Raw genomic sequence first — 53,330 nt, 5'->3', positions numbered from 1 at the left:
TGCCAGCCCCAGCCCTGCGGCCCGCGGCCCCCCGACTCTGATGGGAACGCCCCCCCCTCCCCGGGTCCCCGCCGCCTCCCTACGGCGCGCCCCGCTGCCAGCGCCCCCGCCCAGATTTCCGACCTTGTCCGGGGCGGGCGGGCGGCGGGAGGAGCCGGGAAGCGGCCCTCCTTCTGGGGGCCCCCCTCCCCAGAGCCGTAGCTGGGGGTCCGGGCGCCCGCCGGAGCTGGAGTCCCAACTCTGCCACTTACTTGCTGTGTGACCTTGGACAAGTTAGTTGACCTCCCTGAACCTGGGGTTCCTCATCGGTGTAACAGCATTTTTCTCAAAGTTAAGGCTGTGCACCGGAAGCCTTTTTAAGAGGCCTGGCTCAGGTGGACGGAATTCTGTTTACCACTCCTGCTTTCCTTTCTAGCACTGCCTTGGGCTGGGGGACCCCACCCCCTGTCCTTTCACGTCCCTCTCCGCTTGGAATAGCTCTGCCCACGTGCTTCCAGTGGGACCCAGAGATTTGCCATCAGTTTTGTTAGTGCTGTTAGTATCTGCGTGATTTCTATTCCAGATAACAGCAGTGAGGTCAAGGGACACTGTTACCCACGGACCCCCCCCCCCCACACTGCCCCCCACACCCCCCGGAGCATTACCAGCGCCTGTGTTTTCGTGGCTGACTTAGCACCGTCCACCTTTCGGATTCTGAACTACGAGCAGCTGCGGTGGCTGGGCAGTGATGTTCCTAACAGTGTCTGTCACTCGCTGCTTATGTGACTTCTCTAGCTGGTCCCGCGGGGCCTGCGAACGCCCGGCCGCCGTTGTGTACTCGGGTTGCTGCTCACACACCGTGGCTAAGGGGACAGTTCGGAGCTTCCCTCCTGCTGACCCCGCTGAGAACTGGAACCTAGTTCCTATGGGGCCGACCTTGGACTGCCAGCGGGGGGCAGGCGGGCAGCACCCCCTCACCACTCAGCACGGAGGTGGTGGGTGTCGGGCGTGTGTACGCATGAACACACACACACACACACACACACACACACACACACACAGGCTGGTCTTGGGAAACTCAAGGCAAGGGCCGAAATCCCAGAGCTGGAGCAGGAAAGAATGAGCTGGAGAGGGGAACGGACAGGAAGACGGCTGAGCTCTCGGGGACAGAAACAGAGGGCAGCAGAGGGGGTGCAGAGGCCAATGCCCGCACCGAGGCTGGCGCCCGAAGAGGGGATAGCTAAGTTTTCTCAGGACTCCTAGCTGCACAGGATGGGGCTGAAGCCCAAGCTTGGGGCGGATTGGCAGTGGGGTGGGGACAGTGCAGAGGTCGCCAACTGTGACAACCACAGAATCCAGGCCTCTCTGGTCAGTGACCCCCGTTCCCGGAGGTGGGGGTGGGCTCACCTCCATAGTCCGGGGTGGCCAGGTCTTTATCGGTCTCAGACCTTCTCCCTCTATCCCCTCACCTTCAAAACAGAGGTGAGAGGGGGGTCCAGGATGCCGGTCCCAGAGTGGCTCCAGATATATGGGTTTCTGGGCCACCTGTCAGAGAGCTGGGACCCGGTCTGTGAGCAGTTCCGGCTCCAGCCCAGAGAGAGGGGAGGGAAGGCGCCAGAAAGGGGCCTGGCCCGGGGCCTGGCCCACTCAGATGGATGGCGAACCGTCTGCCCAGCACCCGGCAGGCACTGGCTGCTCACGCCAAACGGTCCGCCCTCATCCCCAGAAAGCAGTCCTCCCAAGTGCTCCCGCGCCCAGAGCTGGTCTCCGCGTCCTCTGATCTGGCCCCATCGAGAGAGACCCTGGACATCTGGCTCCTGTCACTCCTTCCCCAAGTCTGACTGTGAGGAAATGAAGCCCACCGTAGTGGCAGAAATGGAGGTTACAGTGGTGGGGGGGGGGGGGCTTTGAGATTCCCTGGGGGGATTTGGGGGAGACATTTCCCAGCAGCTCAGGCTCAGGAAGGGGGAGACATGCGTGAGGGCAGAGCCTGAGAGGGCACAGAAGATGAAGGCTGAACAGTGGGCCTGGAGTGGGAATGAGCCTGATCGGTAGGAAGTCTTGCCTGGAGTCTAACCTGCGTCCCTCCTGCTGCAGGTCGACCTGCCCCATGGCGGGGTCTTCAAGGTCTCCTAAGTGTAGCCCGGCCCTTAAGGGTGACGTTGGACACTAGCCCTGCAGCCTTCGCTCCTGGAGGCTCATCGGGCTGGTACCTGACTTGGCCTGGCTGGGGACTCTGGGTCAGCCCTGTCCCTCTCTGCCTCTCTGGGTTCCATTTCTCAATGTCACCCCCCCTCCCCATCCCTCCATTATGAGAGTGTAAGTGCTTTGAGATCTTCAGAGGAATATTCCGGGTTGTCACAGTGTCTGATAGCCAAGAGAGCAAGAGGGAGATGGCCCCTCCCATTTATTCTCACCCTCCCGTAGCCCACCCCCCAGCCTGGGACTGGGCGGGGGGAAGGGAGAGGCTGGATGGAAGCCAGACTGGCAGAGACAGGGGCTTTGTCCCAGCTGGTTTCTGAGCCAGGGGATCCGGTGGGAAAGCCCGTGCCAGGCAGAAAGGAAGGCTGGGAAGAAGAAGGGAGAAGGCAGCCAAGGAGGGGGTGGAGGGTGCTAGGAGTAAAGAGAAGAGTTTCCTTATAAGTAACGGTGGGGTAGGGAGAGGTCAAGGAGGGGTTGGGCTACAGAGAAGTTGTGCAATGCCCAGGGTCAGTCTAGGAGGCCCTCCTGGAAGAGGCCAGGGGGGTGTGGTACTCAGGGAGGAAGGGACAGGAAGGGAATGTTCGAAGGGTGCTGGGGCAGGAGGAGGCTCTGGGTTCGAGGAAGGAGTCTGGCACTGGGAAAAGCAGAGGGAATTGTTAAGTGTAACAGCACCCACCACTCATGCTGGGGGCATTTATTGAGCTCCTGCTGTATGCCTGCCACTGTGCATCTGTACAGGGGTCCTAGGGTGGAAAGCACATAGCCTCATTACACCCTGCGAGGTGGTTATGATGCTGGTCTTTTACAAGGAAGAAAACAAAGGCCCTGAGAGCTTAAGGAACTTGCAGCAAGTTGACTAGCGCCCAGGTCTTGGTTCCGAGGAGGAATCCCTGGTGGGGAGACAGGATCGGAAACGAGGGTGTTAACAGTGAGGTGGGGACGCTGGGCTTCTTGGGCCAGGATATGCGTGCTCGGGTGCCGGGGGAAGTCCATCTTGAAGTCTAACCCCATCTCTCCTCCTCAAGTCCCTCCAGCAGCCTGAGCATGGCCCCACTGTTCCTGCCCCTGCTGATAGCCCTGGCCCTGGCCCCGGGCCCCACGGCCTCAACTGATGCCCTGGAAGGGGACAGCTCAGGTAAGCGACCCCACTCAGGGTCACTGTCTGTCTTCTCCATCTCCCCTATGGAAGGGAATGGCCTCGCTTTTCATCCCACCAAAGTGTTCCAGCCTTGGGGGACCCAGGGAGGAGATAAGATGGGGGGGGGGGGGCACTGCGGGGAAAGGTCTGGCCTGGGACACTTGGAGATAAGGAAGGGATGAGCTGTGGGCTCTGGGGAGGGGAGGGGGAACTTGGGGGTAGGGCTGGGGAGGGGCAGGAGTGCCAGGCTGCCCGTCTCTAGGGTGCGGGAGGGATGAATAGAGCTGGGAGGCAGGACAGGGGGAGAAATCCTGCAGGTGACTCTGAGGGAATCTCTGAGGACTGGAGGACCCAAGGGGTGAGGTTAGAAAGCCTGGGGTGCAGCCTGGGAATCGTGGGGTGGCGCTGGCCACTCTGGGGGCGGAGCCAACCCGGAGACTTTGGGGACAGATCTGGAGAGGGTGCGGGGTGGCGATGCAGGACCCTGGGGGGGGGGGGGGGGCGCATGGAAACCTGGGCGGGGGGACCCTTCGGACCCAGGCGCTGAGTCCCAGCCGGCCCCGCCCGCCCACCCGCAGAGGACCGGGCCTTCCGCGTGCGCATCTCGGGCGACGCGCCGCTGCAGGGCGTGCTGGGCGGCGCCCTCACCATCCCGTGCCACGTTCACTACCTGCGGCCGCCGCCGGGCCGCCGGGCCGTGCTGGGCTCCCCGCGGGTCAAGTGGACCTTCCTGTCCGGGGGCCGGGAGGCCGAGGTGCTGGTGGCGCGGGGGCTGCGCGTCAAGGTGAGCGAGGCCTACCGGTTCCGCGTGGCGCTGCCCGCCTACCCGGCGTCACTCACCGACGTCTCCCTGGCGCTGAGCGAGCTGCGGCCCAACGACTCTGGCATCTACCGCTGCGAGGTCCAGCACGGCATAGACGACAGCAGCGATGCCGTGGAGGTCAAGGTCAAAGGTGAGGGGCAGGGTGGAGGGGGGCAGGGGAGGGCAGGGTAGCACTCCCCGGCCCCCACCCCCCACCCCGGAGCCCACAGTCTGAGGGGGAAGCAAACATACGTGGAAGGCACAGACTGAGCTGGAAAAGGAGTGCGTAGACACAGGCCTCTGTTACCTCCTTTCTGTCTTCAGGCGGAGGAAATCCTGCCCAGTCTAACTTAAGCCCCTCGTGCTGTAGAGTGAGCGGGATGTGGACTTCCCCCCTTGTGTCCAGGGGAGTGGCAAGGAGGGCGAGGGGAGGCCGGTATGGGGGTGACCACGCCTCACGGCTCCTGTCTGCCCCTCAGGGGTCGTCTTTCTCTACCGGGAGGGCTCTGCCCGCTACGCTTTCTCCTTCGCCCGGGCCCAGGAGGCCTGTGCCCGCATCGGAGCCCGCATCGCCACCCCGGAGCAGCTCTACGCCGCCTACCTCGGGGGCTATGAGCAGTGCGATGCTGGCTGGCTGTCCGACCAGACCGTGAGGTGGGCTGGGGCCGCGGACCGGGGGTTTCTAGTTGTGTCTGGGGTGGCGGGTGGCCCGGCCTCTGCGGGGGGCTGCCCACCGCCTCGGGCCAGCCACACGGCGCTCCCTGCCTCCTGGGAAGGAGGGAGGTGAGGACCCCGCCCTGGGGGGTGTCCCTGCAGAACTGGGAAGACAGCTGGCTACCTTGAGGGCAGTGTGGTTCGGCGGGAGGGTTGGGGGGGCATCCCTGGTGAAGGCGTCTGTACTCGCTCCCAGGTATCCCATCCAGACCCCACGGGAGGCCTGTTATGGAGACATGGATGGCTTCCCTGGGGTCCGGAACTATGGCGTGGTGGACCCAGATGACCTCTATGATGTCTACTGCTACGCTGAAGACCTAAATGGTGATTGGGGGTGAGGCGTTCCCAGGCCTGAGCCCGTTCTCCGGTGCTGCCTGTAGGTCCTTCAGGGGCCTGTGCTGGACCCGTCGCCCCTCGTGTGTTCACTCGGGCATCCAGGGGGGTTGTTTCCAAGGAAATGACCGGTGTCCCTCCCGCCAGACACAGTCATGGACGCAAGCCCATGGCCGGGGCCTCCGCCAGGTGGGACGAGACTGAGTTTGAGTTTGACTCTGCAGCCACCCGCGGTGTATGTCTCTGCCCCTTAGCATCTCTGGGCCTCGCCTACCTTCTTTGCGGAATGAGGACGTCGAGCCGGGCTCCTCTGAGTAATAACATCTCTGCTGAGGCTCTACCCGAACTTTGACCTTGAAATAGGACGTGTGACTCCATGTCACAGATGAGGAGACTGAGGCCCAGAGAAGCCCGCCTAGGGTCTCTGCAGGAGCCCAGGGTCGAAGGGGCTCCCAACTTCCTGGTGACCCGGCCCCCTCTTCCCTACCAGGAGAGCTGTTCCTGGGCGCCCCTCCAGACAAGCTGACGCTGGAGGAGGCACGGGCATACTGCCGCGAGCGGGGTGCAGAGATTGCTACCACGGGCCAGCTGTATGCAGCCTGGGATGGCGGCCTGGACCGCTGCAGCCCCGGCTGGCTGGCCGATGGCAGCGTGCGCTACCCCATCGTCACGCCCAGCCAGCGCTGCGGTGGGGGCCTGCCTGGCGTCAAGACTCTCTTCCTCTTCCCCAACCAGACCGGCTTCCCCAACAAGTACAGCCGCTTCAACGTCTACTGCTTCCGAGGTGAGCCAGCCCCCCGGCAGACGCCGCGCCCCCCCCTCTCTCTGTGGGTCAGACAGCCTCGAGCCCTCTGGTCCCACCCAGCTCTGTCCGGGTTTGCTCAGGTCTTTGCCGCTCGCCTGGGGGAGCCTGGGCACCGAGGGGCCTCATTCTGGTTGTGCCCTCTGGCTTGGGTTGTGTGGCCCCGGGGAGCGCCTGTCTCTCCAGGGTCAAGGCTGCCTCTTCCCTACCGCGCGGCTGGATAGGTTTCCATTTCTGGTCAGCGCATGAGTGGAGAGAGATGATGGACATTCTCTGAACCCAACGAATGGTCTGTTCCAGTTAACCTGATGCCCTCAAGAGCCCTCGCGGGGCGGGGGGGGGGGGGACGGATTCCAGAACCTTCAGCTTGAGGGTGTCAGATCTTTAACCACTGAGTATTGATGGACAGACACAATTCCCCCCCCACAGGGAGCAGGTCCTCAAGGACAGCTGGGGGCAGAGATGGCTTCCTGATCACATCTTATATTGGGGGCTGAAGGGAAGGCAGTGCCTGGGACCCCCAGAGGCACCCCCAGTGACTGACAATCAGGGAGGCAGTGCCATGGGGTGCGTGGGTCCTGGCCTGAAGTGTGAGCCCGCGGGACTGCGACAAGGGCCGGAGGCAAAAATGAAGGGAGAATACACAGCCTCTCCCTTCAGGGAGCTCCTACTCTGAAGGGAGAAGGCCTGCTTCTGCCCTGGGAGCCCCCAGTCTGAGGGAGGACAAGATGCCTTGCTCCCAGCACGAAGAGAGACTAAGAGAAAAGCATCACTTCTATTGGACAGATCTCCAAGTATCTTCCGCCTGGGGCTAGGGAGCGGTGGGGAAGTGGAGTCTAGAGGAAGGCAGGTCCCTGTGGAAAGGCCAACCGAAAGGCGGATGATGATGATTATAGTAATTATGAACATGTCTATACACTGATCACGCGCCAAGCACTGTTCCAGGAAGCCACAGAAAGAGGGGCTGGATGGAGAGGTTGGGAACAGGTGGAGGACAGAGGCAGGCAAGGACACAGGTTTGCTTGTCTGGCATGAGTGAGGCTCACTGGAGCAGGTGACGCGGGGAGGGGAGGGGCAGGACGTGCTGTGCTTGCACGTCTGGCTAAGCACAGACAGCCCTCGGGGCTTTTCTTAGCCCAGTTCCGCGGCCGCTTCATTGGTTTTCTGATCTTGGCTCTCTTCTCCAAAGACGAGGTAATCCATTCGAAAGCTCCTGTTGTTGGAAGGGAGCAGCTTTTGGAAGGATGGGGCGACCACTTCCTTTGCCCTCTTGCCCCGATGCTGAGACCCTCGGGTGGTGACTGTTGAATGTCCTTCCTGCACTCCAGCCATCAGCTCTCCTGGGCAATGCCCCCTGGCCCCTTCCATTTCAAAAGTCTCAGGAGCCCTGGGAGCCCTCACACCTTGCTCCCAAGGTGTCCCAAGGTCCTGAGGCCACCTGTCCATCCTTCTGCCTCCGTGTCCTTTCTCAAGGGAATCTCTCTCCCCGAGCCTTTCCTGACCACTGTATCTAAAGTAGTACTTCCCACCGTTCTGTTTCCTTATTCTACCCAAGTGTTCTTTATATGGTAACGTTATATGTGTGTTTGTTTATTACGTAGCTAAGTTATAAACTCCCTTAGGGCAGGAGGCTTGGTGCTTTTTTCTCTACTGTATCCTCAGTGCCCAGAAGAATGCTTGGCATGACACAGAGTGGGCACTTGATTAATGCCTGAGGAACAAGTGATAAAGTCCTGCAGTGCTTCCTGGGTCTTCATGGGTCCTCCGCAGGAAAGATGAGTGAGAACTGGGAGAATTTCATGGTCTCTGAGTCTAACCCAGAGCCCTCGAGTTCAGGCTGTGACTGAGTGCAAAGCCACCTGTTTAACCTCCCACTGACACTTTCCTCTTCACAGACTCTGGCCAGCCCTCCACCACGCCTGAGGCCTCTGACCCAGCCTCTGATGGGCTGGAGGCCATTGTCACAGTGACAGAGACCCTAGAGGAGCTCCAGCTGCCGCGGGAAGCCGTGGAGAGCGAGTCCCGGGGAGCCATCTACTCCGTCCCCATTGTGGAGGATGGGGGAGGTGCAAGGTCCCCTCCAGAAGACCCGGCGGAGGCCCCTAGGACCCTCCTCGGTAACTGGAGTCCCTTAGTAAGAGAAGCGGGGGTGAAGCCGCCTGTCCTGGGCTTACGGCCCCCTGACGGCCCTGACCCTTCTCAGCATCTCGGTGATGCAGGGCATCTCTCCAGTACGCTCCCACCCCTTGCCTTTCCGGCACATTCTACTCCAAACTCTCTGGGTCTGGGAAGCAGGGTGCTCCCTCCTTTGTTCCCTCCTCCTCCTTGCCTACCCAAAATAGACTAGAGAATTTTAAGACAAGGAGAGGGAGACGCGGTGACGATGTTTTTGTACCGGGCTAATGACAGTTCAGCTCAAGTTGAAGGTCTTCTGGTGGCGAGCAGGGGCAGCCTCCTCCCGGCCTCCCCCGACCCGCCGCGGGCCTCCCTTCCCATTCCCCCTCCCCAGCCCCGCCTTTCTTCCCCTCCGTTTCCGTCTTCCGTTCGGCCGGTGCTGTCCCTGGTGCTGAACCACCTATGCTTTGTCTAGAATTCGAAACCCAATCCATCGTCCCTCCCCCGGGGTCCTCAGAAGAGGAAGGCAAGGCTTTGGAGGAAGAAGATGAAGAGGAGGAAGAGGAGGAGGCAGAGGAGGAGGCCCTGTGGGCCTGGCCCAGCGAGCTCAGCAGCCCAGACCCAGAGGCCTCTCTCCCCACTGAGCCAACCCCAGAGGAGTCACTCTTGCATGCCTCCCCACCGCCAGCGAGGCCAGTGCTGCAGCCTGGTGCCTCACCACCTCCCGATGGAGAGCCAGAGGCTCCCAGGCCTCCCAGGGTCCTTGGACCACCCACTGAGACTCTGGCCACTCCCACGAATGGGAAACTGGCCTCCCCACCACCTCCCACTCCGGTTGGGGAGAGAGAGGTGGGGGAGGAGGCCGGGGGTCCTGAGCTGTCTGGGGTCCCTCGAGGAGAGAGTGAGGAGACAGGGAGCTCTGAGGATACCCCTGCCCTGTTTCCAGCCACACGGGCCCCTGAGGGTGCCAGGGAACTGGAGGCCCCCTCTGAAGAGAATTCTGGAAGAACTGTCCCAGCAGGGACCTCAGTGCGGGTTCAGCCAGTGCTGCCCACTGACAGCGCCAGCCAAGGTGGAGTGGCCGTGGCCCCCTCATCAGGTAACTTCGCCCAAGGCTCAACCTCCCTCTTCCTCCTCCTCCCCTTTCTCCCCCTGAAGCTCTGGGTCACATGATCCATGATCCTTTAACCGCCATTGCCCCGGCCTCTCCTGTCCTTCGTCTTCATTCTCCTGTACACCTCTGCCTGTGGGTTTCCAACCTTGGACACCAGCTCTCTGATTTCTCACCTCACGACCCCCAGTGCCATGGCCCTACCCCGTGATTCCAGCCCCACCACTGACCACCTGGGACTCCTTCCTGCCTTTGGCTTTCCACTGGTGACTTACTGGCCCCACAGAGCACCCTCCTTCCTCTTGTGATAGGGGTTCCTGGGTCCCTATTCTACTCTTCGGGGCTCAGGCCCCTCCCCTACTGCCCCCTTCCCTCCCCTTCAGACACCCCACTGATGTCAGGAAGGCCTGGGGTCAGCTGCTGGGGTCTAGGAGAGCCCTTACCCCCACAGAGCCTTAAGCGACTACTTCTGTGAAGTATTTTTCGACTGTTTCATGGAAAACAAGCCTTGGAAATAAATCTCTATTAAACCACTTTATAACCAAAACTCTGGCACCCTCTGTCTGCACCCCAGCTGTCTGCCCTTTTCATTCCCTGGATTTGTGTTGGAGGCAGCTCTCTGATGCTTCCCTTTGTGCTGTGTCTCTCCCTTGCTCGCCCGTGTCCCTTGCTCTCCACGCCTCTCTGCCTCCTCCTTTTCATCCTCAGCCAGCGCCCTTTCCTGCCCTCCTGTCTAACATCGCTCCCTGTTCCCTTGTCCTCCCCTTAGCTCTCCTCTGCCTTTCTTCCCGGCTGCTGAGAGTCCAAAGCTGAAGTCGCTGTCCATCGGTCTATGGGACTGCAAGGGGTTGTCCCTCACTCCTGATGGGGAGAAACCCCCACCAGCCTGAATGTGTGTGTGTGTGTGTGGGTGTGGGTGTGGGTGTGTGTGCGTGCGTGCGCACACGTGCACACACACACACACACACACGTGCTTGTATTCATTTCTGATCCATCTTGATGGCTCCCATCTAGAGCCATACATACAGACTCGTGATAGAGAAAGTCCATCTCAGCACAGAGGCCCAAACTGGCATCCAGGCACCCCAGCCCCCCGTCAGCACAACTCAGCAGGGAGACGGCATCTAACAAGCATCCCCCTGCCCACAGCCTCCCCCTTCTTCACTAACCCCTGCACTAAAGCCCACCTTACCCTTAGGAAGAATGGTCTCACCCTCCCTGAACCAAAGGATCTCCAAGTCCCTAATGCTGGTGAAGACACAAATCAGGAGGCGAGGAAGAAGGAATGTAGAGGTGGGGGGAGGAGTGGGGAGTTAGATTCTGGGGTCTGAGAGCCGCCCTACCCATTCAGGGAAGGCTGAGCTTCCCATTGGGGATCCCTGGAGACGGCTGGGATCCGCCCAGTCCCAGGACCGACAGCCCTTCCTGCATGGTCCAGGGCTGGCTAGGGGCCCCTGCATCACGCCCAGCCTCCCCCATTTCAACTATTGGCTCCCTGCCCAGCTGGCCTTGGAGTTCAGTGCCTTGTGGGTTAGGAGGGGGTCTGGTGGGAAGAGATGCATCAGTGGAAGTCTCTGCAGGACCTTAGTTACCCCACCTGGTGGGTGAGGGATGTCCTCTGGCCCTGCTGTTACAGCAGGAGTGAAGAACTCTGTGGTTGTATGTAGCAGTTGGCCCCAAGAAGGGGGAGGAAGGAAGAGCAGAAAGTTCCTTCAAGAGGAGTTCCCTTGCCCCCACTCTGTCGGTCCTGGTTCAGGGGAGGGACCTCTGGCCTGGGGTGGACAACCAGGGACCGAGTGTGGAAGTCTCTGTTCCCCAGGGCTGGCTGGCTGAACGCAGAGGTGCAGGCAAGCGTGAGGAACAGAAGGGGCTGCAGGACTCCTGCCCTCCGCGGGGCCTGGTGCTAAATAAAACACCTCCCCTCCCCCTTTGCCCAGGGAGCTGGTGCTACCAGCCTGGAAGAAACTGTTGGCAGGAGGAGAGGTGACAGGGTGGTGGTGCTGGAACAGCTGATTCATTTCACCCCAAACAGCGAGGTCATCCCAGCAAAATTCTTGGAATCGACTCCAGCGTCTCCTCCCCCTGCCTCTGCTCTCACCCCCACCAGGCGGAGGGAAGCACAGTGGGCCTCGCCCTTGGCTGCTGGGGGTATGGCGTGGTCTGAAGAGTCCCGCCCAGGGGTGGTTTTACCTCCCAAGCTGAGAGCCCAGCCCTGCACTGTCAGTCTGTGGGGCCATCTTCCTCTTCCTGGACCGGAAGGAGTGGAATCTGCCCCGTCCAGCACCCACGCCTGGTCTAGGGCAGCCGCCTCCCACCCCAGGATCCAGAGGGAGAGAGTCCTGAGGAGAAGGCAGGAGACCCAGCCAGACAACAGATTGCAGGCCTTCAGGGCAGCGTGTCAGTCTAAGAGGACTGCCTGGAGGAGAGAGTGCCAGAAGAAGGGAGAGAGATGGATTGGGGAGGGGGGTAGGCTGACTGGCCTGCAGAGGGGGCCTGGGGAGGGGATTGGTTCTTCACTGTCAGCTTCTGGGGTTGTTGACTCTACCCAGAGAGTAAGAGGGAGAGCTAGCCCCCCACCCCCACCCCAGTATGGGGTCCCAGAAGCAGTCAAGGGCAGGCCACCCCTCACTGTTGCTGTGGCGATTCTCCTCTCCTCCCGCTTCATCCAGCCCCCACCGAAACCACACAAAACCGTGCAGGGACCCGGCACAAAGACAAGGCGGTGGGGGACCAAGCTCCAGGCCCAGAGAGGTAGAGTGACCTGTCCAATGTCACTCGGCAGACCCAGGAGCCAGATAAGAGTCCAGGTCTCACGACTGACAGCCCAGCATCTTTCCCTTCAGTGGGGTGGGGTCCTGAGGGCCTTTCTGGCCACCTTCGCCCAGCCCCTGTTAGACTGGGCCCACGCCAAGGGGCACCGCAATGGCCAGCACGGGGCTGAGTCGACCCCGAAGTGGCAGGTGGTGAGGGGGGTCAGGGTGGGAGAGAAACCGGAACTGAGGGCTGGGCTGACTTCAAGATGCTGTGATAGCTCTCAGGACAAGGGCGTTGGGGCCGTGGACGCGCCGAACCCTCTCCTGGGGGGCAGAGGCTGCAGAGTTGTGCTCCCCTGCTCCTCCCACCTCACTTCTCTCCCCTCTCAGGTGACTGTGTCCCCAGCCCCTGCCACAATGGTGGGACATGCTTGGAGGAGGAGGAGGGGGTCCGCTGCCTGTGTTTGCCTGGCTATGGGGGGGACCTGTGTGATGTTGGTGAGTGTGGTGAGCGGCAGGGGTGGGGGCGGATCTGGAGCCTGGCCCCTGCCACAATGTGCTCGCTCTGGAGCCGGGAGGGAGGGCACGGGCCTTGTCCTGAATCTCCATTTTAGGCAAATCACACAACCTCTCCGAGCCCTACCAATTTCCTCATCTGTCAAGTGGACCAGAAATGCCTTTCCCGAGCGGCCCCTGTGGGAGGGGTGCTCGGTACCCGCCAGTTCTCTCCTGGGAAGAGAGGAGGGCGCGGCCCTTCTCTGGGGTGGAGGACTGGGGGGACCCAGGCTGGGGCCGCAGCCCTCACCCTGGCAGTCCCTGTGGCCCAGAGGAGGAAGCCATCAAGGCCCCCTGCACAGGGCCCCTCCTGGCTCCCCCTCTCCCCTCATGCCCTCCTGTCTCCTTGGCACCTTAATCCCGCCCCTCAAGTCCCCTCCAGGGGACCTGGCCCTTCTGGCCTCAGTTGCTTGCCCTTCTGCGCCCCAGGCCTCCGCTTCTGCAGTCCGGGCTGGGACGCCTTCCAGGGCGCCTGCTACAAGCACTTTTCTACCCGGAGGAGCTGGGAGGAGGCCGAGACCCAGTGCCGGATGTACGGCGCGCACCTGGCCAGCATCAGCACGCCCGAGGAGCAGAACTTCATCAATAGTGGGCTGGGGACGGGGCTGGAGGGGACCCTCGTCACCTGCTCTCTCGCACTCACCCATTAACTCATCATGAATCATGCGTGAGTGTGTTAATTAATTAACTCCCTTACTCATTAACTCAGGTACCCATTACTTGGTTTACTTCATCCATCCATCCATCCATCCATTCATTCCCCTTTCTGTCCTCGCTCCCTCCACACGTGGGTAGGGGGGCTTCAGGCCGAGAGGGCTGGGGTTGGCGCGGGGAGTACACCTGCATCGGCCGGACTGCACCCCCCCCCGCCCCCCCCCCCCCCCCCCCCCCCCCCCCCCCCCCCGCCTCCTTCTGCGGCTCCCGACTCTGACCTCAATGAAAGCTTCTGCTCTTCCCCCAGAGTTTCCCCTTCCTGGCCCCGGTGACACTTCTCTTCTCCCCAACCCCTCCGCCCTCCTCTGCCTTCTACCCGTCCGCGGGCAGATGGGCCGATGGGAAAGCAGGGAAGCGCGGGGTGGGTCTGGCGGGAAGGACTCGCGCGCGCGGGCCGCCGGTAACGGGGAGCGGCGCCACCTGCTGGCAGCGGGGCTCACTGCGCACCTTCGTCCGCCCGCGCTTCCTCCGCAGGTCGATACCGCGAGTACCAGTGGATCGGGCTCAACGACCGGACCATCGAAGGCGACTTCCTGTGGTCAGATGGCGTCCCTCTGGTGAGAGGCTCCGGCCGCCCCTCTAGCTGGCTCGGTCGCTTCTTCCAAGCACTTCTGCCCTCCACCTCCAGTGACCCCATCCCTCCCCCTCCTTTTTCTGGCCCTTTCTCCGCTCTTCTCCACGGGCCCCGCCTCCCTTCCGTGCGCTTCTCTCTCTTCCAGTCTGGCTCTCATTACCCCTCCCCGCCAAAGCCCGCGACCTGTCCTTTCTCCTCCTGGACCCCTACCCCCCATCCCCCTGTCTCCTCTCTCCTAGTGCTCCCCCCCCCTTGTCCTGCTCAGGTCCATCCTAGGTCCATCCCTAGGTCCATCTAGGGTCCATCCCTCCCCCCGCCCCCCCGCTGCGGTGCGGGAGCCCTCACCGCCTCCCCCACCCCGTCCCCCCAGCTCTATGAGAACTGGAACCCTGGGCAGCCTGACAGCTACTTCCTGTCCGGGGAGAACTGCGTGGTCATGGTGTGGCACGATCAGGGACAATGGAGTGATGTGCCCTGCAACTACCACCTGTCCTACACCTGCAAGATGGGTCTGGGTGAGGCCGGGCAAGGGGGAGGAGGGGGCGCCAGGGGGATCCGTCACTGCTGGGTGTATAGAAGGAGGGGCCGGGGCGCCTGGGTGGCTCAGTCGCTGGACAGGCCACTGACTCTTAATTTCCGCTCAGGTCAAGATCTCAGGGTTGGTGAGTTCCAGCCCCGCAGGGGGCTCCAAGCTGACAGTGGGGAACCTGCTTGGGATTCTCTCTCTCCCTCTCTTTCTGCCCCTCCCCTGCACTCTCTAAATAAATACATAAATAAACTCAAAATTAAAAGGAGGGCGCAAAGCTACAGAGGAGTCAGAAACGTGTCCCAGGCCATGGGCAAGGGGACGTCTAACAAACGAGGTGGTCCACCAGGAATCTCTGCTCTTTTTTGCATCACCCTGTGGCCCACCCCCTCCTCCTCCTCCTGCCGACTCTGGGAGCTGTCACCCGCAGACCCGGGCTCCCAGATCTTGACTGTGTCCCCCCTGCAGTGTCCTGTGGGCCTCCGCCAGAGCTGCCCCTGGCTCAAGTGTTTGGCCGCCCACGACGGCGCTATGAAGTCGACACCGTGCTTCGTTACCGGTGCCGCGAGGGGCTGACCCAGCGCAACCAGCCACTGATCCGCTGCCAGGAGAATGGTCGCTGGGAGCCCCCCCAGATCTCCTGTGTGCCCCGCAGGCCTGTGAGTGCCAGGGGAATGCAGGTGGGGGGCACTAGCCAACAGTAGCTCTGGGCTCTAGTCCTAGCTCTGCCGGTCGCTGGCTGTGTGACCTTGGAGTAATCACTGCCCGTCTGTGAGGCAAAGAGGAGGAGCTGGGCTGGATGCCCTGGGGTCCCTTTCAGTGCCGATGTCTGAGAACAGTGGCTGAGCCAAGACGAGTGCTTTAACCGGGGCTCAGGGAGCAGTAACGCCCGGGGCGCAGGCTCTGAGAAGAGACGAGGAGGAGGGGCCCAGGGGAGAGCGTGAGTGTGTGTGTCTTTCCCAGGCTCGAGCTCTGCACCTGGCGAAGGCCCCAGGACATCAGGGGAGGCTACTGGGACGCTGGAAGGAACTTTTGACCCCTCCTTCCAGTCCCTCTCCAGGCCCCTAGGGAGCAAGGCCTTGCCCGGCACTGCCCTCTCCCCATCACCGGTTGACCACTTGGGAGGGTGCAGCTGCCCTCCAGGCGGCAGTGCCTCAAGGGGTTTGCGGGAAGCACCTGGGCGGCTCCAGCCTAGACTAGACCCTCTCCCCCCTGCCTTGGCTCAGGTTCTCCCCTCAGGGCCTCGGGGAAGGCCCCTAAGTGCCTCAGCTGCCCCTCTCCTTGCCATCCCCTGGGGGGGGGGGCACGTTGCCCACCGTCGGGCTTCCCAGGGGACTGGGCTTGCAGGATGGGGTACCTGCCAAACCAGCAGGAAATAAAGCTGCATTTCAGCACAAGCAAGGTTGATGTTTCTGTGTGAGAGAAAAAGGAAAGTGGGGTGGGGCTGGGCCTCCCAGGATAAACAGCCCTTCTGTGTTTATTAACTTCGGAGGTCGGAGCGGTCCCCAAGATGCCAGTGGATAGGACAGTGCCTGGCACAGAATAGCTGGGAGCTCACGGGGATCGGGGGAGTGGGAGCGTGTTCGGAAGGAGCTGGAGTGCTCAGAGTGCGGGTCCAGCAGACCTAGACGAGCTCAGTCTGGGGAGGGAGAGAGACGGAGGGCCATGGAGAAAGCAGAGACCCGGCTGCCTTGGTGTCTCAGTTCTGAGGCTTCCCCGGGGGGGGGGGGGGTGGTTCACTCGAGGGAGTGCAGGTTTGGGGGTTAGACTGCAGGAGGGCTTGCTTCCAGCAGAGGAAGAAGAGAGGCGGGAAGGGAGAAGCGGAGGAGGGGTCCCCAGCCCTGCGGTGGCCTTGGGCTCGAGGAGTGACCTGGTAGGTCTCCCAGGCTGTGCCCGGCAGAGGGCGCTGTGGACTCAGGCACGTCGGCCTGAGGGTGCCGTGTGCGCGTGCGTGCGCCGGGCTCGGCGCCGGGAGTCGCAAGAGTCCCGGGGGACCGCCAGGGGGCGCCGCGACCTCTGGTTCGGAGCCGTCGGGCGGGGAAGCGGGTAGCGGGCTGCCGGGCGGAGGGTGACTTCCGGCCGTGCCGCGCTGGCCCCGGGGGCTGTGAGTCATCGGAGGTTGAGATGGTGAGGTCACTCAGAACCCGAGAGAATGAGCGGCCGCGGGTGTGCGTGTACAGGATTGTGCCTTACTGGGCCTCGTGGTCGTGTGCCTTCCGGACGGGGTAACTCCTGCCGCGGGTCCCGGCCCTCGCCCTGGCGCAGTCGCGCACATGCACACGCTGCCAGGTGTTCACACTTCTGCTTGTGCCGGCTCTTAACCGCCTTCGCCCACGTGGGCGATTCGTCCTTCCCTGCAAGTCGGGAAAACCCGATAAAAGTCAGAGACGGGGGGCAAATCACAGAGGCTGCGTGCGAGCCGCATAGAAAGACCCAGAGATAGTGAGGCCCGCAGGACAGGTGCTTGTTGGGAGGAGCTGGGGGCTTCTCCCCGCCATGCTGCCCACCGTGCACGGAGACCCCCAGACCAGCTGTGTCCGGGCATCCAGCACGACCTCCCAGACCCACCGACCACCAGGACCCCTCTCCTCCCGCAGGGCTCACCTGCCCCTCCCTCTGCCCTCCCCCTGCCCTCCCCACACAACCCAGCCTCCCAAGGCTCGCGAATGGGGCTGTTTCTCCGCGAGCCACAGGGAGGAAAATGGTCCTGAGGCCAGAGCAGACCCCCCTTTTATTCTGTACTTGGATTGCCTGTGACTGCCTAGTCCGTTTCCTGTTCGGATGTCAGGCGTTAGGTGGATTTGTGAGTTGAGGGAGACAAGATGGGTCTTTGAAGGTAGGGCCTGAAGAGGAAAAAGGAGGCTGAAGGGGGGGCGGCGTCTGTCCTTGGGCTCCTAAGGGAGGCTCTCTGGGAAACATCCTCACGGCGACGGGGTTGAGACGGCCAGCTGGCTTTCCCAGAGGGTTCCTGGGGGCGAGCCGGAGGGGGCTTGGGTTTCCCAGCCCTGCGGCTAACACTTCCTCACTGGATCTCCCCCACGGCGGCAGGCTGGGGGCCGCCGTCCGACCTGTGCAGAAGGGCAGTTCCACAGGTTGACACAGAGCCGGAACTCGAATCCTTTCCCCCTCCCGACACCTGCTGGCTGCTTCAGCAAGGCGGCCGGAAACGGAAGCCTTCTCCTGCTTTGTTGGGCTTCCTGGAGAAGGGGGAGCCGGTCCAGGGATGACTCAGCACCCTGAATAGAATCCAGTGCTGACCCGTGTGTGTGTGTGTGTGTGTGTGTGTGTGTGTGTGTGAGAGAGAGAGAGAGAGAGAGAGAGAGAGCGAGATGGCGGGGGATGGGGTTTTGGCACCTCATCTGGGAAGAGCCTGGAGCAGGGGACACCTTCCAGGGCATAGCACAGACCATGTGCCCACCCTGTCAAACCCCTGTATGTGTGGCTCAACTCGGCCTCTTTCCCGCATGTCTAGTGTGGGGTCCGCCTCAGGGTCTCCTGTTCTCTTGGGATGAGGTCAGCGCATATGGATACGAGTAGAGAAGGGAGGTCCAGCCTTAGGTGCTTGGCCATCGGTCGCAGAGGGGCCTGGAGGCCGCTGAGATGGCCCTTCCAGAGGCCCTCCAATGACCGTGGTCCCCAGCAACCCCCCAGACTGCTCTGACCCTCACCCCACCTCCCCATTCCTCCCCCGGTCCCCACCTCCCCACCCCCAACTCCTACACAGTGCCCTGACCTCACTGGGGCCTTTGTCCCAGCCCCGAGGCCCTGTCTGTAGGCCTGTCTCCTGCACAGGGAGAGAAAGGGCCCCATTGTCCCGGCCGTGCAAAGACTTCCAAAAATGCTCAGCCCGTCAGACCCCTGGGGGTGGGAGGCGCCCCCTGGGGGCTGCGGTCAGATCCCTGCCTGAAGTGAGGACCCAGGTTCCTTCATTACTCCTTCCTGAGATCTAGTAGCTTCCTGCCCCACCTGCTGCAAAGCAGCCCGCTTCCTCCCAGGAAGGAAGAACCAAAAGATTTGGGGCAGAGCAGGAGGAAGGGGCTGGAAAGGGAGGAAAACCGAGAAAGAGGGAGAAGGAGGAAGAATGTGAGGCAACTCGCCCACCGAAGGACTCTGGACTCTATTTAATGGTCTGAGTGGGTGGATCTTGCGACCTCTGTGTTTATTTCCTGATGTTTTCTTTCCTTAGTCTTTGGATAGCTTGTTAGCCGAGGGAGGGCTGCTGACCCCTTGGGACTGGGACATTTAAGGGGAGCATCCCACAGCCCCTTGACCCGTGTTTATGGCCCCCAAGAGGCATCTAGGGACTCTTAGTAGCATTGGCAGGGGACGTTGCTCCGTGCCTCAGTTTCCCCATCAAGGTGAGCTGACGTTCTCTGTGACATGTGGGGTGACTAGAAAAGGAAGGATCCCAGGAGAAACCAAGGGATTCAGGAGTTGTGGGGGGGCCGCGGAGAAGGGGGAAGGGCAGGTAGAGGATAGGACAGAAGAAGGGAGAGCAGGGGGAAGGGTGGGCTTGTGAGTGGTGAGGGAGGCTGACCGAGGGCCAGAGCTGGTGGGGCACCTCCCCACCCCGAAGCCCTCCAGCCACCTTTCCCGGGACGCTGGGGCACTGGCTTGTCAGCAGCTGAGCCCACAGCTGCTGGGAGGTGGTTCCTCGACGGTGGCCCCCTGGCATCTGCCTCCGTTTATTTCTGGAGCCACAGCTGAGTCATGGGGGTGGGCAGGGTGACTGGGGCTGGAGGAGGGGAGCTTGTGACACTGGGAGAGAAGACTGCAGGGGACAAGAGGGTTCCAGGACCTGGGTCCCTGGGGTCTGGGCTCTATCCCTGTCGTTAGGTTCCCGGAGGGGACCCTGGAATAATGGGGCCTGGGGAAGGCGTGGGGGAGCAGGAGCCAAAATAGGCTGCTCCTGGAATGTGGGAGAAGACACGAGTCTGATCGGGGTGTGGGGTGCTAGGTTGGGGAGGGGAGGGAAAGGGCCCCCGTGCAGACAGAGGAAACAGTTCTGTGTTTCCCCCTGCTTCCCACCGCAGACTCCATGGGCCCTGGCCTCAGGCCCTCACTTCGGTCCCTCTTCCGTCCCTGAGCCAGCGGCATCAGCCCCCTGAGGCTCCCTCTTTGTCTTTCCCGAACACCTGCGGACTCAGGGGTGGCACCTGGGTCCTGTGTGTCAGCACTCGCCACGTTCACAAAGAGCATCTCCTGCCCCAGCTTCGAAAAACACTCAGCCTGCTGTCGGATGCGTCCTGGACCGGAGCCTCCCTTGCAGGGTGGGAGTGGGCCCGGTGGGGACCCAGGAGCCTGTCCCCCAGTCCAGAATCCTCTTGGGTTTCTTGGGCTTGGGTGGGCCCGGTCCCCGTCCCCTCCCCCGCCGGCGGGCAGCCCAGAGGGCACATTCCAGCTGAAATTAAACCACATTCCTCCTTCCCTGGCTGCCAAGGACGGCAGAGCAGACGGCAGCTGAGACACCACAGGGTCAAGTGGCAGCAGCTGGTCCCCAAAGAGGGGCTGAGAGGGGGGCTGAGGGGGGCTTCAGGGCCAGGGCCTTTGGAAGCAGTGAGTGAATCTGAGTGATTGTAAGAGGAAGAGGGGCGGCCTGCAGCGGGAGGAGTACGGGTGAGACTCTGGGAGCCACAGCAACTGCTGCACTGAGGGGAGACCCAGGAGCACCTTCTCAGGGGACCCTGGACGGCCGCCCTCCGCACCCCTGCACTGGGCTCGCACAGCAGGCAGGAAGGCCGCGGGGCCCTTTGAGAGGCCCCGTCTGAGCTCCCTGGGCCGGAGCCCAGAGCCCAGGCCTTTGATTTCCTCTGAGACCCCGGCGGGTGGCGGGCAGTGGGGCCCGTGGCAGCGACAGGGACAGCATCAGCCTGGCTGAATGGAGAGCTCAGCCCCTGACCTCACCCTCTGGCGCCTCAGCCGGCACAGCCTTATAAGGAAGTGCCCCAAACAAACCGAGGAAGCCACCTCCGGCCCCCCACCCCACCCCCACCCAGTTCAGAGGCTATATTTACTCAGTGGAGGCCCCAGAATAACCTCCCACTTGTCCTCGTGTTGGGAGGGGGGGGGTGGCGGGGGGGGGGGGTGCTGCCTGATCATTCCCTTCTCTGGGGACTCCACCCTCCGAAGTGCTTCTGAGGTCTGACTCCATCACAGCCCTTAGTCTGTTCCTTCCTTCATCCATCCATCTGTCCGTCCATCCGTCCATCCGTCCATCCCTCCATCTCAAGGGCCCCCAGAGGCACTGTGTTGGCCAAAGCGGTGCTTTCCTGGAGCTGAGATGACGGGGTCCTCCTACTGCCTGGCCTCTCCTGCAGGCCCTGCACAAGTATGTCCTCTCTGCGGGGAGGTACCTGGGGACTCCGTCCCGGGCTCTCTCCAGGTGACCTCTAGGCCAACCACCCTCTAGCTCTTGTCTCCACCCTGGCCCTCTCTGCTGGAGGTCGCAACTTCCTGCCGGATGCTCCAGCTCAGAAGATGGGACGGCCCTCTCCTGCTGCCCAAGCCAAAACCCTGGGAGCCTCTGCGGCCACATCAGCCCCCATCCCCCACATCAGGTCACCTGCTTCCCTTTGTACACCCTCGTCGTGCCCACCGCCACCAGTGCCCCTCCCAGACCACTGCAGCAGTCTCCCTGGAGCACTCCTGCCCCCTCCTATCCACCCATCAGCAGCATTTGAAAATGCAAACCTGGTCATGCCCAACCTGATGACCCCAAGCCCTTCAGAGTCTCCTCGTTCCCCCAGGAAGAAGGGTGTACTTCCTGGCCACCTGGTGAGGCCTGGGCCCAGTGACTCAGACTCTTTAGTCTCACTGTGAGCCTTCTTCCCCCTCATTCTCCACCTCCAGCCACACACACCTTCCTTCTGCTCCTCATGCCCAGACTCTGTCACCTTGCACCAGGATTTTGCACATGCTATTCCCTCTAAGATCCTTTCCCTCCTCCTCCTCCTCCTCCTCCTCCTCCTCCTCCTCCACGTCCTCCCCCCACTGGCCAGCTTCAGGTTCTTGGGGCAGGCTTCCCCCTCCACCTGTCCCCATACTCCCTCAGCCCAGATCAGGTGAGGTCCCCTGCTCTGTGCTCCCACAGCCTCCTAATCGTCTGTTTTCGAACATGACTTCCACTCAGAAGCCCTCGTTCAATTAGAAGGGAGCGAGGAACCCTGGGTTCCCAGGATCTGCGTGGGGCACAGCACGTAGATGCTCAGCAGATATTTATCGAAAAGTGACACTCACAGCTGTTATCCCCACCAGGAGTGTCCCTCCTACTGTCTAACCCTCGTTTGCTGCATAGACACACTGCCATTTCCAAAGAGAACACGCTTCCCGCTACGTACCCCCGTACCCCCTTTAGGAAGGTCCTCACTTCTAACTCGCATCCTTCCCCACTCCCACCCCCATTTAGGACCGTGTGGGTAGCTCTGTTGGGGACCAGGGATCCCAGTGTCAACGGGCAGGATGGGCACCGGGGACAGGGAAGGACTGTTTGGCGTGGCCTCTGTCCTTGGCCCCTCGCCCAGGCGGTGGTGCCCGAGGGCCTGGGGAAATCAAGCACAGTGCTCCTCTGTCCCTTTCGGAGGGGCAGGGAGTCGGCCTTACTGTCCTGGATGCCCAGCAGGGTCAGACGAGGCCTTGTCAGCAGTGGGCGCAGGAAGGAGAGAGGGGGCTTGGCCAGAAGGGTGGGGACACCCAAGATCCTGAACCCACGGGCAGGGGTGTGTGTGACATGGGGGCCTGGGGCCCCGAGACAGAGACTCCCAAGCGGAGAAGGAGAAAGGCGTGTGCAGAGAAGCAGACAGTACAATTCTATCAGGGCACCTCCTGTCTACCCCTCCTTGGCCAGAGGTCCTGAGTGCGGGCCAGCAGGGCTGGGACTTCCCCTCTCATTGTCCCCCTGCCCTTGGCCTTGGACCTGGGGAGGGGAAGACCCCGCTCCGGGACCTGGGCTTGCCTCCAAATGTGGAACGCTTGTTGGGCAGCCCCACCCCCACCCCCACCGGGGACACTTAGAGGGACGGCCTGGGCCAGGCCTGCTCTCTATCTGGGCATCCAGGCTCCAGGGCCCCATCTCATCCAGGAACCCCTCGTCTCCCTCTGCCCCCACAGGGACCCAGAGGACTCCTGGGAAGAGAGATGGGGGCAGGGAGAAGCTATGGCTGGGGGTGGGGGGGACCCCAGGCCAAACCCCAGCTGACAGCATAGCCCCCTGGGTCCTTCGCACCTGCTGGCCTACCCCTCCCTCACATCAGCATCGCTCTTCGAGAGGCAAGTCCCGGGGAAGATCTAAACCGTGGCTCCCACTCCCCCCAGCCTCCTCCTGCCCCCCAGCCCAGCGCCCCTCACCGTGTGGCTGAATCTGAGGCTCAGAGAGGCCAAACACTGGCCAGAGGCCACGCAACCAGACTGAGGCAGAGCGGGCCTCCTGTTCCCCCATCCTGCTCTGACCCGGCCACTCGGAGGAGACATCACAGGCCAGGCCAGACAACTGTTTGGGTTTGGACGCAAGGGGCTCATTATACTGGCGGCACCGAGGGGCCGGGGTGGGGGTGGGGGGTGCACAAGGTGGGGCGGCCCTGGGCCTAATCCCCTGTCATCAGCGCTGTGGGTAGAGATGATGATGGGCCTGGCTTCTGCCAGCCCTGGGGTCACCCGGACTGCCGCCCGGCCGGCCCCTGGTCCCACGAGGTCGTCCGGCTCCTCCTGTCCTCAGAGGGTGGCCAGGCCCTGGCACTAGCACACCCTGCTTCCTCCCCCAGTCACTCTGCCCGCCCTGCGGACCCCCAAATTAGGGAAGGAGGCGTCCAGACTTGGTAGGTGGAAGCATGACTTTATTCAGGCAGGGATGAGCCAGACACGAGGGGGCAGGAACACAGGGGGTCAGGACATGGGAACACACCCTCACGGGTGGCCAGACACCCCAAGAAGGTGCGATGAGGGGGCACATCACGGTGAAGGGTGCCACAGCCCCCTCTCCTGGGAGGAGCCCTCCCCCACTGGCAGGAGGGGGAGAAAGGGGGTGTCAGGAAAGGGCCTAGTCCTACAGCGGTTCAGCTGGCTTAAGCCTCGAGGGACAGTGCCGGCGGGGTGGCCCCTTCGCAGGGTCTGGGGGCCTCTGTTCTTGGAGCGTCTCCCTGTGCCACCCCTTGCTTCGCCCTGGCCAGTCAGGCCTCAGGGACAGAAACCACAGGTCAGGAGATCATAACTTAAGGGTGCTGCCTCTGAGCAGGGAGGGGGCTCGGGGCCCCCACCCCCACCCCACCAAGTCCTCAGTGAGGGGAGAGGGGCTCTCGCTCTAGTCCTCGCCCGAGGACCAGGACTCCACGTCTCCTTCCCTCTGACCGAACTTCAGGAACTGGCCTGGGCCCAGGTGAAGAGAAGGTCCTGCCCAAGGAGTCTTCAGGGCACCCCCCTCCTCCTCGTCCTCCGAGGGGCTCCTTTGGTCCCCCTGGGGGCCCCCTGGTTCTCCCTGCCCTCCTCCCTCTGACTGCTCCAGCCCATTTACCACCCCCCCATTCACATGCTCTAACTCCTCCTTCAAGCTGGGGACCCGGCCATTGACCCCAAGGGTGTCCCCTGCCCCCAGGCCCGTGTCTCCCACCCCACAGCGGCTCTCCAGAGGGCCAGGGACTGGGTCCTCCCTCTCCAAGGGAGCAGGGTCAGACTCTTCCTCTGAGCCCGAGGGCTCGGGCTCGGTGCTGTCCTGGGACTCCTCACCGGCATCGGCTGCTATGCCTCGCGAGCTGTCGTCCCAGGGAACGCTGACATCCACGGTCTCAGAGCCCGGGACGGTCCCTCTCTGAGGGCCACTCAGAGCGCGGAGGGTGCTGACAGAGGGCCCTGGGCCCCACAGGCCAGCCCCTGGCTCCCTCCCCTCTTCTTCCTCTTTGTCTTCCTCGCCCTCCTCCCCGCTCTCTTCCTCGTCTGCAAACCCATCAGACTCCCCATCCCCTTCCCAGGCTGCAGGCTCCAGCAGCATCTGAGGCCTCTGGCCTGGAGGCTCCACAGCCTCCCCGGGGACCCCAGGAAGGAGAGAACCCTCAGCCTCCAGATCCTCAAATTCCTCTGACAAGTCAGAGTCCTGACCGCATTCCTCCTCCCTCCTCCCCTCCTCCTCCCCCTCCTCCTCTTCCCCTGGCTGGGCCCCACACTCTTCAGAGGCCAGCACACAAGGATCCCAGCCTTCCTTTCTGGTCTCCCCTTGAGGGGGGGGCCTCTGCTCCCCAAGCAGGTCCCACTTGGGGGAGGCGGGGGACCTGAGATAGAGGCCCAGGGGAGTGGAGTCAGGAAGAGTCTCCCCAAGCTCATCAGCCTCGCTGTCCTCTCGGTTCTCCTCCCCCTCCTCCTGGAGATCCTCGGGGCTCCCCTCAGAACCCAGCTCCTCTGGCTCCCCCTCCACCCCTCCCAGAGCCTCCGCTTGGCCCTCCAGCCCCCAGCCAGCCTCCTGGCTCCCCGCAGCCAGGGGCTGGGGCCCAGGGGCATCTCCAGGGATTGGGGTGGGCGACCGGGGCTCCGATGGCTTGGGCGGCGACGCTGGCTCTAACACTGCCTCTTCCCCTGCGTCCTCGGGCCCCTGGGGCCCGGGCTGAGGGGTACCACTTCCGCCGAGAGCGCGGCACAGGGTCTCGGCAGGGAACGCCCCCTCTGCCCCCCAGGGGGCCTCGGGCTCCGACTCCTCCCAGCCCCTGGGAGGCTCCGGGGGGTCTGTGCTCCTCCCAGCCCGGCTGGAAAGCTCTGGTTTCAGAGCAGCTGCCTCCTCTGGGTCTTTTTGGGGTTCTTCCAAGCCCTGCCTCCTCTCTGCCTCCAAACCTTCCTCACCCACGGGTGGCACCACCACCTCCCGCTCTGGTCCCTGCTGGCTGCCCGAAGCAGCCTCACCCACAGCCGTCGAGGCGACCTCTGAGACCTGGCCATCCCTGGGGGCCTCTTCTCCGCCTTCCAACACCAGGTCTCTCCCCTCCAACACTCCCTGGGGAGCTCGGAGGCCCGGGCCCCCCGCTTGCTCTGGCTGGCCTTCAGGGTCCTGGAAGCCCTCGGGGCCTCCCTCCCCCCTGGCTCCCTCAACCGGGACCCTCTGCTCCTCGGGCTCAGGGCCCCCTGGGCGCCCCTCCCCTGCGCTCCAGACCTCCCTTGCGGCCGCCAGCTGCAGCTCTCCGTGCCCCGCGGACTTCCCGGGGAGGCCACCCCACTCCCTCACGTCCAGCTCTGCCTCGGCCTCCTTGCCCCCTGCGGCCCCACCGGGGGGCGTTTCCTGATCTAGTTCCTGGTCCGCCACTCTCTCTTCCCTCCCCTGGTGTCGGGCAGACAGCGGGGACTCCTGCCTTTCCTCTTTCAAAGACCCCGGGGACTCCTGATTCCTCGCCTGCTCCGGGATCTCTTCCTCTATCAGGCACCTTTGACTTTCCTGACCTCTCCCTTCTGGAGGTCTCGAATTGTCTAGGCCCCACTCTCCTGGAGATCTCCGGGACTCCTGGTTCTCCTGTTCTAGGAGCCTCAATGTCTCCTGGTTCTCTTCTACCGACTCCAGTGGTTCTTGACTTCCCCTTTCTAGAGGTTTCATTGTCTCCCGATTCACTTCTCCTGGAGACCACAGGGGCTCTTGAGTTCCTAGAGACTGCAATATTCCCAAGTCTTCTCTTGCTGACTGGAGTGATTCTAAATTCTCTGTTTCCGGAGATCTCATCACCTCTGCACTCTCTTCTTCTAGGAATCTTAACAACTGTTGATTCTCTTTTTCAAGAGGTCGAAATATCTCCTGGTCTTTTCCAAGAGACTTCAGTGGCTCTTGTTTCACCTTTTCTAGAAGTCTCAGTGTTGCCTGGTCTTCTTCTAAAGACTCCACTGGCTCCTGGCTCTCTTTTTCTAGAGGCCTCATTGTCTCCTGGTCGTCTTCTTCTTCTAGAGACCTCTGGTTCTCTTTTTCTAGTGGTCTCAATGTCTCCTGGTTCTCATCTTCTAGAGACCCCACTGGCTCCTGGTCCTCTATTTCTAGAGGTCTCAATGTCTCCTGGTTCTTATCTAGAGATCCCACTGGCTTCTGGTTCTCTTTTTCTAGAAGTCTCAATGTTGCCTGGTCTTCTTCTAGAGACCACACTGGCTCTTGGTTCTCTTTTTCTAGAGGCTTCGTTGTCTCCTGGTCCTCTTCTTCTAAAGATCTCAAGGACCTCTGGTTGTCTTTTTCTGGTGGTCTCAATGTCTCCTGGTTCTCATCTTCTAGAGACTTCACTGGCTCTTGGTTTTCTTTTTCTAGAGGCTTCGTTGTCTCCTGGTCCTCTTCTTCTAAAGACCTCAAGGACCTCTGGCTCTCTTTTTCTGGTGGTCTCAATGTCTCCTGGTTCTCATCTTCTAGAGGCTTCACTGGCTCTTGGTTTTCTTTTTCTAGAGGCTTCCTTGTCTCCTGGTCCTCTTCTTCTAAAGATCTCAAGGACCTCTGGTTGTCTTTTTCTGGTGGTCTCAATGTCTCCTGGTTCTCATCTTCTAGAGACTTCACTGGCTCTTGGTTTTCTTTTTCTAGAGGCTTCGTTGTCTCCTGGTCCTCTTCTTCTAAAGACCTCAAGGACCTCTGGCTCTCTTTTTCTAGTGGTTTCAATGTCTCCTGGTTCTCATCTTCTAGAGGCTTCACTGGCTCTTGGTTTTCTTTTTCTAGAGGCTTCGTTGTCTCCTGGTCCTCTTCTTCCAGAGACCTCAGTGGTTCCTGGTTCTCTTTTTCTAGAGTTCTCAAGGTCTTGTGCTTCTCATCTTCCAGAGAGTTCAGAAACTCCTGGTTCTCTCTTTCTTGTAGTCTCAAGTTCTCTCGATTCCCATCTTCTAGAGTTCTCAGTGGCTCTTGGTTCTCCTTTTCTAGATCTCTCATTGACTCAAAGTTCTCTTCTTGAGACCTCACTAATTCTTGACTTTCCTTCTCTGGATATACAAATGTCTCTAGAGTACCTTCAAGAGACCTCATTAGTTCTTGATTCTCCTCTTCTAGAGATCGCAATGTCTGTGAGTCCTCATTTCCTACAGGCTTAAGTAGTTCTAGAGTCTCTGTTTCTTGAGGTCTCACTACATCTGCATTCTTTTCTTCTAAAGACATCAATAGCTCTTGATTCTCCTTTTCTAGACCTTTAGATGTGTCTAAAGTCTCTTCTTCTGAAGACCGCAGAGATTCTGGATTCTCTTTCTCTAGAGATCTCAGTGTCTCGTGGGTCTGTTCTTCCAGAGACATCAGTGGCTCTTGAATTTCCTCTTCCAGAGACTTCAGAGTTTCTTTTTCCAAAGGACCCTGGGAGTCCTGGATTTTCTTCATGTTCAGACCCCCATCTCCTTGCCATGTTTCCTGCTGCAGACCGTTCACCATTTTGACCTCTATGACTGTTTCTTTCTCTGCCAGCCCCCCAATTTGCCCTTCACCTTCCTCCTGGAATCTGCTGGACATTCCAGACCCATTGGGTTCTCCACCTTTGGCCTCTAAACTAGGGCGGTCAGGGTTGAGGGGTGGGGCTGAGGGGACATGATCCTCAGGGGACTGGCCTGTACTGGCCTCTTGTTGCTCACCCCCGGGTTCCTCTGGTCCTGGCAGGACGCTGGTAGTGATGGCCTCCTTGGCTTTAGCCCATATGGCCTCTGGAGCCCACTGCCTCCCAAGCTGCGGCTGGAGCAGGGAGAGGGGGGCATCCTGGGTTTTGATCTCTGCATCTGTAACAGCGCAGGGAGCCAGAAGGGTGGGCGGGATGGGGGTGCTGGCCAAGGTTGGGGTACGGGCCTGGAGGAATTCTTGGCTCTTCAGAAAGCCTGGCACAGGTGTCTCCAGGGTATCAGGCAAGGGCGAGGAGAGGGGAGTAGGGCTCAGGGCAGAGAGCAAAGGTCCCAGATGCCGGCCCTCTGGCGTCCCAGAGAAATGCAGCTCCAGCTTAGGGTCTGGAAAGGCAGAGGGCAAGAAACAGGGTCAGTAGGTGCTGGCAGGGGCCCCCACTTCCAGCAAGAGTGCCGTGAGCCCTGCCCCCACCTTCCACTGGCTAGTGGAGCTGAGAGTACACACCCGGCTGATGAGGCCAAGGGGTCAAGACCTAGACCTGCCTCCCAGGAGAGGAATGGCTCCGGGGTATAAAGAGCAAAGAAGGAGAGAGTCTGGGGGAATCTGGCCCCCCTCCTCTTACCCTGGAAGCTGAGGGAAGCCTTGGAACCACTGCCGGGGGTCTGCAGCCGGGAGTTCTCAGCCTCTAGGAGGGTCCTGGGGATGAGGGAGGAAAAGTCAGTCAGTCCTCCTCTGCCCAAAGGCCTGCAGGCAAGCCAGCCCCGGAGAACTCGGCTGAGCTTGCGGTCCCTGGCCCCGCAGGCTTCCTCTCCATTGTCACCGCTGTCACACAAAAGCCACACGTGGGGTTATACTTGGCTGTACACGTGAAAGCACACGGACACAGACCCGCAGATATCACACACTTGGTTCACACGGCACCACACGCTTATTTGGGACACAGGGCTAGACTCACAGACACAAGCAGATTCCCACAGTGTGTGTACACACACACACACACACACACACACACACACACACACACCCAGGCCAGTGATCTCATCCTCCCTGTGGGGCCGATTCTCATGCTAATTGCTGCCTTTGTCCACAGTGCCTTCTGGAGGGTCTGAGTAGGGGGCTTCCTGGGGGAAATGGGAATTCTCAGGCCGTTCCCATGGGATATAGGCTCCCTCCTTCTCCCCCAGGGCCCCCAAAGCTGCTCACAGACAAAAGCAAATGAATTCTGCGCTCTCTCTCTAAATCCTTTTCATGCTTCAAAAACCAGTGGCTAAGCCTGCCCAGACCTTCCCCTCAGTGGTTTGATTGGGGGTCAAGGCCCTCATCCTGGGATCTCTAAGCACTCTGGATCCCAAGCCTTTCAGGGCAACGGAGGCCTTTGTGTCCATGACCCTGCCTCAGTGCCCCACGGGGAATGAGGAGGAGGGGGCTGATAGGGGAGGGGGAAGCTATGCTGAACATCTACTCTCTCTCTATTCTTCTTCAAGGGCTCTGAGTCTGATGAGTGTCTGCCATGGTCACACCTCTGTCCTGCTCTCTGGGCTCTGGGCTCCGTGGCCATACAACACTCTCTTCCCCGTCCCAAGACCCTCACTGGCCTTCCCTCTCTGGGCTCTGCCTCCCCTGCCCCCCTGAACCTGTCCCAGGCCCCCTGATTTTGTTGGCCTGTGAATTCTGGGGGCATTGTCCTCATAGCGTGTCTAGCCCTGCCCTCCCACCTCCGTGGCAAAGCCCCTTCCTCGGGCTCATCACCGGGTCCTCGGCCCAGCAGACCAGTTTCCCAGAAGAGACTGTGGCTTTGCCCAAGGCCACAGACTCAGGACCAGCCCTTCCTCGGTCTCAGCCTTTCTGGAGCCAACAGGAAATGTGATCAGCAGAAGGGCTAGGCAGGGCCGGGGCCCTGGGGCTTGAGGGGGAGTCAGTGTGGAAGGGGCCTTGGATGTCACCCGGCCCATGTCCCGTCTCCAGACAGGGAGACAGAGGCCCAGGTCAGGTGGTGAGTCAGCGCCACCCCGCCCCCCACACCTGCAATTCCTCCTTTCTGGGGCTGCCCGGAGACATCACCCTCTCCGCATGAGCACACACACACAGACTGGGCTTTTCAGCCCCTTGGGGGAGGGTCTGGATGGAGATGCCCCACACATGTCCAGCTGTCTCTCCTGAGGCCGTCCCCCTCGGCAACATCACCTCTCCCTGAGGGGTTTCCTGGCACTGGATGCTTCTATGGTCTGGACCACGGGGGAGCAGGTAGGCTCAGGGGGGACACAGCCTGGTATGGCAGGGATCAGTCTAGAATCACAGAATCTAGTGGTAGCACAGTTACCAGCACCCATGGCCCTGAGCCCCTTGGTGGGGGGGGGGGGGTGTCTCTGCCTCGGGCGCGGGTGTGTGTGTGTGTGTGTGTGTGTGTGTGCCTGGGCGGGCGGGTCCACCCATACCTGTATGTGGCCACCTCCAGGCTGAGGGACATCTTGAGGTGTGCCAGCTGCTGCCGACCTTCGAGGACCTGGGCAATCTGGCTCTGCAGGCTCTCCTTCTCCTGCTCCAGGGCCTCCACGGCCAGCTGCAGGACAAGCCAGAGGCAGCCAGTGAAGGGGCGGTTGCCGTCCAACCTGCAGCCCCCTTGGCGGCCGGGCCTCCGTCCCCCTGCCTGACTTCTCTGGAGAGCGGATTCTGCCTGGGGCCGAATCCCTCCCAAGAGGAGGAGGTGGCCCCTCTTGCCCCTCTCCCGCTGTAGGGGGGAGGAGAAGGAGGAGAGGAGATGGGTTGGGGGGGGGGGGGAGTGGAAGCGGAAGCAGAAGGAAAAACCATTCATCAAGAGGCCTGGGGCCCCGCAGGGCTGGAGGCCAACCCCGGTCCCAATCACGGTCTCCTGGTCCTCACACCAGCCCCCACCCCCCTCCGCTTCCCACAAGTTCTGGAATCTTTCTTCTCAGAGAGACGGGGCGGAGGCGGGGGAGGGGGGGACCTCTGTCTGGCCCAGGCAGGAGGCTGTTTTCTCAGCTGCTGGTCCCATCGCACCGTGCGAGGGGGAGCAGCTGTCCCAGGCCTCTGGAATGTGCGAGGAGAGCTGAGAAGCCTAGACACGGGAGAAGGGCTGGTGGCCGCACACCCAGGGCCCCTGACCCCCCCCCCCCCGTAGGAGGGAGGAGGGCAGTGGCCAGACCCGCCGACTCCGCGCTGCGGGGGCGGGTAGCGGTGTCGCGCGCATCTTCCGAGGGAGAGGCCCAGGGACCGTCCGGACAGTGAGGAGGAGGCCACCGCGAGCTTCCTGCGCCCCTCTGCCCTCCCGGGAGGCGGGGCGGGGGGGGGTGGGGGGCGCGCTGTGACGGGGCCCCGAACCCCCGCCGTTCCCGCCCTCCTCTAGACAAAGCTGGGAAAGTCAAGGGCCTCCGGCCCCAGGTCGGCCTCCCTGAGAAGCGGCCCCCGCATCGGCAGCCCCTCCGCCCCCGCTCCCATCCCCGGGCCACCCCCCCCCCCCGGGGCCCGCCCCGCTCGCCCGCACCCCGCCGCGGTCACCTGAAACTGCTCGGTGGCCCGCAGCCGCTCCTGCCAGCGGCCCTCCAACCGGTGCTCCAGCGCGGCCCGGCGCTCCCGGAGGCCGCCGCGCTCCGCCCGCAGCTGCCGCAGCTCCAGGCGGCCCTCGCGGGCGCCCTGCACGGCGCGGCCCAGGCGCTCGCGGGCCTGGCCCAGCGACGCCTCCATGAGCGCCACGCGCTCCTGGTAGCCGCGCACCGCCCCGCGCCACGCCTCGCCCAGCCGCCGCGCCAGCTCGTGCAGCTCGGGGGCCGGCGCGGGGGGCCCGCGGGGCGCGGCGGGGCGGCGGGGGGCGCGCGGCCGGGCGCTCAGGGCGGCGCGCTCCTGCTCGTGCGCCGCGCACACGGCCTCCAGCTCCCGCTCCAGCTCCGCCGCCCGCGAGCTCAGCCGCGCCCGGGCGCCCTTCTCGGCCTCGGCCTCGCGCCGGCTGCGGGCCGCCTCGGCCGCCGCCCGCTCCCGCGCCCGCCGCTGCTGCTGGCACCGGGCCGCCACGCCCTCCACCTCCTCCGCCAGGTTGTCGCGCGCCACCTCGGCCGCGTGCTTCTCGCGCCAGCGCCGGTCGACGAGCGCCCGCAGGGCCGCCAGCTCGTCGTCGGCGCGGGCCCTCCACGAGGCGTCCCCGCTCTGCGCCCGGAGGCCCCCGAGCTCCGCGCCGAGCAGCTCGTTCTGCTCCTCCAGCGCCTTGACCCGCGCCACGTAGGCCTCCAGGCGCCGGTTGAGCTCCCACATCTGAAAAGATTCCTCCCCCAGGCAGCCCTCCATCTTGCTCGCAAGGCTGGCCCGCCGACGGTGGAGAGACGCGGGGCGGCGGGGGCAGCCAGCGACTCTCGGAGCTCGGAGGACGGACGGGGGACGGAAAGGGAGTCCGGCGGGGACAATGACGGGGCGGGGTGAGGAGCGGCCCGGCGACTGGACGTCCGCGGAGGGAACGGGGCTATTCATACTCCCGCCGGGCTGGCGGGAAAGGGGGCGGGACCCGGGCCTTAACCCCTGGAGTTCGGGAAGCGGGGCGGCCCGCGTCCCTGCGCCCCGCCCCGCCGTGCTGGAGTCGCGGGGAAAGACGCCACGCAGTGGCCTTCTGAGGGAGGAGGCCGCGAGGAAGGGTCATAGCCCCCCATAAAAGCGGACTGTGCGCGGAACGGGGCCGGTGGAAGGGGGGCCCGGGGCCCGGGGCGGCGGCGGGGCGCGTCTCAGGAGGGGCACCGCTTCTTGCGCTCCTCGGAGGCTCGGTTTCGTCATCCATACGATGGGGGCAGTGGTGGGAGTCTCACGGGGCTGCCGGACGTGTCCCTGCCCTTCAGGTAGCAAGTGCTCACCCTGCTGAAACGCAGACCGACGACAGAGGGACACTGCCCGGCACGTGCTCACGCCCCGGGAAACCGAGAGGTCCGGAGAAAGGTGCGCGCCCCGTGACTCACCTCCGGCCTTCCTACCGCTCTTCCGGGTGACCTGAGGATCGCAGACCCACTTTTCAGGGGGGGCGGAGCCCCCCCCATCCCCGTGCTCCGGACGGGGCGCCCCATCCTGCTCCCCCACCCCCCCCACCGTGTCAGGGGGTTTTTGGGCAGAGGGTGCCCCCTGGTGGCGAACAGATCAGGCCCGGAAGGGGCCGCTCTTTTTCACAAGCAGCCCCAATTCACTCAGCCTTTGTAATGTGCCAGATCCCGTTCCAACGTGTTACTGACAGTCTCTGCATCCTCAAAACGTTCCCTTGAGGGTTCTGCAGTTCTGGAAGCGGAGAGCTCACTGGGGTGGGAGCACTTGGGCGGGCCTTCTGGAGGAGGGGGGGTCCTGGGGCTGGGTAGTGAGGGGCAAGTAAGATGTGCAGTATGTAAAGGGGAGGCAGGGTCAAAAGGGGAGACTTGGGGATCTTCTGCTCACGGAACTCCAACTTAGGCTACGAAGTATGAACCGAGTACCTGCTATGTGTCAGCACCCCGCCCCAGCCCTGGAGGAGCCAGAGAGCTGGGGGAGCACCGAGAACGGAGAGGGCTTCTGGGTGGGCGGAGGAACAGGGTCAGTGACCAGAAGGCCCTGCCACCAATACCCCACCCCTGTCCCCAGGCCAACTGCGCTTTGGAATTGGCCCGGGAGGGGTGGGGAACAGAGGAACTGAGTCAGTGCAGACCGAGGCTGAGGCTTCTCCGTTGTCACATGACCTCACAAAGCCCGCTGTCTGGCTTGGGATGGCGGCTCCCAAGAGCTGTGTCCAGCAGAGCTAACTTCCGGTCTGTCCCCTTTCAGATCCTGGCTGCGGGGAGAGATGCCGCCTACTCGTGATCCCCTGGGGTCCTTGATGGGGCTCCCTGGAGGGATGGGGTGGGTGGCAGTGGGGTGGACAGGCCCTGGCACTCTCACCCAGGTGGGAGACACTTGACACTCTGTCATGCAGAGAGCGCCGGGTCTGACTTTTGTTACTTTCTGGCTAAAGGACCTTGGGCAAGCCACATAACTTCTCTAAGCGACCCTCAGTTTACCTGGTTGGTAAAGGAGGTTACTATGTATCCATTCCCCTAAGTTTGTTCTGAAGCTCAAACAAGACCAAGCGTGGGGAGGTCTGGGAGGGCCATCACCATGAACGCCATTACACTGGAGCAAACTCTCCCATGAACACTCTTGGTGAGTTTGGGGGTCGTGGGGAGCAGCGATGCTCTAGAATGCTGGCGAAGAGTGTGCTACTGATTTTCCTAAGGCAGGAGAAGGTGGGGGCAAGCACAGCCTAGCAGAGCTGCAGCAATGCTCAGCAGAATCTGAACAGATAACCGATCCCTGAAGCAATGACAAATTGGGGAAAAGAAGGCCCTTCGTGGAGGCCAGCAGGTGCTTAATGGGCACAAGCAGAGCCACATGGCCTCCTCTCCTCCCCCTGGGGTTGCGTTGGATTACCCGGATTTTTGTGAGGCCTTCGGCTGCACTCGCTCTATGCCCGGGCCCAGGACACGTGGGCCACATGGTACCACAGTGGGCAGACACACAGTTCAGTGGCCATCCCCAGAGATGTCAGAAAAGTGGGGAAGGCTCCATGGGCCGCCGCTCAGAGCTCTGTCCTTGGTCTTGACTGTCACACGTTTTTGTTAAAGACCAGGATGAAAGCATAGAAGCTGTATTTGTGGAATCTACAGATTATGCAAGAACTGAAAGATTTTGACAGGATAGAAAAAAAAAATGAACCAGGTGACATTGAATAGGGATAAATGTAAAATTCTGGTTTTTTATTTCTTTTTTTTTAATTTTTAAAACGTTTATTTTATTATTTTATTTTATTTATTTTTTTTGAGAGAGAGACAGACAGAGTGTGAGTGGGGAAGGGGCAGAGAGAGAGGGAGACACAGAATCCAAAGCAGGTTCCAGGCTCCGAGCTGTCAGCACAGAGCCCGACGTGGGGCTCGAACTCTCAAACCATGAGATCATGGCCTGGCCGAAGCTGGATGCCCAACGGACTGAGCCACCCAGGTGCCCCTGTTTTTTGATTTCTAAGTCAACAGCATAAGGAAGGAACAGTAAGCGGGAGGGGGCGGTGAGGAGATGGGGGGGTGGGGGGGTGAGAGGCACCTGGGTGGCTCAGTTGGTTAAGCCTCCGACTTCAGCTCAGGGCATGATGTCACAGGTCTGTGAGTTCGAGCCCCTCTCGAGCCCCTGGTCGGGCTCTGTGCTAACAGCTTGAAGCCTGGAGCCTGCTTCAGGTTCTGTCTCTGACTCTCTGCCCCTCCCCCTGCTCAAGTGCATGCGCTCTCAAATATAAAATAAAACACAATTAAAAAAAAAAAAGGAACAATAAGGAGTAGAGTGTGCAGCGAAGACAGCCCGAGGGTCTTAGCAGACCACAGCTTGTCGTGAACCAACACTGTAAAGCGGGTGTCCACACAGGCAAGTGGTTAATGGATGCGAGGTGTCCACATCAGAGGTGCTGACATCCTCATTGCCCTCCACACCTGGAGTATAGTTCTAGATACTGTATTTTATTTTATTTTTAACTATTTATTTATTTTGGGGAGAGAGAGAGAGCGCAAGCGGGGAGGGGTGCAGAGAGAGGGGGGTACAGAGGATCCAAGCGGGCTCCATGGTGACAGCAGAAAGCCTGACGCGGGGCTCGAACTCGCAAACTCGCCCCTCTGGATACTGTATTTTAAGAGGGACCTTGATAGGTTGGAATTGATCCCAGAGAAAGAAGACTGAACGGCAAGAAAAGTTGGAGTCATGTTTGATGAAGACTTTCTGAATCTACCCATGTCCCAGCTCAGCTCCAGAACTAAAAGCGACAGCCTCTCAGCCTCTGAGCACCACACACACCCTGAAGAGCTCCCCCAGAGCCACCCGGAAGGACTCTGTGCCTTGTCTACATGCACGGAGGCAGATGGGGCTGGAGGAGACTGTGTGCAGGTGCCCTGGGGGTGCAGCCAGCCCTGGAGGGCGGCCCGCGGCCTCTCCGTCCTCTGCTCAGAGAAGAGTGATGTCCCCCAAGGTGAGTGGGTTTGGGCCCCCAAGGGGACAGCTCCTCAGGGGTGGGGGTCTCCTGGGCAGGGGGCTTGCTCATCTGCCCTCTGGGCCTCACTGAATAAGGGACACAGACTCTGGAGAGGGATGGCAGGGAACAGAGGGGGACACAGGGAGGGGCAGGGGAGGTTTTGTGTGCCAGGAGGTCCCCGCCTGAGGGAGGCTGACTGCCTGCGGCACGGCTCCCACCCCTGTTTCCCCCCTCCTACAGAGGAGAGAGAAGCTCAGACGGGTCTGCTAGAATGCTCTTAAGGGACAGGAGAGGGAGATAGGCCAGGATGTTATGGAGGTGGTCACGGAGATCTCAGATGACCTCATTTTTCTTACCTCCCACCTTCTTCGCCTCATAATGCAGAGGCTGGGGCATCTATCCCGAAGTCAGCCCCTCCTTTTCTTTCCCTGTCCCCGCTCCTTACCCAACCAGAGGACGGTGGGGCTGGCCTGGCTGCCTCCTCCGCAGCAGGGCACACAGCCTTCCCAGCCTCCATCCTGGCGAGGCGGCTGAGGGACAGCAGATGGGGTGGAAAAGTCACTGTACAAAGAGCCCTGTCCCTTTAGACAACTTGGACGAGTCAGTGTACCTCTCTGGGTCTCGGTTTTCCCATTTATTTATTAAGATAATACTTACGAGGCAATATTGAATGCCAGGTGCACCATATGCACTAAATAAATATTGCAAAGGAATCACCAAGGACGAGTATGGAGGCCCCCCCGCCAGGTCCTGTGGACCTATTGGAGGACACACATGGGGGCCACAGAGCGTGATCGGTAGACAGACGGGCAAAGGACGAGGCAGTATAGTTAAATCTGGGCCTTTGTTGGGGCGCCCGGGTGGCTCAGTCGATTAAGCATCCAACTTCGGCTCAGGTCATGATCTCACGGTTCGTGGGTTCTAGCCCCGCGTTGGGGCTCTGTGCTGACAGCTCGGAGCCTGGAGCCTATTTCAGAGTCTGTGTCTCCCTCTCTCTCTGACCCTCCCCCATTCATGCTCTGTCTCTCTCTCTCAACACATAAATAAACATTCAAAAAAATTTTTTTTTTAAATCTGGGGCCTTTGCCCTCAAGGCAGCAAGAGGGTTTCAAGCCAGTGGAAGGGTAAATCTGGTCAGACCTTCGTTTTAGGAAGATCACTGTGGAGGGTGGAGGTGGGGTGGGGTGCGGTGGGAGAGAATGGTCGGTCAGGAGGCTGTGGCCACCACCAAGGTGGGGTGTGATGAGTGGGGAGGCCGGGAGTGCAGAGGACGGAAGAGACGTGGGAATTCTTGGAATGTCAGTTCCAGGAAGAGTGACAGGTGGGGATGGGGGTGTGGTGCTGTGGCCTGGGGAGACGTGCAGGGCGGGCCTGCCATTTAGAAGGATGATGCACCAGCGGGGCGGATAAGGGGGCCCGTGGGCGTGGACGAGGCCGTTGGGGGAGAGGACGTGGGGGTCCAGCTGTTCCCTTCGGTCTCTGGCCGCCCGCGTTAGAAGAGCAGCTTGCAAAGAGGCAGGGCGCCCCCCGGCGGGCTCCGGGCTCCGCGCAGACCTGTGCCCTGCGGCGCGGCCACCAGGGGCCGCTGCTGCCTCAAGAAGCGCGGCGTCCCCGGGGACCGATCTCTAAACCCTAGAGCAGGCGATCCTGTCGTCATCGTCCGTGGTTTTTGCTGGAGGAAACCACTCAGAGAGGTCAAGTGACCTATCCAAGAGCACACAGTCAGAACCTGAGCGCAGAGCCCAGCCTCAGCCTGCACAACCACCCTCTCTCCCGGAACAAAGCTGGTGGGGGCGGGGGGGGGGGGGGTCGGAGGATGAGTCAGAGGGGACCTCATAGGGAGGTCTCATCCCCTCATCTTCCTCCAGGGCCACCATGGGCCCCACGGAGCCAGGGGGTGACCGACTTGGGACTCAAGCCCCTGTCCCTTGGTTAAAGTTGAGTCTTCCTCTCCCACCACCACCACCGGCGCCCCCAGCTTGGGGAGAAGCAGACAGAGAAGAGCTGGACTGGACTGGAGCAGGGGCTGGGGGCGCGCTGGGGGTGCAGGCTGGGGGCTGGGGGCAGGCTGGGACTGGCTGTCCTGCCCACACGGAGCTCCCGGCAGGTGTTTTGCTGACTCACTGACCGCACCCCAGGACTGAGTTTGGGCCGGAGCGGAGCACTGAAGGAGGGCACCGACACCATAACATGCCTGTCCGATGAGCAGTCCCCTGGAAATAGTGGGGCAAGTGGGGAGAGCACCGGCCCTGGAGGCAGACCTGAGTTTGGGTCCTGGAGAGACACCTGACCTCTCTGAGTCTCAGCTTCTAAGGTGGGGACAGTAATACATACCCGACCTGATCCCAGACCGCTCACCTCTGTACCTCTGTCCGTCCTGTCCAGATTCCCAGCGCCTGGCCCTTAACGGGAGCTCAGTGTGCGTCTGTGAGGTGGGTACATGAATGAAGAAGGTGGTGCATCTGGGCCCTTGCCACCTGCCGCCTCTGGGTGCCCTCACCCAGGCCTCCTGCAGAACAGGTGCACGCCTCGCTCTCAGGCACCCTCTGGGAAGGGTCGCTGGTTCCAGGGAGCACACCGTCTTCAGCTCCACTGGACAAATAAGGCCACACTGTTTTTTATTTTTATTGTTTTATGTTTATTTATTTATTTATTTTGAGAGACAGAGAGCGTGAGCAGGGGAGGGGGAGAGAGAGAGAGAGAGAGAGAGAGAGAGAGAGAGAGAAGAGAATCCCAAGCAGGCTCATTACTGTCAGCACAGAGCCTGATGTGGGGCTTGATCTCACGACCTGTGAGATCATGACCTGAGCCGAAATCAAAAGTCAGACGCTCAGTCGACCGAGCCGCCCAGACGCCCCCGACACCGTTCTTCCCAAATGTGCCTAGCGGTTTCCTCCCCTCCAGCGGCGCACAAACAGGTCCGGTTTGCGACACGTAGTCTTGGTCCGTCAGGTCATTAATCATTTCCCGCCGTGACGTGTATTCATTTGCTACAGCTGTGGGATCACATCGCACGGATGACCCTCGCGAGCTTCGCGCTGAGAAGGGAAAGTGAGGGGCAGAGCGTAAGTGTTCAAACCCTGCCTCACAGTGTGTCCTTTGGACATTGTGCTCATGGAGTGAAATGTGGGGCTCGATCTCACCGCCCTGAGATCAAGACCTGAGCTGATGGGGCACCTGGGGGGCTTAGTCAGCTGAGGGTCCGACTTCGGCTCAGGTTGTGGTCTCCGGGTTCGTGGGTTGAGTCCCATGTCTAACTCTGTGCTGACAGCTCGGAGCCTGGAGGCTGCTTTGGATTCTGTGTCTCCCTCTCTCTCTGCCCCTTCCCTGCTCACACTCTGTCTCTCTCACTCTCAAAAATAAATAAACATTTAAAAAAAAGAAAAAAGAAAGAAAATTTTAATAGAGTTGGACACTAAACCCGCTGAGCCACCCAGGCGCCCCTATTGTGAAAGTATTTTTGAAAGGCAAATTAACGATAAAGCTAACGATAAAGCTAACGGCAGTTCCCTCTGGGGAGAAGGAGGGAGATGCTGGGGGGTGGACGGGTGTGCCCTTGTGTGTTCTATCATTCTTTACGGCCCGAGTGAGTGAAGTCTTTGGAAATACAGGCAGAGGACAGGGTATCTTAAGCATCTGAAGGCTCTTGGTTAAAAGGGCCCAGACTCTTCCCGTGTGGACCCAGGACCCAGTTAGGCCTGCGAGGCGGAAACTGTGGGGCCGGGTACCAGGCCGGACAGACGCGAGGTCCGAAGCCTTGCTGCTGTGCCATAGCAGGTGCCGCCGAGAGGGCGCGTGCCCGGCGCCGGTGCACAGACGGCCACCTTCTGCAGGCCGGGCCGCCTGGGATCTGTCCCAGGGCCTGGGCGGAGACAGACACCCCAACCATCTAGGAACGAGCAACAATCCGTCCTGATCCCGGGCCTGCTCTTCGGCCCTCCCCAGAGCCGCAGTGCCTGCCCTGAACCAGTGTTCCCTGACCCAAAGCAAGAGGCCCAGACGTTAATTCCAGAAAGAACTTGCTTGCGTGGTGGGACCAAACAGGAGTGGAGTGGGGTCAGAGAGGAGGCCCACCAAGCTGCAGGAACGATCCCCGTCCAGCACCTCCTCCCCAGGGCTCGGGGAGGCCTGCGCCAGCCTCCCCCTGCCTCCCGCTGCAGGGGGAGGCTCCCCTGGGAGCCCTTTGGCAGATGCCGTGTCTCTAGGACACCTCCCACTGGGAGTCCAGGGCCGACGGAGACCCACCAGGAGGGCATGTGAGGAGAAGGCGTTAGCTGTGAGTCCCCGTCTGAGGAGACTGGGTGAATGGTGGGGGAAGGAGGGACTCTGGGCAGCTGGGGGGTGGGGAGGTATATTTATCTTGTGAGCTGGTGGCATTAAAAATAACCGGGGGCCCTGAGTAACCCAAGCTCCCCAGCCTTCTCTGTCGGTGGACGCAACGTGATGAGGAAGCAGAGTCTGGGATGAAGTCCTGCTCCCCCCCCCCCCCCCCGGAAGGGACCGGGCAGGCGGGTGCCCAGGGAGCGAAGGAGGAGGGGAGCAGGGAGCCTGGCGGGAACAATGCTGGCTCCCAGCCAGGAGCTGGAGTGGGGGGCTAAGGCGAGGGGAGGGCTGGGAGAGTGGGGTGGAGAGAGAGCAAAGAAAGGTGAGGTGACGGCGGTGTCCCTGCCCGGGTGCGCCCACACGCTCCTCTGGCCGGTCCCCGAAGCCGTCTGAGAACGGAGCCTGTCCTCTGGGTTCCGTCCGATGAGGAGCTAAGGCCGCAGCAGGTGGCACTCAAGTTAGCCTTTGGGAAGGACTTCCCGGGAGGGCTGGGTGCGAAGGGAAGGGGTGAGCCAGAGAGGGCTGTGGGAGGGCGGACGTCTCCTTCTCCAGTAAGTGCCAGACTCCGCTGGCTCGTGGCCTGCGTTCTTGCCCCGAGACAGGCTGCTGGAAGGGTGACCTCACCTTTCTGCCTCTGCATTTCCACAGTCCCTTGGCTGGTTTCTGCGTCGGAGCCGTGATGACAGGACAATTACAGGAAAGCTTGTCTGAAAGGTCTGGCCTCTGCGCGGCTGGGAGGGGAGGCTGGAGCTGAGCCCCGGGCAGCCTGAGGGTGGGGAGGCTACGCTGGGGAGGGGGCCCTCCTCCTGGGCGCCCTGTCCCACGTGGCGGGCTCCCAGGTCCCAGCCTGGCTCCGGAGCTGAGGGGGGGCCGTGGGATGACGTGCTTGGCACCTGGTCGGGGGTCAGGGGATATTTCCTCAGTGGCCCTGAGGTTGATGACAGGTGCCAGGGAAGGCTCTGGCTCTGCCCCCCACGGCGTCTGCACCGCGCTCACGCTCTGAAAATGGTTGTCAATAAATGCTGCCCATCCGAGGCCTGGCCTGGCCTCTCCCTTTGTAGGGCCTTGGAAACAGCGACAACACCTGTGGCCGTGTGCCACGCAGGGGGGCGGTGACCGCCCCCCCCCACCATCTCCTTATGCTCAGACACATGCCTGGGTGGGCTGAGATGGGTGGGGGGCTGGGTGTCCCTCCCGCAGCACGCTGGGCCAGGGGAAGGTGGCTCCCCCCTCCCCAGGCGGCTCCGGGCTGAATACCTCTGGGCTGGACACCCTTGCCTTCAGGCTCCCGCTGAAACCTTAGCTTATAATCCCTCACCTGAGGCTGAACGGCCCCCCGCACCTGTCCTGGCCTCATAATCTGCAGCCCAGAAGGAGAGGGAGGCCCGGTGAGGGCACAGGCTTGCTCCACTCAGGGTGAGGGATGGAAAATAAGAACACAGGGAACAGAGTTCTCTGCACACGCAAGAACGCAGTCCACCCAGAGAGCGAGAGGGTGTGGAGGGGCCCAGCTGACACCTGCTTTGTGCTAAAGCCAAGCAGCCCCCTTTTGTGTGACCAGTGATTTCCCTGACGTCCTAGCGACCCCCCAAGCAGACCACACCCCTTTCTGGTCCCCAGTTTCCTCTCAAACAAAGGAGAGGCATGATCCCCGAGGGCCCTTCCTTCTGGGACTCTGTTCCCTGGTTCTAGAATTCCCAGCTTCTAAGATTCCACCTCGGGCGGCGGAAGGGAGGGCTGGCTGCGGCCGTGGACCGTGCAGCTGTCGGCTGCTCAGGCTTGAGTCACCAACTTGAATCCCAGCCTGGCTTGTCACACCTGCTCACCTCCAGGGGTGGGGGTGGGGGCTGGGACCTGAGTCAAGTCTCCTCCAGATGCCCCAGGTCTCCCCGGTGGCTGCCAGAGCTGCCCTCCCCTCTGCCTTCTGATCTCCCACGGCCCCTGCAAGCGGTTGAGTCCCCGCAGGCATTTGGGAGAGGCTGGCCAAGCCAGCGCAGTGCTGGTGAAGGAGCTGGGAGCGGTCTGAGGTTTCTGGGGCGCCGGGCAGGGGCAGAGGTCAGGCAGACATTTGACGAGGAGGCAGAAGAATGCAGGAGATGACCTTTTAAAGCCCTTCCAGTTGGCAGAGTTGGGGGGTGGGGGGAAAGCTCCGAGGGACGAGAAAGGGACCAGAATGTCATGGGAATGATGGTTCGGGAGGAGACCATGGGCTGGAGTTAAGTGGGGTCAAGCCCGTGTCACCCTGCCCCCTTCCGTGCCCGCGACTGGGGCGAGGGGCTGACCCCGCCGTAGGGAGCAATTGTCAGGGCCCCGTGGGGAGCCTGGGAGCCTGGGGGGTGCCGAGGGGGCAGGGGGAGAGGGACTGGCCTCTGGGGCACCCAAGGGAGAAGACAAGGGAGGCCCCCTGCCCCTCACAGGGCTGCTGGGAGGTCTTCCTCGAGGGGAAGGAGGCCAGGGCAGGACTGGTGAGGAAGGGGCAGGCCACCCGCCCCCCCCCCCCCCCCCCCGACGTGGGGAGACCCCGGCGGCCCTGGCTGGTGGCAGGGGTGCTGCAGGCTGCCAGGTTCTTGCCGTTGCCTGGGAAGAGCCCAGCCCAGAGATCCTTATCCAGGACGGGAACAGAACTGGTTTCTCGACTGGCAGCGCCTGGGGGGGGGGCCGGGGACAGGAAGAAGCCGAGAGGTCAGGAGGGCAGCAGACCGGCAGGAGACGCGGGAGGGCCTGCCCAGGGGACCCCTGGCCGGCCCCGGAACGGCCTCCCCCAGCTCTGCCGGGGCCCTGCTGGTGCTGGCACACAGTCTGCATCTTACTTCGCTTTCTCTACAGACCAAAGGGCCCCCCAGACCCCCACAGTCCTTCTACCTGCCCCCCATCTTTCCTAGGTAGGGCTGGCCCAGCCAGGGGAAATACCTGGTTGGACTCAGCTCCCCCCCATCTCCTACCCCCCTCCACAACACTCCAAGGCTCCCGAGGTCACTGGGGGAGGGGCAGGGGAGCCAACAGTCATGGGGGACCCGGGGAGGGGGACGCTCCTCAGAGCCTGCTCCCTTTCATCCCCCGCCACAAAGGGCCTGGCCGCCCCAGTGCCATCCATCTTGTGCCTGTGGCCGTCCTTAGGCGGCCCTTTGTCGGGACCTGGGGTCAGAGGGCCTGACCGGCAGGCCTCTCTCCTGACTCCCACCCCTGGGGCCCTCAATACCCTCTCCTCCCCCCTGGAGCTCAGCTCTCCTCCTGGATTCCCTCCTTCTCCGGGACCCTGTTGCCTCCTCCAGGCTCCTCCCAGCACCCCCCCCCCCCACCTCCCTCAGGGTCCCCAGTCTCCAGCCCCACTTCTGGCCGCCCTCCCCTGTGGGTTCCCTCTTGTCACACACAGGCATGGAGGTGCCTTTGGGCTCTGGGGGGCCCCGCAGGCTGTAGGCTTTCCCGTCTTGGGTCTGGCTGTGCCCCGAATCTCGGTTTTGACACCTCTAGGCCTGTCCCAGCAACGTGCTCCTGTCTCTCGCACAGCGTGCGGGTGTGTGTGTGTGCATGAGTGTGTGTGCGCACCTCAGTTCCCCTAAGATGTTGGTGCAGGTCTCCCCCCCGCGCCCGGCCAACCCCGGGGGAGAATCAGTCACACGTGCCCCCTCCCTGGTCTCTGCCCTCCTACCTTCTCTGGCCCTCCTCGCTCCAGCACTCGCCCTCCGGTCGCAGGACCAGAGGAGGTTCGGTGGCCCAGGTCCCCGTGCTGCCCCCTCCGTGCTTGAACTCTGAGAAGCCTCGATGGCAGAGAAGGTTCTGCCCACGGCGGCGTGCAGGCAGGGGATGGGGGCCCCTGTGCATTTTCTTCCAGAGGCGCTGCTGAGTAATGAAGGCCCAGGTAACGGGAGACAAGGCAGAGGAGGCAGAGGAGGCAGAGGAGGAAGAGGGCCTTCAGGGTGGGAGGGAAGCTAGAGGGACTTTCTCACGGGCTGGGCCAGATGGGTGAGGCGGCCCCTCCCTGATCCCATCTCCTGGTCCAGGACTGTAACTTCCCTGTCACCTCAGGCTGGAGGGCGGGGAAGTGCTGGGGAAACAGAGCCAGGGGACGGGCCTCACCCTCTGGGAGCCCAGTCTCAGGGGGGACACACAGCCATTGTCCTCTGGGAGCCCCCAGTCTGATGGGGGAGACCCAGTCTCTGCCCTCCAGGAGTTCCCAGTCTGGTGGGAGAGGCCCAGTCCCTTCCCTCAAGGAGCCCCTAGTCTGAGGGGGAAGACCTAGTCCCTGCCCTCCGGGAGCCCCTAGTCTGAGGGGAGGGACCCAATCCCTGTCCTCTGAGAGCCCCCAGTCTGATGGGGGAGGTCCACTCCTGCCCTCACGGAGCCCCTAGTCTGAGGGGAGAGACCCAAACCCTGTCCTCTGAGAGCTCCCAGTCTGATGGGGGAGGTTCAGTCCCTTCCCTCAAGGAGTCCCCAGTCTGAGGGTGGAGACCCAGTCCCTGCCTTCTGGCGTCTTGGGAAACAGAAACATGCCTCTAGTCTCTGCTCTTCTCAGCAGCTTGATTCCAGAAAGAGACAAACTGGGCGGCAAAGCAAGAACATATGCTCCAGCCACAAAGGCCTGCGGAGGGGAAGCAGAAAGGAGATGAAGCCGGGCCTCGGGTTGAGGAGTTACGGTGCCTCTGGATTAAAACAAAGCAACCGGCATCCAGAAAGCCTAGATTCATCTTTCCATTTCTGAAAACAGAACCACCAGCCCCCAGGACCGAAGCCAGAGAGCCGTTCTGGGCACTCTGCCTTTTCTAACCCCTGGTCCCCTGACTCGTGCATCACGGGGTCTCTACCCTCTGCCCCAGCGTCTCCCCAGCCTCCTGCCCCCCCCCACCCCCCCGCTTGTCTCTGCTCCATCTTTGCGTGGCAGCCAGAGGGATGCCACCCCCTTCAGTGGCTCATCAGTGGCTCATCACTGCTCTTGGAATCAAATAAGAAATATTTACCGTGGCCTCGGGCCCCTCAGGTTCTGCCCGGCCCGGCCCCCGAAGGCCCCAGCTGGCCTGCACCCCAGTCCCCAGGCCCAAGGCAGCCCCAGACTGTCCCTAGGGCCTTCCCCTGCGATTCTCCCTGCCTAGAGTACCCTCCCGTCTGCTTCACCCCACTTCAGGCCCCCCGAAGTTCTCCGTCCTCCAGAGCACCTGCGCCCCCAGCACCTCTGCCCGCCCCCAGGGTAAATGAGGCCTCCTCTGGTGCTCTCCCCCTCTGCCCCCCTTTCCTTCAAGCACCTACATGGTTACATGGTCTGTGCTTATGAGTTGACCGGTGCGTTTATGTCTTTAATCTTCTGGTTCCCCGCTACAGGTCTGTTCCCTCCCGCAGGCCCCACGAGGGCAGCCATCTTGTCCATTGGATTGATTTCCAAGTTCCCAGCACCAGCAGGGTGCCCGGCTCCCGGGAGGCTCTCAGGAAACAGTAGGCGGATGTGGACACGAAAAAGGGCCCACCATTGCCCCCACCCCCCCACTCAGGGGACTGGGCTGCCCCAGGACTCTGGACATCGTGTCCCCACTCCGGGGCCCTGACCTTCTGCTCTCAGCTGCAGCACGTGGCCTCTCGTGGGGCAGGAGCTGGAGGCCCTGGCCCCAGGGCACCCCAGTCTTTCAGGGAGTGGAGGCTCACCTGCCACACACAGGCTGTGAAGCGTGACCGCTGGCTGTCAGCACTGCTGGGGGAGGGGCCGCTGCCACCGAGAAGCCAAGCTCTGGAGAAGCGCTGGGCGCCCGTGGGCCAGAGGGCGCCTGTGGTGCAGGTACGGGGCGGGGGGGCGGGGAGCACACGCAGGAGGGGGTAGGGGCCACGTCTTAAATGGCCTCTGATGCCAGTTTGGACTGTATTCTGGACAAAAAGAGGGGCTGCAGCTGATGGGAGTTTTATTTTGTTTTATGGATTTTTGAACAAGGCACTGACATAATACAGCTCATTTATTGAAGAGCCCCCTCTCTCGCCCCCGGCAGCATTTTGGAGGGTGGGTCAGAGAGGTGGGACCCTCGTTTCCTGAGGGCTTACTATTGCTAGGTGCTATGTACATGCCTTTGTGAGGTGGACGTTGTACATAATTGCTCTGTTATAGATTAGAAATCTGCAACCCTCCTCACAGGAAAGCGCTCCTTCCCATCCCATGGGGCTCTGGGGGGCTTGTCACACCGGCCCACCTGTCCCGTGGCCATGGCAGGGCACGAGGTCCAGGCCCCTTGCCCTGCCAATAGCCAGTGGGCCGAGGGACAGTCATGCGATCCAGCAGAATGGAACCCTTTCTGGGATGAAGATATGGACCCTGGGAAAGAGTCCTTCTTTTGGGGGACCCCAAGCTGTGACCACGTAAGCATGGGGCATCTGAAGACCATTTTCCATGATGGAGGGGAAACTTCTACGTGACAGGATTGAGCGTGGCCAGAGCACAAAGGAAACGGAGAGGACAGGATGGGGGCAGGGGGGGAAGAGGCTGGTGACCTTGCCTGGATTTGGCTGGACCCCACTGAAACTTCCCCGCACGTAAGTCATTGGATTACAGATCTAAGGCCCAAAGAAACAAAGCAACTCGCTTGAGGTCACGTAAGCATAAGCAGCCGGTGACAGAGCAGACCCCACGACGCCCTGATGGTGAAGAGCGGGGCAGGCCAGGTTGAAGGTGCTGTTGCCTAAACAGCTGAGCCCTGAGCCGGTCTGGTGGGGGGCCTTGGCCTGCGGGAGGGGGGCGGGCACTTGAGAGGTCACCATGGAATTTAGGAGGACGCGGTAGAGCCTGGACCCGAGAGTGGAGGTGTGGGAAGGGGCGTGGGGGCCGGCAGGGGGGGTGTGCAGGTCTCAGGGCTGAGATAGTGGAGTCCCATCAGGGGGAGCCCCGGGCAGGAGCGAGGTCGGCCTGTGGGCATCGGTGAGCTCATCTGGAACCATGTGGGAGGCCAAGGCCAGGCCTGGGGTGGCCCAGATTGGAGCTGGAGGAGAGGAGGAACAATTGGAGGAGGAAGCTGTGTCACCATCATGGAAAAGTGGGAGTCAGCTCCTGCGGGGGCGGGGGGGGGGGGGGGAGGGCCCCTGCTGAGAGGACTGGAGAAGGAGGCTGGAAGAGGGGAGGGGTGGGGGGGGGTGGGCGGAGGGAGGGACGAGGGGAAGGCCCATCCCTCCTCTCATCCTGCTGCTTGAACACCTGCCTCCCACACTGCATTTCAGAGGCAAAGTGGAACTCATGCGACTCATCTGTCCCCTTCCCAAGGAGCCAGAGACGGGTTGTATTTTTCAAAACATTTTAATAAAATTAACCAATAAATATTCTACACTGTGTAGGCTACCGGGACAAAGAGTGGAAACCAGAGGGCCATCTTTCCCACTGGGGCCCTCAGGTCCCCTCACAGAGAGAAGGGCTGTGCTCTGGGCTGGTTTGGGGCTGGGACTGCTGGCTGGGGAAGGGGAGTGATTCTGGACCAGGTGATCAGGGTTCTTACCATCCATCCCTCTTTGTTGGGGGAGCAGAGGAAGGGGAGGCCCCAAAAAGCAGAGCCCTGCTGGAGGCATCCCAGCATCCCCGGGAGTGAGCGGGGTGAGGGGAGAGCTAGCCTAGAAGGAAGGGGGAAGGGCAGTGGGGCAGGGAGCAGGGGCTGGGGGGCGGCTCTGGAAGCCCTTGGACCGTGGGCCGCTCACTCTCGGACATAGACCCTGGTGCACACGATATCATCCGCCGTCATGGTCTAAAAGGACGGAAGTCAGAAGTCATCGTTAACCTGGAAGGCCCCTGGTCCTGCTTCTAGATTCAGAATGGACAGGCAGGGGCTGGCCCCCAAAATGCCCTGGTGTCACGGGAGGGAGGACGGCATAGACCGCCCGGGGCTGTGTCCCACATACTCCTCCCCAAGCTGTGAGGACGGATTGCCCAGATGCCACCCTGCCGCCTCAGCCCACATGGCTTGCTCCACACGGGACACCATTGCACGGCCGCAGGGCAGCAGCCTGTGGGACAGGGACAGCTTAGTCCTTCCCCAGCACCGCCATCAGGAGGTGGGGAGGCCAGCTACGGTCGGTCTTGAACCTCCAGCGCCCTGCAGCGTCCCAGAAAAGCCCGAAGGTGGCACCGGGCTTGTGCTCAGCTGGGAGCAGCTTACCAGGACCAGCTCCCCGTCGTTGGTCAGCTCCCTGGTCCACGAGGTCTTGGGACCCTCTCCCTTCAAAAGCCTCTGCTCGCAGACCATTTTGTTCTCACTCTCCCATTTCACCAGGCTCTGCAGGAGAGAGGCCAGGTGGGCTGGGCCCGCAGCAGGGTGGGTGCCGCGAGAGGGGTTTGCTCCGCTGGGAGGATCCCAGAACACTCCGGAAAACGGCACGTGGTGAGGCGGGGCAGTGGAGGCCATGACCCCGAGGGACTCACCTTGCAGGGTCTCCCATCCACCGTCTGCTCCTCGAACTCCTCTCCGATCTTGAAGTTGATCTCCGTGGTGCGCACCGTGGTGGAGGTTTTGATGTAGAAAGTGTCTCCTTCCTGCTTGATCTCCACTGCCGGCTTGGATGCCGCCGCCACGGCGATCTTCCTCAGCATCACGTTCACCCTGCAGGGAGGTGCAGGCGCCCTCACTTCGGCCCAGTTCGCCTCACTTGCCGCCCTTGGTCCGCCCTGCTCGACACCCTCCGCTGGGGTGGACTCCACAGAGTCACCGTCTTCACCCCTGCCCAAGGGCAGGCCAGACCCGTCTTCACCCCTGCCCAAGGGCAGGACAGACCGGGGATCCCCAGCCAGGCCCCGCCACTCCCATCCAGGAAGTAGGGGCCACTTTCCTTCCTGCCGGACCCACCTCCCCTGTCTGGTGCTGGGTTGGCCTTCATGTGCCCAGTCTCTGTCCCTCCCCAAAGTGAGGAGCAGGGATTATCAGTGGGTGACGAGGAGGGGGGCGGCTGGTCCCCTCTTACAAATGGCCTGGGGAAGCCAGAGATTCTGCAGTGAGATCCACTCGGCCCTGACATCCACGTGGCTCGGCCTCTCTGGCAGGCCAGGTGACTCTGGGCAGGTGACGGAACCTTTCTGGGCCTCGGGTTCCTCAAGCATAAAGTGGAGCCCACAGCATGGGTGACGTGTGCAGGACTTAGCACACGCGGCACTGGGTACACCTTCCAGCTTTCAGGAAACAGGAGCTCTTATTATTATTTTTACTGAAAAAAGGAAGTCGAAGAAAAACCCAGAGCTTTTTCTGCCAGAGCTCACCTGCCCTCCTGGCTCCTCTCCCCTGGCAGGATGGAAAGGGACACTGCCCCCCCTCCCCCCCATATGTTCCTTACTCTAGGATCGTCCTGACCTCAGTGGTCAGGTTTTCTCGTTCAGCCTCTGTGGACTCAGAGTCCCTGTGCCTGCCCCCCACAACCTTCCCCACACTGGACCCCTTCTCTTTGCTCCCCAGTCTCTAAGAAGGGTGGCGAAGCCAGGAGACAGCATCTGTCCCAGGAAGAAAAGCAGGCAGGGAGGCCTACCTGGCAGGGGCGTGTCTGAGCATCACCCCGCTTCCCCTGCTGGGCGCCCCCACCCTGACCTGGAGCAGAGACCTTCAGGGAAGCAAGGGGTGGGGATCTGGGGAGCCAAGCAGGGTTGGGTCAGGGAAGCCGAGCTCCCTGGCCCTCCTACAGACCTGGGTTCCTACAGAAACAAATCCTCTTTCCCCTTGGCACCAAAGCAGACCTGCTCTGTTCCAGAAAGGGACAGGGAGAGCGGATGGACTCCCCCAGGGGTCCCAGGAGCCCCCTTATTGGCTGTTGGGAGAAATGACCGAGGTCCCCGGGCCCGGTCACCTTGGTAGAGGAGGCCCATCCCACCCTGTCTCCACCGTGTTGCCCCCTGAAAGTCCAGCTCACCGTCTGACAACCATCTTCCCCGTTACAGGAACAGAATCCGCTCACACAGCCCGCCTACCATAGTGGATGGGACACGTATCCCCCAACACCACCTGGGCATGGCTCACCAGGAAAGGGATCCTTGACTGGGGCAGAGGGGGCAGGGAGGGGCCGAGGTTCCTGCAGAGGCAAGGCTGGGCGAGGCCGGGCTCGCAGGAGACCCCGCTCCAGCCAGGGCTGTTTGTCTAACGGGTCTGTTTTCAATCTGCCCCCAGCAGGGCCTGAAGAGGGCACGTGGCTCTGAGAGACCCTGCAGGGAGGACAAACAGACCACAGACAGACAGACCACAGGGTTGGGCTTGGGCTCTTAGTCTCCAGCTGGGCCTGTGGGTGTGTGCCCGGCCACCTCGGGCCTCATCCACTGGGGACAGGGGCCAGAATCCAGACAAGGGGAGGGAACGCATCTAGGCTTTCTGAAGGGAGAGTCTTCATTTTGGTTTTTAGTTTCAGCGAGGGCAGAGTGGGGAAGAAGGGAGACATGCCTCGAAGGAGTGCTGGGGTTAGGGGGCAAGAGCTAATGGCCAGGCGTGATGGAAACAGCGTTCCAGACTCTTCGGAGGTCCAGACTCACCCACACACAAGTGCCCCCCCACTCCCCCTACCCAACCGGGGTCACTGTGTTCAGTCTAGAAATGGATGGCATGCTTACCCGCAGGCCGCAGGGCTCCCAGGTGGCGGCTTCCCAAATGCTCCCCTTCCCAGAGCCCCCTCCCAGCAGCCTGGGCTGGGGCAGCTCCCCACACACCTCAGGGCACCCAGGAGTTGGGAAACGCAGTGAGACTAGCCTCCACTCCCCCCACCTTTAACCCACACACCCGGCAGGGCTGCGGGTGGGGGGGGGGTCTCAGGGGAGGGAGGGAGAAGAGAGCCCGCAGTTTTTCGGGAATGGGGGGCTGGGGTTTCACACGAAGCCATTTGTTGAAATCTAAGAAAGTGATAATTATGCAGAGACTTGGGCCTCTGGAGCTGCCCGCCTAGGGAAGCATTAGTCTCACGGATGGAGGGCGGGGGCGCAGAGTGGAACGCGCTGAAGCGGGAGGCCGTGCGGGGACTGGGCTACTGGCCGCCGCGGGGGGCCAGGGGCGAAGAGGCGGCAAGGTCTCGGAGGGGCTCCCCTGCCCCACCCCCGGGGACACCGACCTCGTGCTTTCTACTCGATCCACAGGCTGGTCGCTCAGGACCTTTAGGTCCCGGCCCTGAGCCCCCGACCCAGGCGCTCGGCCCCCTTGCTCGGGGACGCCGACGCCCAACCTCCCCCGCCCGGATCCCCGCCCTCCTTTCTTTCCCGTGCCCACCTCGAGGCCCCGGGCGCCCGAAAATCTCCTTACCCAGCACTTTGAGCAAATCCTCGAAGTTTTCCGATCGGATGATCTTCCAGCTGCCGGAGAAGTTGGGCATGATGCTTTGGTCGGAGCACTGGACGCCGAGTCTTTTCGTCAAGAGAGATGTCGCCGTCGCCTGGTCGTGAGACTCGAGAGCCAGGACACGTCCCAGGACAACCCCGGAGCTGGCTTGGGCTCCCGCGCGGGCAGCTTTTATACCCTGCGCCGGGCCCGCCCCTGCTCGAGAGAGAGAGAGAGAGAGAGAGAGAGAGAGAGAGAGAGAGAGAGAGAGAGAGATGGCTCCGCCTCCCGCCCCACCCCCCACCCCACCTGGGGGGCCCTGAGCCCCGGCTCCCCGGCCTCTGGATCTGGCCCCGGGGCCGGGTGCAGGGCTCGCCGGCCCGAGACAGCTGGCTCCCGCGCCAGGGGTGTCTGGGGAGGCGACACGGGCCGAGCGCTCGGCTTGGGCTCTCAGCCGGGAGGAGGGGGCGCCAGGCCCGGGGCGCAGATACCCAGGTCTCACGTCCTGCAGCGCGAGCCCCAGGGTCACGTCTCGCTCGGTCCCCACCTGACTCGGTGCGCTCGGCCCCGTGGCGCCCGGCACCCGGCGGCACTACCAGCGGGCGAACCTCGCTCCGAGCCGGAGTTGCGGAAGACGAGGCGGCGGGGCTCGGCTCCACTGGGGCCCAATTGGGTCCGGGGCGGCCGCCCCGAGCTCAGAGACCTGCGGGGGAGGCCAGGGGCTGCGGGGCCGGGCACCCGAATGAGGCAACGGCGCCCCCTGCCGGAGCGGCTGCAGGGGGCTGGGAGGGGCGCCCCCCGCCCCCCCCCCCCCCAACAGGCCGGTCTCCCCAGGGTTTAGGGCTGCGGCAGTGCGGGGGGCCTCTGGGGACCCTGGAAGCTGGCGCGGGGGAGACTCCCACCTCTTCAGGGGTTGGGCGGGCATCGAAGGGTTAAGCAGGAGCCGCGGGCGCGAGTCTGGGGAGGGCAGAGGTCACAGCCAATCACTTGACACGAGCTCTTTATTAAGGCGGTTTCTGCGTCTCCCGGCTCCCCGGACCCCCCGGGGATCGCAGCCGGCGGCGACGGGGAGGGGAGGCGGGGACCGAGGCGCGGAGCCCCGGCGCGCCGCGCTGCCACCCAGGTTGGAGGGAGACTGGGTGCCCCGGGAAGGGGGTGGAGCGGGGTCTCAGGTGTCACCGCCGTGCGCAGTTCAACGGGCGGAAGGAGAGGCCGCCCCCCCCCCCCCCCCCTGCCAGCAGCTTCGGAGCGGGACATCAAAGGAGGGGGCCGGGCCCGGCTCCCCGCGGAGACCCCTGCGGGGCGGGCTGGGGGGGGCCTGACCCAAATGGAGGTCCGGCCGGGAGCCCCGAGGCCGCCAACGGTAGAGCCGCGGAGGCGGACGGCCCGGCGGGCGCCCAGGACTGCGGCCCGCTTCCCTTGGCGAAAGCGCGCACGTGGCCCCGCGGCCCGCCGCGCGCCGCACCCAGGCCCCGCTCCAGGCCCCTCGCGAGGAAAAGCCCCACATCTGGTCCCAGCGCTGGCCCCTCCCTGCCAGCGTGTCCGTGGGAGGGGCAGAGGACAGGCTCACTGGGACTCGGAACCCTTCTTCTTAGGGCCCTGGACCGGCCAAGAGGGTTGGGGGCCTTGGCTGGGGAGGAGGCCGGCGGAACAGAGCCCCAGGAGAGGGGCTGGGGAGCTTTCACCGAAGCCTGGACAAGTGCTGGGGCTCCCTCCGTGCTGTGAAGAGGGGAATCCCTGAAAAATGCCTGTGCGCAGACAGTGCAGCAGCCGGGGTGCCTCTGAACTGAAGGGATGGATGGCGGCGGGATGGCCCTGCTTCCCGGAGGGAGCTGCGTGCTTCAGCCGGGCTTTAGGGGTCCTGGGCTTGTGTGGGAGGGCTTCTCTGGGGGTGGGGGGTGGCCTGGGCTTCTGCAGTAAGAGGGCAGCAGGTCGCAGCTCTTGGAGGAAGGGCA

The 53,330-nt window shown here is 62.1% G+C and overlaps 3 protein-coding genes across 6 annotated transcripts; 1 reads left to right on the top strand and 2 right to left on the bottom strand.

Moving 5' to 3' along the window:
- Window positions 1-2,290: 2,290 nt before the first annotated feature.
- Window positions 2,291-15,666, top strand: BCAN (brevican). The gene is made up of 14 exons (XM_042925326.1): window positions 2,291-2,298; window positions 3,207-3,316; window positions 3,898-4,272; window positions 4,601-4,775; window positions 5,032-5,159; window positions 5,659-5,952; window positions 7,866-8,087; window positions 8,561-9,184; window positions 12,340-12,447; window positions 12,934-13,092; window positions 13,693-13,775; window positions 14,163-14,307; window positions 14,787-14,977; window positions 15,282-15,666. The coding sequence occupies exons 1-14, from the start codon at window positions 2,291-2,293 to the stop codon at window positions 15,384-15,386; spliced, it is 2,727 nt and encodes a 908-aa protein (XP_042781260.1). The 3' UTR covers window positions 15,387-15,666.
- A 7,441-nt stretch (window positions 15,667-23,107) lies between these two features.
- On the bottom strand, window positions 23,108-32,262 carry NES (nestin). The gene is made up of 4 exons (XM_042925769.1): window positions 31,348-32,262; window positions 30,267-30,391; window positions 28,454-28,527; window positions 23,108-28,214 (listed from the first exon to the last, which is right to left on the bottom strand). The coding sequence occupies exons 1-4, from the start codon at window positions 32,125-32,127 to the stop codon at window positions 23,611-23,613; spliced, it is 5,583 nt and encodes a 1,860-aa protein (XP_042781703.1). The 5' UTR covers window positions 32,128-32,262; the 3' UTR covers window positions 23,108-23,610.
- Window positions 32,263-47,390: 15,128 nt separating this feature from the next.
- CRABP2 (cellular retinoic acid binding protein 2) lies at window positions 47,391-52,589 on the bottom strand. 4 transcript variants are annotated; one of them, XM_042925074.1, is made up of 6 exons: window positions 52,278-52,589; window positions 51,923-52,097; window positions 51,361-51,591; window positions 48,525-48,703; window positions 48,262-48,378; window positions 47,392-47,850 (listed from the first exon to the last, which is right to left on the bottom strand). In XM_042925074.1, the coding sequence occupies exons 3-6, from the start codon at window positions 51,428-51,430 to the stop codon at window positions 47,800-47,802; spliced, it is 417 nt and encodes a 138-aa protein (XP_042781008.1). In that variant the 5' UTR covers window positions 51,431-51,591; window positions 51,923-52,097; window positions 52,278-52,589; the 3' UTR covers window positions 47,392-47,799. The 4 variants fall into 4 exon arrangements, with proteins under 4 accessions (XP_042781011.1, XP_042781008.1, XP_042781009.1 ...); XM_042925075.1 differs by having other exon boundaries at window positions 51,923-52,078; XM_042925076.1 differs by lacking the exon at window positions 51,923-52,097.
- Window positions 52,590-53,330: the final 741 nt, after the last annotated feature.

The sequence above is a fragment of the Panthera leo genome, chromosome F3, assembly GCF_018350215.1.
Source record: "Panthera leo isolate Ple1 chromosome F3, P.leo_Ple1_pat1.1, whole genome shotgun sequence".
Taxonomy (NCBI): Eukaryota; Metazoa; Chordata; class Mammalia; order Carnivora; family Felidae; genus Panthera; species Panthera leo.
The sequence above is the reverse complement of the archived record's forward strand: the minus strand, read 5'-3'. Positions and strand labels throughout refer to the sequence as shown.

Coding starts and splice junctions, on each gene's coding strand:
- CRABP2 (XM_042925074.1), bottom strand. CDS start 51,430: ATGCCCAACTTCTCCGGCAGCTGGAAGATCATCCGATCGGAAAACTTC. Junction 48,704..51,360: donor GGATTTGCTCAAAGTGCTGG/GTAAGGAGATTT, acceptor CACCTCCCTGCA/GGGTGAACGTGATGCTGAGG. Junction 47,851..48,261: donor ACGACGGGGAGCTGGTCCTG/GTAAGCTGCTCC, acceptor CCGTCCTTTTAG/ACCATGACGGCGGATGATAT.
- NES (XM_042925769.1), bottom strand. CDS start 32,127: ATGGAGGGCTGCCTGGGGGAGGAATCTTTTCAGATGTGGGAGCTCAAC. Junction 30,392..31,347: donor GGGCCACCGAGCAGTTTCAG/GTGACCGCGGCG, acceptor CTTGTCCTGCAG/CTGGCCGTGGAGGCCCTGGA. Junction 28,528..30,266: donor CTGGAGGTGGCCACATACAG/GTATGGGTGGAC, acceptor CCTCATCCCCAG/GACCCTCCTAGAGGCTGAGA.
- BCAN (XM_042925326.1), top strand. Junction 4,273..4,600: donor CGTGGAGGTCAAGGTCAAAG/GTGAGGGGCAGG, acceptor TCTGCCCCTCAG/GGGTCGTCTTTCTCTACCGG. Junction 5,953..7,865: donor CAACGTCTACTGCTTCCGAG/GTGAGCCAGCCC, acceptor TCCTCTTCACAG/ACTCTGGCCAGCCCTCCACC.